The sequence below is a fragment of the Mobula birostris genome, chromosome 10, assembly GCF_030028105.1.
Source record: "Mobula birostris isolate sMobBir1 chromosome 10, sMobBir1.hap1, whole genome shotgun sequence".
Classification (NCBI taxonomy): Eukaryota; Metazoa; Chordata; class Chondrichthyes; order Myliobatiformes; family Myliobatidae; genus Mobula; species Mobula birostris.
The window spans coordinates 110,013,300-110,085,388 of NC_092379.1; positions in this window are offsets into that span (position 1 = coordinate 110,013,300).

Sequence of the window (72,089 nt, forward strand, 5' to 3'; positions counted from 1 at the left end):
TATCTCTTTGCCTAAGATTTTAGTCATCTGTCATATAATCTCATTAAATGGTAGCAACTCAAATTTTGTTTAATAATATTTGTGTGAAGTTTGTTGTGATGCTGAAGTTGTTGTTGTCCTTGTTGAACTGCTGTGAAATTTTCTTCTGTTGATCCATGTTTTAGCTGAGGGTTTAGGCCTGGGTCAATTAGTAGTTAGGGAATCAGTCAACATTTCGAATGAGGTAGCTATCTGAGTATTCAATGTCCTGAGATATTGAAATTCTTGTCCTCCTTGTGAAAAATTATTTAGAAGTGATAGCTATTTGATTTTTTTCACTTGAGTGGTTCTTTGTAGTGTGTTGCAAAACCTCCATTAGGATGTTGATTACTTAGTTGCTCTCCATGGCGACGAACTGATATTAGATCAGATCAAAGATATCACTCTGGGTGCAGAATAAAATTGGAACAGTATAATGCAGAGCTAAATTTAAGATAAAGATAAATAATTGGTAGATAAAGATCACAAAGTAGAAACTAGTAATATAGATGGCTTATTTGGCCATAAAATAAATGCACTGCATTTCAATTGAACAGTAGGATGTTTGACCTTTCAAGATTGAAATATGAAGACATTTTTTCACCTAGAAAATAATGATTGTTTATGATTCTCTACTCAAGAGTTGAGGCTCAGTTACTGATGTATTTATGACATTGATTAAGGTTGAGATATGTGAGGAAATGAAGGATTGTCGGGTTATTACAGGGAAGTGACTGAGGGAAATGATCAGATATGATCTTATTGAATGGGTCAAATACCTTTATATCTTGTGCTTTTAAGATCTGCTTCCAAGACATGAAAATTTGCAGAACTCATTTTATGTATCCTTGAAATGATGTTTGTTAGGGCATATTCTGGAACTATGGAATACAGAAAATAATAATTTCAAAGGCAACCATTCTTCATATCTGAATGTGGATTGTAGATTAAATTTAAGATGTAGCTCAGAACAACGAACTGCAGAATGGAGTTGATTGTAGGCCAGGGAGTATCCCACTGACCAAGAAACCTGAGATGTCTGCATCTGCATGAATGCAGCTCAGAGACAGCAGTGATTAACTTCCATTTTCAGTGTCTGGAGTGTTGATGTAAAGATCTAGGTGTTTTAAAATTATATGTAATTCAAAGGAAGCATCATGGATGCTTTGTAAGTACAGAAATTGTCCTGCTGTTACCTTTGGACTTTAGCATTTAAAATGTGATATAATATTAGGTCAGGGAGCCTCCCTCCAGAGTGACTCCAAATACTGTCAACTTGTGTGTGCCGAATAAAGAATTTCATACTATCAGCTGTGTTGCTCTCCAATGGCTTTTGTTAACAGTCACAGCAATATTGAATCTTTTAAAATTATTATTATGAGATTAACAAGTAGTCTTTTTCAAATTTAATTCCTGGTAAGTAGGATCATCATTGGTCAGGCTTTGCACAAATTTTCCAGCAGCCTGACAGACACTAAAGAGAGAATTTTTTTTGTAAATTTTACTTTTGGTGGGTACAGGAAGAGCAAAAGTACTTGCTCAACTCCATGGGCTTTCTCATGACCATTGATATGGCCACTGAAGGGCAGCCTCAACTTGATGATCTCCATCAAATGTGATGATGTGACCAGAGGCCGTATATATTTATTCAAAGAGATAATGGTTTAATGAATAGGCAGCACACTTACACTGTTCATATTCTAAAATTTTAAGCTGGAAAATGAATCCCTGTAATGCTGTCATGTTCCTGTAAAATAGAAACACCTCTAGCTTTCCCTGTCCAATAGGTTCACAGTGTGAACTTACCATCCTTCCTCTCTAATGCTGGTTGTTTTTCTGCTATAGCTGAAATTGGACAGACTGTGCATTGATATGTTTTCTGATCCAATTCCATCTGTAAAATCTCACCAGTGTGTTTTAAATTTGAGACTGCTTTCCATCGATGATCCCTAGCCAACTTGCTAAGCTGAGAGTCTTGATTCATTAGCGAAATGTCTGTTCCACCATCCTAATTCCTCACCTTTCAAACTACAAACTTGCTTTCCTTGCTTTTTCAATCCTCGAATTTGAAGACTGCCAAAATGTGATAATTCTTTTTTGTAATAGTCATTTGTCCTAAAATAAAAAAACTGTGGCAAATACAGTAAAAATAACTGACTTGCTGTACCTCATTATGTTTCTCTGACTCTGAGTTACATTTAGACCATTCAGAATCAGATTTATTATCACCGGCATGTGACGTGAAATTTGTTAACTTAGCAGCAGTAGTGGACAAATTTTTTCAGCCACATTGGATGCCATTTCTATGTCACAATTTTGAATGCAAGGTTTTCATATTCAATAGCTGTGGGTGAACACATCCAGCTGCTAATCCAAACACTAACCTGTGCTGTAAAGGACAGTATAAAAAAGCACCATGGATGAGTTCTTCAACACAACTATGCTCTCAATAGCCTGCTTTGCCTCCCTTTTCTCAAATCCATAGTTTACAGCTTTTGAAATGACTTTGGATGAAAGTAATTTGTATTTAGAGATTTATCATGTGCTTCAAAGTACCACAAAACCTCACTGGATAGTGGAGAAGTGAACTAACCTTAGCCACAAACAAGAGAAAAATCTGCAGATGCTGGAAATCCAAGCAACACACACAAAATGCTGGAGGATCTCAGCAGGCCAGGCAGCATCTGTGGAAAAGAGTGCAGTCCACCTCAGTCATGCCAGTGGTATATTTAAACAGGGCATCCTTCTTCTTATATGGTGCAAAATTTAGCAGCATTACATTTGTTTTAGGCAGAATAGATTTAAAAAAAAAATAATATTACCTTTTAATGCTCACGTTTCACATCTTTTTGGGCCTTGCATTTTCAGCTTCTCCTTCAATCATTATTCATTCAATATGTAAATTCAGTCATGCATGCTACTGCTATACTATAGTCTGATTGGACAGTCATATCACTCTTTTCTACTCAACAGTGCAGTGGCTTGGCTGAGACTAGTTCACCTGTTCAGTAATGGCTGAGGTTTTGGATATTTCAAGGCCAAAATTATCATGGTTTTCTGAAGGGGAAATCTTGCCTGACATGTCTTTTGGAATCCTTTGAGGGAACAACAGGCAGGGTAGACAAAGGAAAGTCAATGGATATTTACTTGTATTTTCAGAAGGCATTTGACAAGGTGCTGCGCATGAGACTACTCAACGAGATAAGGGCCCATAGTATTGCAGGAAGGATGCCAGCATGGAAGATTGGCTGATTGGCAGGAGGTAAAGAGTGGGAATGAAGGTGACCTATTCTGGTTGGCTGCTGGTGACTAGTGATGTTCTGCAGGGGTGAGTGTGAGGCTGCTTCTTTTCACATTATATGTCAGTGATTTGCACAATGGAATTGATGGCTTTGTGTAAGTTTGCAGATGATATGAAGATAGGTGGAAGTGCAGGTAGTGTTGAGGAAGCAGGGAGTCTGCAAAAGGACTTAGGCAGATTAGGAGAATAGGTAAAGAAGTGGCAGTTGGAATAGTGTTGTGGGGTGTATGGTCATGCACATTTGTACAAGGTATAAAGCCATAGACAATTTTATAAATGAGGAGAAAATTCAAAAATCAGAGGTGCAAAGAGAATTAGGAGTTCTTGTGCAGGATTTCCTGAAGGTGAACTTGCAGGTTGAGTTTGTGGTAAGGCAGGAAAATGCGATGTTAGCATTAATTTTGAAAGGAAGAGAATATAAGAGAAAGGATGTAATGCTGAGGTTTTATAAGGTGTCGGTGAGGCTTCACTTGGAATATTGTGAGCAATTTTTGGACCCCTTGTCTAACTAAGAAAAGATGTGCTGCCTTTGGAAAGTGTCCAGATGAGGTGACAAGAATGATTCCAGAAATGAAAGGGTTAACATATGAGGAGCATTTGGTGGCTCTGGGCCTGCACTCACTGGAGCTTGGAAGAATGAGGGGGGATCTCATTGAAACCGACTGAAGGCCTAGAGGATGCTTCCTCGAGTGGGGGAATCTAGGACTGGAGGTCACAGCCTCAGATTAAAGAGACATCTCTTTAGAACGGAGATGAGGAGGAATTTCTTTAGCAAGAGGGTGGTGAATTTGTGGACTTCATTGTCACAGATGGCTCTGGAGAACAAGTCATTGGGTATATTTAAGGTGTAGAATGATAAGCTCTTGATTAGTAAGGGTGTCAGAGGTTATGAGGAGAAGGCAGGAGAATTGGGTTGAGAGGGGTAATAAATTAGTCATGATAGAATGACAGATCATACCCAATGGGTCAAATGGTCAGGTTGCTTTTTCTATGCCTTAAGGTCTTATAGTTCCGGGGAGAAGGCAAGCAAATGGGCTTGAGATGAATACTATCTCGGCCATGATGGAATGGCAGAGCAGATTTGATGGGCCAAATGGCCAAATTCTGATCCTACATATATCTTATGGTCTTATCAATAATTCAAGGCCACTGTCCATTGTCAATGAGGCTTGTTATGTGCTATGTGTTTTTGTTGTAAGAAAACACAGTAAAAGGCTCTGAAAACCTGTGCCAACCAACTGGCAGGGGTATTCAAGGACACTTTCAACTTCTCACTGCTATGGGCAGAAGTTCTCACTTGTTTCAAAAAAGCAACAATTATACCAGTGCCTAAGAAGAATAATGTGAGCTGCCTTAATGACTATCGCCTGGTAGGACTCACATCTGCAAAAATGAAATGCTTTGAGAGGTGAATCATGACGAGACTGAATTCCTGCTTCAGCAAGGACCTGGCCCATTGCAATTTGCCTATCGCCACAATAGGTCAATCTCAATGGCTCTCCATGTGGCTTTAGACCACCTGGACAACACAAACACCTATGTCAGGATGCTGTTCATCGACTATAGCTCAGCAGTTAATACCATCATTCTGACAATCCTGATTGATAAGTTACAGAACCCGGGCCTCTGTACCTCCCTCTGCAATTGGATCCTCGACTTCCTAACTGGAAGACCACAATCTATGCTGATTGGTGATAACATATCCTCCTTGGTGACGATCAACACTGGTGCACCTCAGGGGTGTGTGCTTAGCCCACTGCTCTACTCTCTTTATACACATGACTGCATGGCTAGGCTAGCTCAAATACCATCTATAGATTTGCTGATGCTATAACCTTATTGGTAGAATCTCAGGTGGTGACGAGAGGGAGTGCAGGAGTGAGATATGCCAACTAGTGGAGTGGAGTCGCAATAACAACCTGGCACTCAACGTCAATAAGATGAAAGAGCTGATTGTGGACTTCAGGAAGAGTAAGACGAAGGAACACATACCAATCTTCATAGAGGGATCAGAAGTGGAGAGAGTGAGCAGCTTCAAGTTCCTGGGTGTCAAGATCTCTGAGGATCTAACCTGGTCCCAACATTTTGATGCAGTTATAAGGTAGGCAAGACAGTGAGTATACTTCATTAGGAGTTTGAAGAGATTTGGTATGTCAACAAATAAGCTCAAAAATTTTTATAGCTGTACCGTAGAGAGCATTCTGACAAGCTGCATCACTGTCTGGTATGGTGGGTGGGGGTGCTACTGCACAGGACCAAAAGAAACTGCAGAGGGTTGTAAATTTAGTCGGTTGCATCTTGGGCACTAGCCTGCAAAGTACCCAGGACATCTTCAAGGAGCGGTGTCTCAGAAAGGTAGCATCCATTACTAAGAACCTCCAGCACCAAGGGCATGTCCATTCCTCACTCTTGCTGTCAGGTAGCAGATACAGAAGTCTGAAGGCACACACTTAGTGATTCAGAAATAGCTTCTTCCCCTCTGCCATCCGATTCCTAAACGGACACTACCTCAGTTTTTTTTTAACATATATTATTTGTTTTTGCATGATTTTTAATCTATTCAATATATGTATACTGTAATCGGTTTATTTATTTATCTTCTATATTATGTATTGCATTGAACTGCTGCTGCTAAATTAACAAATTTTACGACATATGCTGGTGATAATAAATTTGATTCTGATTCTGAAAATCAATTTTTGGTATTACAAGGTCACCTAAAACCTAGATATCAGTACCTTACGACAGTTTAAAAAACGTATGCCATCTTTGTCACCAGATAGTAACAACTATTAATACAGAACATGTATATAAACTGTTCTAACTGTAGTTATATGTAAGGTAGCATTGAAGTTCTTTACATGTTGAGACTCTAAGTTGGCAAATTGAATGTCTTTGGCAAAGTTACTTTGCTATAAAGCAGACACTCCCCCTGACTCTCCATTTAATAAGATTTCAAAAGGATACACAAAAAACTGCAGCTTAAAAATTAAACTACCTTCATAGGTAAAGAATGTAACATAGTATGCTTGTATTATTTATTCACTTAAAATCAATGGGCACCACTGGCCATGCTGGCATTTACCGTACTTTCTTCAATGACTCTGAACTCAAGTTGAGAGTCAACCACCGTAGTGGGTCTGGAGTCACAAACAGACCAGTCTGGAAAAGCATGGCAGAGATCCCTCTCGGAAGAACAATAATGAAACCAGATGTGGTTTAATGCTAATCCAGTAGTTTTGTGCTTTCTGTCACTTAATTCCAGGTGGTGTGCAAACTTGTGTCTCTGGATCAATGATTCAGAAATCTAATGACTCTCTTGGTCATTCAGCAACATGAATAAATACCACTTGAATGAATTCACACGGGATGAGAGGTCAGGACAAACGTGAAGCCTAGTAGTTGTAGAGAGAAATTGCATTTTAGAGGTGCAATGTATATTTTGAAAGGAATGGGATTAATTTTTTAGTCATAGGTGAGTTATTGCAAACATGAGTGGTGCTGGAAGCCTTGAGTAATGCTGTTAAATCATATCACATATTTCCTTTGCACGCTGTGGTGCATCTGGAAAATATATCACTCAGAACCTTTAAGCAAAGTAGCGATGTCATGGATATTCATTCTGCCATCTTAAAATCTGAATACATAAATAATTACAATTCTGCCTTTTACGTAAATTTTTATCTCATAGCTTCGATTTGATTGTGAAAATTTTAGAACTTGAATTGCAATTTTCTTTGAAGGTCTGTGATGTCTCTTACTTGGGAAGATTTAGGTGAGTTTTTAGCACCAGAATTGGAATTCATAGTGGGAGAGAGATTGGTGTATGGAAGCCAGCTTGGTGGGTGCAATTGTTTGGTTTTATTTGGGCTCATATTAGGGTGGAGATCATTTTTTTTAAATTAAGAGATCAACTCTTCACAGGCAGTGGGGATTTGTGGGCAAAGCAGCATTCTGGCCAAGGGAAGCTCCAGGACAAGGTGATAGGGGAATGGTCTTGAGCCAATAGATGAGTCAGGATGTGACTGTGGATGAGACAGTCTAGAGGATGAAAGGAAGCAAGGGGATTTGCATTGAAAACATTCCAGTCTGATATTGTGCAATGAATACATAATTAATGGATATTACTGAGGAATTTTCCTCGCAAATCTCCAAAGGAGTAATGACAACATTTGAGTGTATGATGGGGTTATCATGTCAAGTCTAACACTGGAAAATGCCTACCTGAAAACTCAGAGTTTTCAGAGTGACAAGAAACCATCTGGAATTGGTCAAAACTGCCTTTCATTCAGGGAGATGTATTCTGTCATCATATTTCTCTGCCATGGTTTCTTGGTGGTGAGCAGTCTACCAATCCCTGTATTATTCTTGCATGGCCAGTAAACCCTGTAGAGTTAGATGCAGCTTGATTCAGCTTCTTTAGGAGAGAAGGGAATAGAAGCAAAGATAAAATACAAAGCAAGTTTGTCCCTTGACTCACTAATTCCACCAATTTAGTGACAAGACGTTTAAATGTTTTAAGATGCATACAAGTCTATGAGTTAATTTTACTGGGATTCTGGAAATAATATAAAGAAACTGTCAGTTTTTTACATCTTAGAAAGCCTAAACTGAGTTTATCATTAATTTTTTCATGTTGGCATGTCAGCAAGCAAGGATTCAATCAGAAAATGGCTAGCACTTGAAAGACTACTTCTGAGTGACAAATGCTTCACATCATATTAGGCTGCAGTTATGTGACCTTCATCTTCAATTCAGTGAATACCATGAAGCAGTAAATTTAACCCACAGAGAACAGACAGCAAAGGCTGATTTTGGACACTCCAGGTGAATTTCACAGTGAAAACTAACGCTCTCTTTGGCTGCCCTTGGAAGCTCAATCCTTAGCTGGTTGCTCTTGTAGCTTGCAGGAAAGTGAGGGATGCAATTATCTAACAGGAAACAGAGGTCACTACCACGATCCACAGCATGTATAATGGATGAGACACCCCATTATTCATTTGAGAGGAGCTTCTCCGCTGTGAGCAATAGTCTCTTATACATAAGCACATTAGGCATGTTCTTGTCATAACCCCATTTATCATTTGGTGTCAGAGTCTTCAAGACATTCAGCGCTTCCAGCTTTGTAAGTATATTCAGTGAGGATAAGCTTGTGCTTCTTGTGATGCATCATATATTTGTAATAAAGATGCAATTAGTGAGAAGGATTATTGAAATGAGGCATTCAATCATGTCAATTTACTAGATGTAATCAACTAATGTTACAATATTTACAATGGCTAGATTATATCATATCTAAAAACCATCCAAAGGAGAATACATGGGATGATTACCTACATTCTAATAAAAATTATTTATTGTATATACTTGTTTGAACTGTGAATGGTTCAGTAAGTCTATTCATCAACTAGCTGAAGATCTAAGACTCAGAAATTTTGACTTATTGACATTATATTTGGATATATTAGGAAGTCAGCCTATGATCCTACATTAGACTACTACCTTGTTGGAAGGGCATTTCAATAAATTGAGTTTGTGCTACTTACGACGCCACATGCATTTGAATAGTCTGCTGAGTCACATGAACCACGGCCAAATGGATGAAGTACCAGAGGATAAGAAATCGGAAGACAATGAAAAGATTATTCAGTTAACTCCTTTAAAAACAATAAAAGCAATTCCCTGTGGAATTCCGTTCCAGATATCATCCATCTTCATTAATAAAATCCTTACTTGAATGTTTTCTCAGAGCGTGGTTCTATTTCATGGTTGGTTCGTTGTGAATCTTTTCTAAGTCACGGTAGAGAAAAAGATAAGATTCTGGACACCTTAAGTAAACTTGATAATTGGGCAAGAAAAACTGCAAAAGACAATTAAAATTGATGATCAAGCTCGATTTCATTTCTTGCAAATCTTGGTATTACAGGTTGATTATTACTTGCTTGGTCATCTGCATAGGATTCTTTATCACAGTGAATTAATCAGAATTAGTAAATTCACTTTGCAATATAAGCTTTTTGTCCCTGTTTGACCTTTTTAAAGTGGCTGATGCAATGATGCTAATATGGGTGACGTCAGTCCATTGAGATTTATATCAAAGCTGATGTTACTTTATCTGACATGAAGTCCTTTTCAAAGTGTCAGGAATACTCTTGATTGGAAATACAATGGAATTAAAATGGTAATGGTAGTAATTTATTTCAACAAACTGAGTTACATTAACTAAACATTAGGCATAAGACTTCAAATGAAATCATATGTTTAATTGATGCAAAATGTGACTTTTGAACGTTAATGTACTTTTTAAAAAATTACGATATAGTTAACAACTAAATGGAATAAAACCATAGAGAAAATCCAATACTGCCATATTGTCATAGAATCATGAAGTAAAACAACCTGGAAAAAGGCTCTTTGGCCCACTGGATCCATTCTGACCATCAACAAATCTTTTCTACCAATTCTACTTCAGTCATAATTTTAAAAAAATTCTCCTTATACTTCTCATCTGCTCCCCCTGATTCCACCATTAACCTATATGGTAGACACAATTTACAGTGGCCATTTACCCTAACAACTGGCACATTGTGGTGAAAACTGCCCAGTGGATTATCGGCACCTAATTGCTCACCATTGAGAACATCTACCATAAACGCTGCCTGGGCAGGGCGTAAAGCATTATCAAGGATGCATCTCACCCTAACCATGGACTTTTCACTCTCCTCCCATCCGGTAGGCATTACAGGAGCCTCCGCTCCCGCACCAGCAGGCACAGGAAGAGCTTCTTCCCTGAGGCTGTGACCCTGCTGAACCTCACATCACAACGCTAAGCAGTATTGCGCCCATGTTGTACTGTCTCAGTACTTTTATATTTGTGTGCTGTATCACTTTTTTTATTCGCAGTTATTTTGTAAATAACACTATTCTTTGCATTTCTGGTCAGATGCTGGCTGCATTTCATTGGCTTTGTATCTTTACTCGGCACAATGACAATAAAGTCTAATCTAATCTAATCTAATCTAATCTAACATTTTGGTGGAAGGCAAAAAAACAGTCACGGGGAGAACATGCAGACTCCACACAGACGCCATTGCATCTGTCATACACCTGACCCTGACACACCTACAAAACAAGGACACGTGTCAGAATGCTGTTTCTTGATTTCAGTCTGGCATTCAACACTATTGTGTCACAGACCTTGGTGAACAAACTCCTACTCCTCAGTCTAAATACACCCCTGTGCAACTGGCTGTTGGACTTGCTAACCAACAGACCACATGTCGTTAGGATGCACAACCACTCCTCCCTCCCCATTCTCCTTAACACGTGTGTCCCCCAGCTGAGCCCACTGCTCTACGCTCTGCTCGCACATGACTGCATGGCCAAACCCCTGAGGAATAGCATCATCAGGATTACTGATAACATGGATGTGCTGGGGCACGTCACCAACAATAATGAGATAGCACACAGAGAGGATGTGGAAGAACTCGAGGCCTAGTGCCAGGCAAAAAAACCTCTTCCTCAATGTCAGCAAGGCAAAGGGGATGGTTGTTGACTTCAGGAGAACTTGTACCACTCATGCCCCTCTTTACATCAGCGACATAGCAGTGGGAACTGCAAGCTGTTCCAACTCCTGGAAGTGCGCATCTTACACAACCTCCCATGGTGCCAGATCACATTTTACACAATCAGGAAAGATCACCAATGCATCTACTTTCTGAGGAGGCTGAAAAGAACTGGACTTTGCACACCTATACTCGCATCATTCTGCAGATGTGCAGTAAGAGAGCATTCTGACAAGCTGCACGACTGCATGGTATGGAAATTGCAGCAGACAGAAAGGCTCTACAACAGTCAAAACTGTCCAGTGCATAACGGGCACCAGCCTACCCGCCATTAAGGACATATATACAGAAAGGAGCTGGAAAAGGGCCAGTAGCATCATGAAGGATCCTACTCACCCTGTTCATTGATTGTTTGTTCCACTCCCAGCAGGACGCCAGCACCATCAGATTCAAAAGCAGTTATTTTCCCCAAGTAGTAAGTCTGATCAACACCTTCAGCCACTAACCAAACCCTCCCTCCACACCCTAACCACCACCACTTTATCATTTCCTGTCAGTCACCTTCTATACAGACACTCCTGTGCCTAGCATCACTTTATGGACATACTCTCAATCTATCTTATGTACTTATACTAATTGTATTTTAATTGTTATTATGTTCTTTATCATATTGCAATTTTTTTGTGGTCACATTGGATTTGGAGGAACAACTATTTCACTCGCCTTTACATTTGTGTCCTGGAAATGACATTAAACAATCTTGAGTTGAGATAACACCCAAGGTCAGGATTGAACTGGATCTCTTGCGCTGTGAAGTAGCTGCTCTACTATCTACCCAACCGTGCCACACTTCTACTCCAGTACATCTCCCTTCTTGACTGTAAGAAGGATTAGATTTCCATTTTGCATACATAATACCACTTTCAGTATTTTATGGAGGACCTACACATACAGATCTGAAATTTACCATTAAAATTCAATGGCTCGCTCTGTAGTATTCCCCTGTGTAGGTAAAGACACAAATCCAGAAGCTGCTATTAGTGAATGCTTCTCCCCAGGATGTGCTCTTGCATCATTCTCCCATATAATCTGTGAACTGACGTCAGATATTTGTGAACAATATATACGTACATGACAATGTTAGGCCTTGTTAACTGAAGTGTAAATGATTCTTCATTGATGTGCTAAGGCATAATTACGGCTCAATAATCACTGTGAATGAAACAGATTATCATTTCCTCAGGTAATTCCAAACTTCAGTTTTAGATGATTGTCATAAGTTTCCATGTTTCAGTGCCTTGATTTCTGCTTCAATTTTGGTAAGATATTTAAAGAGCCAGTTAAGAGCTGCACTTTTTTTTGCAGGCTATGTGATGGCTTCTTAGCCTGCTTGTTGACTATCTGTGCTGCTGAGTGTTTGTGATTCCCTAGAGCTGTTCCCTGCCAGATGTCGAAATAGGTAAAAGCCAGGCCACAGAGGACACTGGGTCTATAGTGGAAGCTTTCTTTGAATTCAACAAAGAGAGTCTTCACTGAGTTGCTGATCCAAAGATCTGTGCCAAAGAGCCTACGTAGTGGCCATGGTTGTTTGGATTTTTCAGTGTAAGGCAGTGTTCGAATTATAAAAATGGCTCGGCTCACTAATATTCTACATTAAGGCTTATTAAGTTTAGTGAATGAAACCCTTTTTTATTTGGGCAACTACTTTAGCAAAATGGATGGAGCAAGCGGTTCCAAAATCTGGCTGGTTTTCCTTTCCACTGATATCATCCTGGCAATGTATATAACGGGGTGGTAATTTGCTACTGTTCATCTTGTACTCTTGCCAAAAATTAATTTCATGGCCATACTATTTGAGACCCCTCCCACTAGTCTTCTAAAAGGTGAATGAAAATGATTTTATGAATTGTTCATCACTGAACACAGTGATTCACTTTAGAATGTGCAACTTGAAGGGGGAATGCACAATCAATGGACACTCCTCAGCAGTGTGGAGGAACAGGGAGATCTTGAGATTCACGTCCATAGATCCTTCAGAATTGTCGTGCTGGTTGACAGGGTTGTTAGGAATGCGTATGATGTTTTGGCCGTCATTTGATGGGGAATTGAGTTCAAGAGCCATAAGGTAATGCTGCAGCTCTATAAAAGCCTGGTAGGACCACACTTGGAATATTCTGTTGTTACGTAACTGGCAACAATGAGTATCAATCGAGACAGGTTATATAAAAACAACCAAACATTTATTAAACACGGATAAACAGTAAAAACAAATGAAAACCTTAACCGGAAGTTAACCGCTATGTGGCTGTTCAACAAATCGTCACTCGGTACTGATTCTTAAAGCGATAAATGCGAAAACAGTTCTTAAAGCGGTAAAGTCGAAGTACAGTTCTTAAAATGGTAAATTCGAAAGTCCAACAGATTTATACATTCAATTGGGAGAGACTTCTCTGGAGAAGGATTTCTTCATAGACGCGACTTTCCTGCTGGTTCTGTCCAAAGGATTCATGATGAAGGAAATAAACGGCTTAAGACAACTGACCTTAATTTTTTCTAGAGAGCAAATCCCGCATGAACTACCTTGATCTTTCGGCAGGAGTTATCTTCAATACAGGTCGCTACTTCTTCAACGAAGACTCAATAAGGTCGATCCTTTATTAAACTGCTGAACACTCCTGACTTCTCTTAATCCTTCATATCCTGTACTTCGATAACGTCTTCACTTTCCAATACCACTGGAAAAAGGTACATCAACAAATCCAGCAAAATTTGCCAGCCCACCACTATTGTACCTTGCAAGAGAACATAACACTTTGTTTTAAAAATGAAACTGCGTCATTGAAACAAATACACAACAGAAACGGAGACACAGATGAACGTTCTAGCTGGAAAACTAAAAAACTAAAACAAACTGCGCCATCTGAGGTCTTCCCTTATATACCCGTGATGAACAAATCATCACATGACCTCACATCGGCGGGAAAATTACATCAGGTGACCTCCAAAAGACCATTACGTCATTCTCACAAGATCTCCTTGAGGTATGTAACACTGTTCAGTTCTGCTCACTTCATTATAGGAAGAATGTGGAAGCTTTGGAGAGGGTGCTGAGCAGATTTACCAGAATGCTGCTTGGATAAGATATGGTTGAGTAAGATAGGGATTTTCTCTCTGGAGCGAAGGAGGATGAGAGGTTACCTGATAGAGATGTCATCATCATCATCAGGTGCCGTGCCCAGTTTGAGCTTTGACTGCCATGGCCCACACACCCCTGTTTCGGGTCAAGTGGATCAATTCATTGGTATTCACTTCCAGTTCTCCGGCTGCTGTCTCCATCATCATTTGTCTTTGTCTTCTTCTTGCTTTCTTCCCTTCAATCTTTCTCATAATTACTGTGCATTCTAACTCCTCTTTCCTAATCACATGTCCAATGAAGTTAGTTCCCTTTTCATGATCTCATACATTATTTCTCTTTTGTGTTTTTTCTGTTCGTGACATCCTCACTAGATATTTGTTTTGTCCATGATATTCTTTGCATCCTCCTCAAAAACTACATCTCTGCTGCTTCAATTCGTTTTCTCGTGTTACTAGATATTGTCCAACTCTCTGATCCATATAACATAACTGGATAAACGTAACATTTCAGTACTCTGAGGCGGGTTGTCTTGCCTAGTTTAGTATTGGTCAGTATACTCTTCACTCTCGTAAAGGCGTCTTTTGCCATCCCTATTCTTCTTTTGATGTACATGTGGTATCTGCCATGTGATGTCACCCAGCTTCCTAAGTAGCAAAAGTTCTGTACTTGTTTTATGTCTTCCCCGTTTATTCTCAGCCTGCAGATAGGATTCTCCTTCTTTTTGGATATCACCATACATTCTGTCTTTTTGCAATTGATAGATAGACCCATTTCTGCACTTTCTTCAACAACTATATCAATTAAGTTTTGTAGTTCTTCCTCCGTACTTGCAATTAACACAGTATCATCCGCATATCTGAAATTATTGATGTTTTCATTGCCAACTTTGATTCCCAAGATGTCTCTTATTTTTTATAATATTGTTTCACTGTACACATTAAACAAATCAGGGGAGAAAACACACCCTTGTCTAACGCCTCTCCTGACTTTTGTAAAGTGACTCATTTCTCCATCTATTCTTATAGCAGCAGTTTGTTCCCAGTACAGATTTCTGATTAGGTGGAGGTCTTTCAAATCTAGATCTATCGTTTCCTGTAATATTTCAAATAACTTATTGTGCTTCACTTTATCAAATGCTTTTGTGTAGTCGATAAAACAAACAAACAAATCTTTTTGTACCTGAATAGCTCATTCTGATAGTATCCTTAACATCAATATGGTGTTTCTTGTACCTTTGTCTTTCACAAAGCCACACTGTTCTTTACCTATTTCAGCTTGTATCTTACTTTTAGCTCTTGTCATCAAAATTCTTAGAAGTAGCTTGGTGATATGACTCATTAAACTTATGGTCCTATGTAATTCACATTCTATTGCTCCAGGTTTCTTAGGAAGAGGAATAAATACTATTTTTCATCTTTTCTGGTATTATTCCAGTCTCATAAATGTCTCTCTCATAAATGTCATTGATTAAATCAGTAAGTTTTTCAATTCCATAATATTCAAGGGCGATAATTTGCTATATTACTAATTCATCAGGACCTGCTGGCTTTCCTTTCTTCATCTTATTTATTGCACTACGAACTTCAGATTTTAAAATACTTGGACCTTGAATGTTCTTCTTTATTTCTGGTTTTTCGTCTTGATTGTCTTCAAACAATTCTTGAATATACTCAGTCCATCTGTCATCTTTTTCCATGATAATGGTACTATCCTTTGCTTTCAAACATCCACCTGAAGAACAGAGGAGCTTTTTACCAGTGATATTCTTGATTTGTTGATGTAACCTTTTTGGATCAGTAATAGGGATTCTTTCTATTTGCTCACATTCCTGGTTTAACCATCCTTTTTTGGTTTTTTGACATAAGCTTTTAACTTTTTTTATCTAAGGACTTATATTCTGTAGGATTTGCTTTCTTCCGTCTCCTTTCTTCCATTAGATTTTAGATTCTAGGAAACTTAATACAGTATCTAGAAACGGTGGTTTGCTATTGCCTTCTGTTGGGCGAACTAAAGAAATTTCTCTTCCTAAATGTTCATCCGCCTGTACTATAGCCGAGGTCCTAGCTCATCCACCTTCTCCATCATGAGTTCAGTTACTGAACCTGCCGGATCTGCCATTGGCCTTCGCTCATATCCTGAGCAGGAACCCTTGCAGGTGCTACCGTTCTGGGTCAGAGCGGCCCTGGGAGCAATGAATGACTAAGGGGTAACTCCACTTTCCCCAAAGCTCTGAAAGTCTCCAATCAAAGCCTCATCACCGGTTGCAGTTTAGAGTCATACCCAGGACATGATAGAGATGAACAAAATGATAAAAGGCATAGAACAAATGGATAGCCAGAGATTTTTTTCCCAGTGCATGAATGGCCAGTATGAGGGGATATCATTTTATGGTGATTGGAGGAAAGTATAAGGGGGATATCAGAGGTATGTTTTTTGTTTTGGGGGTGTAGAAACTGCTACCAGAATTGATACTAGGGACAGTTATATTAGGGCATTTAAGGAACTCTTAGGCATATGGATGAAAGAAAAATGGAGGGCTAGGTGGGAAGGAAGGGTTAGATTGATCTTAGAGTATATTAAAAGGTTAGCACAACATTGTGGTCTGAAGGGCATCTACTGTGCTGTGGTGTTCTTTGTTCTGTGAATATGACTAGTTGATGTAGTGGTCAGAGCACAGTGGTTTGAATGGAGATGCCTTAATTTGAACTGACTGGGGATCTCAGAAATCTATGCTCCTTGGTTTTGGTGAATGTCCATTGAGTATGTTTCCTTCTGACATGAAAGGTCATTTGGAAGGACACAGGTATAGAATTAGTGATGTGATGTTAATGCTTTTGTACTTAATACTGTGTGGTTGCCATACACTCAACATGAGTCCCAACAGAAGTACTTGGTCCAATTCTGTGGCGGTCTGAATGTCATCTAGAGATACCTGTAATAGCAAATGTTAGATTCACTATTATCCAGATAAAGTCAATTTTGAAACTTCCAGTTATGAAATCACAGGCACTGCGCAATCCAATTTCTATCCAATCATATTTACTATATTAGATACCATACCATTCCTTAGACACCAATTCTGCTTTTTCAAAAAATTCAAGCACAGCTTTCCACTTTGAAATTCATGTTGAGCGTTTATTATATCTCTAGTCAATACTTTCAAAATGAGTTCCATTTAGGGTGATAAATGAAAGGGAGAATATTCTGACTCTGTAAAAGCTTTTAGATCTGTTGCTAGTGTGAAGTAATGTTTAGCACTGCTTCCTTGGGAAAAATTTATATGCATTACTGCTCTCTGTTTATACATTTGAGCATAAATTAATTGAGTTATCTCTCACTGGGCTGGTTCCCTAAATCACAATTGTCACTTACAGTCTTCCAGACCCATACAGTACATACCTGCTCCAGACGTGTAGGAGCAGGAGGCCCCCAGGCTTGTTCTGCCTTTCAATAAAATCATTGCTGATCTGATTGTAATTTCACTTCACCTACCCTCACTAACATTTGATCATCTTAGTTATCAGGATTTCCTCTACCTCTACCTTAATATTTTTCATTCTACTTCCACTACTCTCTAAGGAGGAAAGCTCTAAAGACCCACAACCTCCTGAGTGGAGAAAAAAAAGCTTGATTCCAGTGGGATTCCTCTATTTTTAAACACTGGTTGACATTCTCCTACAAGAGGAACTGTCTGTTCCCTACCCACCATGATCTTAGGCACCCTGGGACTTCAATAGTGGAGTCTTAGAAGTGCCAAACATTATGCGTTACTGTGGACAAGCCCTGCTCTAAAGCACCTTTGACAACTGACCCCAGATTTGCTGGGAGTGAAACCTTTGAGTAAGTTGTAAATATTTTACATGTCTTTGACAGTTAAAATGATTAAAATTGAAGTAATATAAAAATCATCAAAAACTACGTAAGATCAATTAATACAAAAAATTAAAGCAAAATCGTTTCTGCAAACCTCAACAGTTCACTTTCAAATCAATCGGGAGTCAGATACTGTGCACGGTGCAAGAGCTGAAAAGTGATTTTCCCAGTGGAAGTGGTAGGGCATCACAGCAAGAATGGAATTGGATGCAGTGAAGCAAATTGACAGATTTTGGCTTCTGAATCTGTCAGTAGATTTAAATTTGCACATTTCCATTGTTCATGCAGAAGCTTCAGACTTACTGCTGCTCAAGTGGGTATATACCAACGGTTCTGTTCAGAAATGGGAAATAGTGTCAGCAAGAGTCTGGCCCAATATTTTTTCCAACCGATAATATCTTGCTAATTGTCCAGCTGTTCATTAGACTTTCTCTCTCTCCCTTTTTATATGCACATCACATAAACTGCCCAGAAATCCTCTTGAACTATTCTATTTTCTAAAGGTATTTTTAGGTATCTGTATTCCTCATTCCCAGTTTCTCTAAAATATACACATGCATGTGCACAATCTATCAGTAAGTAGGATTTTATCCCTTCTTGAGTTAATCAGTTTATGAATTATTCCCTGTGCTCTTTCTATCTTAAATATCTTTGTATATTTTCTGACTCCTGTACTTAAGTTTTAAGTTACATAATAATTCTGCAGGTTTCTATCAGTACCTGTGGATTGATTGTTCATTTTTTTTAATGCTCCTGATAATTTCTTGATTTTGTTTTATTGCTAACTTTGGAGGACCATAATTGGAATTGGAATTTGTCTATTATTGTCAAATGTACTGAGGTATGATGGAAAACTTAGTCTTGCATACTGTTTTTACAGATCATAACACAGTGCATTGAGGTAGTACAAGGTAAAATGAGAATAGAAAGCTGAATAAAGTAAATGGCTACAGATGAAGTGTAGTACAGGAAAAGTATAAGTTACAAGAACTTAACTCTTATTTTTGTTCTTTAACAAAGACAAACTTGCATGGGTAAAAGCATCAGAACTATTTTATTTACCGATTTACAGAATGGCTTCAACACAACCACATTTTACTCTGGACACTCCAGCCCGCCAAGAGCATCTGTATGTCCCATTCACCAACGTCACTTCATGTTCCTGGTGAACCGCCTGCATTGTACTGAAGTTCTTTATTATGCATAATTATAGAAACATAGAAAATAGGTGCAGGAGTAGGCCATTTGGCCCTTCAAGCCTGCACTGCCATTTATTATGATCATGGCTGATCATCCAACTCAGAACCCTGCACCAGCCTTCCCTCCACACCCTCTGATCCCCCTAGCCACAAGGGCCATATCTAACTCCCTCTTAAATATAGCCAATGAACTGGCCTCAACTGTTTCCTGTGGCAGAGAATTCCACAGATTCATCACTCTCTGTGTGAAGAAGTTTTTCCTAATCTCAGTCCTAAAAGGCTTTGCCTTTATCCTCAAACCATGACCCCTCGTTCTGGACTTCCCCAACATCGGGAACAATCTTCCTGCATCTAGCCTGTCCAATCCCTTTAGGATTTTATGCGTTTCAATCAGATCCCCCCTCAATCTTCTAAATTCCAACGAGTACAAGCCCAGTTCATCCAGTCTTTCTTCATATGAATGTCCTGCCATCCCAGGAATCAATCTGGTGAACCTTCTTTGTACTCCCTCTATGGCAAGGATGTCTTTCCTCAGATTAGGGGACCAAAACTGCACACAATACTCCAGGTGTGGTCTCACCAAGGCCTTGTACAACTGCAGCAGTACCTCCCTGCTCCTGTACTTGAATCCTCTTGCTATGAATGCCAGCATACCATTCACCTTTTTCACCGCCTGCTGTACCTGCATGCCTACTTTCAATGACTGGTGTATAATGACACCCAGGTCTCGTTGCACCTCCCCTTTTCCTAATCGGCCACCATTCAGATAATAATCTGTTTTCCTATTTTTGCCACCAAAGTGGACAACTTCACATTTATCCACATTAAATTGCATCTGCCATGAATTTGCCCACTCACCCAACCTATCCAAGTCATCCTGCATCCTCTTAGCATCCTCCTCACAGCTAACACTGCTGCCCAGCTTCGTGTCATCCGCAAACTTGGAGATGCTGCATTTAATTCCCTCATCCAAGTCATTAATATATATTGTAAGCAACTGGGGTCCCAGCACTGAGCCTTGCTGTACCCCACTAGTCACTGCCTGCCATTCTGAAAAGGTCCCGTTTATTCCCACTCTTTGCTTCCTGTCTGCTAACCAATTCTCTATCCACATCAATACCTTACCCCCAATACCATGTGCTTTAAGTTTGCACACTAATCTCCTGTGTGGGACCTTGTCAAAAGCCTTTTGAAAATCCAAATATACCACATCCACTGGTTCTCCCCTATCCACTCTACTAGTTACATCCTCAAAAAATTCTATGAGATTCGTCAGACATGATTTTCCCTTCACAAATCCATGCTGACTTTGTCCGATGATTTCACCGCTTTCCAAATGTGCTGTTATCACATCTTTGATAACTGACTCCAGCAGTTTCCCCACCATCGACGTTAGGCTAACTGGTCTATAATTCCCTGGTTTCTCTCTCCCTCCTTTTTTAAAAAGTGGGGTTACATTAGCCACCTTCCAATCCTCCAAGATTATGCATCTTCCCACTTTAAAGAGAACAAAACTAATACTGTCACAAACAAGAGAAATACTGGAAATCCAAGCAACATACAGAAAATGCTGGAGGAACTCAACAGACCTGGCGGCATCTATGGAAAAGAGTACAGTCGATGTTTCAGGCAGAAACCCTTCAGCAGGACTGAAACATAATACTGTGCCCTCATAAACTGCAAGAAACAATAATGTTTTTGAACAGAGATATTTACATTAACTTCATTTGTAATGAGCTTCCCAACACAGATATGTATATCAACTACAATTGTAATGAGAAAATACAGTCCCTTATTCACTCAGTCACTCTCAATCCATCTCTGTAGTTGCTTAATGATCCCTTTTGTACTGTTACTTCTTTCCACAGTAGTCTTGCTTTCACTTGCTGCATTAATACCAGTGTCCTTTTAAGAACTTTGATCTACGTGTTCATTTCTTTCACATCCTTCTGTGAAGTTCCTATCTATTCATTTCTGTTCTTGTTCTTGCTACATGACCATAATTCGCTCCAAGTGCCTCATAATAGAGCCTTGGACTACATCCACATGATCAGTGATACTTTGCACAAGTTCCAACTGAATCTGTCTCAGTTTACAGAGCTTCTTCTGTTGGCTGGGTATCATAGACAACAATTCCTCCTGTTGGTCAGTGCTGACCTGTTGCTGTTGTTCTGACCTTAGAGACAGTGCCTTCTCCCCCCTTTCTTTTTATTTTTTTCTGTTTCAACATCGGAGAGGATTGTGGGGATATTTTTGATTTCCGGTCTTTAACTGGAAGTCAACACAAAACAGATTTTGAAACAGCTGCTTGAGTGTGAAAGCAAGACTGATGATTTCTTCATCATGATCACTCTATTCAGCACTGACATCCTGACTGTCATGCTGGTGTAGCTGGTATGGAGTTCTTGTGCTTCTCTTGCATAACCTCTCTGAATCTCGCATGCATGCTGTTACGAGTTTCTTGAGTTACATCAGGTAAGCATCCGAGCCCCTCAAAGACGTCTGCATACTCTTTTTTGCATGCTGCCTGGTTACCTTTGATCTGTGATGTCACTACTATAACTCTTTCCACTAGGTCGAGCCTTTCACATGCAGTCAGACCTAATATTGGCTGTACAGGTTTCCCCCGCCATCCGAAGGTAGAGCGTTCCTATGAAATGGTTCGTAAGCCAAAATGTCATAAAATGAAGAAGCAATTACCATTTATTTATATGGGAAAATTTTGTGAGCATTCGCAGACCCAAAAATAACCTACCAAATCATGCCAAATAACATATAAAACCTAAAATAACGGTAACATATAGTAAAAGCAGGAATGATATGATAAATACACAGCCTATATAAAGTAGAAATACTTTTCCACAATCATTACTGAACTGTTCTCCGTAGCGAAAATCTCACGCAAGCGCTGTCGGCAGAAAATCTCATTCAAGCGCTGTTGGCAAGAACACTCTCTCCAGTAACCTTTAAGCTATGAAGCTGCCAAATCATACCAAATAACACATAAAAATACACAGCCAATATAAAGTAGAAATAATGTATGTACAGTGTCGTATCACTTACGGGAATCGGGAAAACAGCGGCGAGCACACTGATGATGGTGTGTTAGGCTGAGTCGTCTCAGGTTGGGATGGTGCAGTGGCCCCCACCCTCCAAGCCGCTGAGTGATACATTGCTGTGAAGCATGCATGAATGCAGCGGTAGCCGGGAGGCACACAGCACATCTTTAAGAAAAAAGCCGAAATAAACAAGCTAATTAATTAGGTGCTGCCTGACACGTAATTGTCGGCGCAGATCAGTGCCGATTTCCGATTGCGTCATCTCTGATCTGGACTGACAATTACGTGTCGGCGGCACCTAATTAATTAGTATGTTCATTTCGGCTTTTCTCTTAAAGATGTGATGTGTGCCTCCCGGCTACTGTTGCATTCTCCGCGAATCGGTATCTGTCCGTGGCCTGGGGGTTGGGGTGGTGGGACACTGGGGTGTCATCTCATAGTCTATTTCCATTAGAGCAGGCAGCTCATCTTCTCCTATGACTGCCTCCCTCGATGTCGAAGGTCGAGGTTCGTCGTCTGCTGTGGCTGATGTGGAAGGCTTGCTTGACTGCTGAGCCTCGCACATTTTTCTATCACACAGTTCTTTGTAAAGACTCAAACCATCTTGCAAATATCCCCTAAACCTACGTACCCTTTCGAAATCGTACTTTATCATTACTCATTCAGTTTCAATTGTTATCCTTTTTACTTCCAATTGCATCAGCTCTTCATCTGCCAGTTCTTGGTCATGGGATGCCAAAACCTCTTCAACATCATGTTTGTCAACTTCCACAAGCCAAACTCACGTTGTCCTTACTTCGTTCACCACGATCAAAACGCTTAGTTATATCTAGTTTTACACTAAGTGTAACACCCTTGCGAGCTCCTTTAGGCTTTTCCGATACCTTGGAACTCATCTTGAAAACGGCTGCTCACAGGCACGTGTTTAAGCAATGCCGTTCTGAATCCGGGGAGAGCGCCTGCTCGGGGCGCGCGCTGCCTTTTATTGTGCACTGATTTTCTCGCGCGCTGCTTTTTTTCGTAACAGTGAAAACAGCTTCTGAAAGCGAAAACAGGGTACTAATGTAGGTCTTTTGTAACAGTGAGGTTTTGTAAAGCGAACGTTCGAAAAGCGGGGGACACCTGTACTCACTTTCCTACAAGTAATAGCTGTGCCTTTTGGTCCTGTCCCTTGTGCTTGAAGGTCACTATATAGCCCCCTTTTTTCTGGAATGTTCTCTCCAGTATAGCCTGTCACTTTTAGTTTCACTGGGTAAATCTTGCTCTTTACTTTGAGAGTGTTGTAATCACCCATGGATAACAGATTCACCTGGGCTCTGGCGTCAGGTTTGAATGGAATTATTGTCTCATTCACAGTCACTGGAACAATCCATTCTGTCTTACCAGCATCAACAGTCTGCAGAGAATCTACAAAAACTTCCTCTGTTTCCTCAGCAACAGTGTGCACCTTTCTCTTGGTAGCTTTGCAGCACTTTGTGAAATGGTTCCTCTTTCCACAATTATCGCAGGACTTTCCATAAGCAGGACGCATCTTTGGGATGTGCCTCTCTTCACATTTGCTGTATTTACTGTTAGAGTCTAACCCTTTGCTATGGTGTTGCTTTGGGCAACACCTTATACCCTGCCCCTTTGTTTTGACAGCATTCATTGTTGCTTCTGCTTTGTGCATCTCTTTAACTTGTGCTCATGTGGTCTCCACTGCCCCACACGTAGTCTTTTCTAACGTTAAATCTTTTTCATGGAGCAAGCTTTCTTTGAGCCCATTATCTGAGATTCCACCAACTGTTTTGTCTCTGACTAGTGAGTCTCTCAAATCTCCAAACACATAGGACTTACTCAGTGTATGAAACTCAGCTAAGTATTGGTCAAAGCTGACACTTTGTTTCTGTTCACAGGAGAAGAACTTATATCTCTAAAATATGATGTTTTTACTTAGGACCTAATTCCCCTCAAATTTTGTCATCAGAGTGTCCAATTTAATGTCTGTTTCATCAATTTGAAAGCTGTGGTAGATGTCCAAAACATTTTCACCAATTATGTGTAGAATGATAGATGATTTCAATTTTCCTTCTGCCCTGCTGGCTCTGCTCGCCGCTAAAAATATATTGAATCGCTGTTTGAAGCATTTCTAACTATCAGCTAGATTGCCGATGAACTGAATAGGTGCAGGAGGACTTAGGTTATCCATGGAGGGGATTTTTAGGCTCTCACCTCAATTTCTTGTTGAACTTCGAGACATCATGCTCTCTTGATGGCAGCTTTTCTCTGTCTTTCGTAATTGCTTGCAGTATTCAGACCATATTTAGACCTGGTGTCAACTTCTGACACCATGTTATGTTTGTTCTTTAACAACGACAAACTTGCATGGGTAAAAATGTAAGAACTGTTTTATTTACAGATCTACAGAATGGCTTCAGATCAACCACATTTTCCTCTGGACACTCCAGCCGGCCAAAAGTTTGTGTGTGTATCACCAACATCATTTCCAATTCCTGCATTGCACACTGGGATCTGAAATTCTTTATTATGTACACACATAATAGCACCGTAACAAGTGAGAATGTGTGGTAAAGAGACCATCCTATCATACTAGGGAACCATTCAATAGTATTATAACAGAGCTGTCCTTGGACCTGGGTGTTATATAGTTCCTATGGGAGATAGGAGAAGAGAGAATGGCTAGAGTGGGTGGGCCTTTGATTATATTGGCTGCTTTACTGAGGCAGCAAGAAGCATAGGCAGAGTCCATAGGGAGGAGGCTGGTTTCCGTGACATGCTGAGCCGTGTCCATGAATCTCCGCAGTTTCTTTTGGTCATATGAAGAGCAGTAGCCATACCAAGCTGTGATATATCCAGATAAGATACTTTCTAAGATACATTGATAAAAAAAAATGGATACTAAATGGGAGCATGCCAAATTTCTTTAGCCTCCTGAGAAGTAGAGGCGCTGGTGAACCTTCTAATCCACGGTGTTTACGTGGTTGGACTAGGGCAGGCGATTGATGATCTTCACTCCTAAAAAATTGAAGTTCTCAACCCTCTCAACTGCTGTACTGTTGATGTTGACTGGAGCATGTGTCCCTTTCCTGAAGTCAATGATCAGTTCTTTTGTTGTACTGGCATTGAGCAAAATGTTGTTCTCATGACACCATGTTACTAAAGTCACTATCTCCTGCCTGTATTCCAAATTGTGGTTATTTAAGATATGGCTCATTACAGTGGTATCACCTGTAAGTTTGCAGATGGATGTGGTCATGAGTGAATAAAGTGTTGAGTAGAGGGCTTAGCATGCAAACTTGTGGAGAATAATTTTGGCACCTATCCTTACTGTTGCAGTCTCTTGGGCTAATGAAGATCTAGTTGCAGAAGAAGGTGTTGATTCCCAGGTTCAGTGATCATCAGATGTCTGAACCGTCCATGAACCCATAAACATTACTTCACAATCCCCTTTTATCCTGCTTGTTTATTTATTTGTAACTTATAGTGACTTTTATATCTTGCACTGTACTGCTGCTGCATGACAAAGCATTTCACAACATACGTCAGTGATAATAAACCGTATTCTGATGAGCTTTCTTGGAATTACGGTATTAGTGGTGAAGCTGTAGTCTAACATGGGTGTCTTTACTGTCCAGGTGCTCCAGAGATGAGTGTTGGGACAGGGAGGTAACATTCACCATATACCTGCCTCGGTGGTAGATGAATCGCAATGGATCATGGCTGTCTGGGTGGCTGGAGTTAATATGTCCCATGGCCAGCCCCTCAAAGCACTTCATTACAGTGGATGTCAGAACCACTGCGTGGTAGCAGTTGAGGCATGATATCCCGTTTTTCTTAGGTATTGGTATGATAGTGGTCTTCTTAAAGCAGCTGGGAACCTCAGTTTAAAACAGGGAGAGTTCAAAATACTTGCCAATAACCCTGCCAGCTGATCTGCGCAAGATCTAAGGAGATGTCCAAGGACATCATCTGGGCCAAATGCTTTCCACAAGTATATTCTCCACAAGGGAGATAATGTGTCTGGCAATGGTGACTATAGGGTCAGGTGCAAGGGAGGTTGTTGGTGTTAACTTTTTAAACTTCCTTTGAAAAGATAATTTACAGTTTGTTTTCTTAATTGTTAGATGATTGACTGACCTGCTTGTACTGTTGTGTCTCCTTTGTGATCTAAGTCCTCAGCAGACACCTATTCCAATTTTGCCGAAAATATTTTATTTGTTCTTGATGAGCTATTACAGACTAATTTGTTCTTTCATTTTGATGTGAAGTACCTCTCAGGACCTCCACTAATCCTTTGTTTTTCCCAGTTCAATTTCTGTATTAGCAAGAAATGGAAATTCAATTGTGTGACACTGTGCCTTTCGGCATTATACAAATGAAAATCAATATTTTCCAAAGGGAAATATGATAAAAACACTTTCTGGGCCATCCTAAACTCCTCTGGATTCTTGTGAGCACGAGTTTCAAAGGTGTATGGGATGATGTCATTCCCAAACTATGCTTGTTGCGGAGCATTGCAAAGGAATTCTGATTCTGTTGTCCTGGGATTGACCATCACTGGATATTCCTCTGATAGGCTGATTTACCCAGTGCAGTTATAGATGGGGGCAGCTGTTATGCAAACCCCTTACTTCCCTTAATATTCTGACACTGCTTACACTGCACTGAGTCTTCCATAACCATTCGTTCATTAGTTATGTGCCGTGTCTCATGATGTGGGCTGGTGAAGGGTCCTTGGCCCGAAATGTTGACTGTGTATTCCTTTCCATAGATGCTGCCTGATCTGTTGAGTTCCTTCAGCATTTTATATGTATTACTCTGGATTTCCAACACCTGCAGAATCTCTTATGTCAACCATTAAGAAATATTGGGTTTAATTTTTCAAATGAAACCTAATTATAAAAACACTGAAAATAACAATATGAAGAAGCAAAGATTTTAATTCCAAAACACCGTTCGTTATGTGCCGTGTTGTATGACGTGGGCAGTTGTGGTTGTTTCATGACCATGATTGTTCTAGGCAATTTTTTCTAAAGAAGTGTTTCACTATTGCGTTTTTCTGTTCGGTGTCCGTAAAGGCGGGTGACCCCATCTATTATCAATAGTCTTCAGAGACTGTCGCCTGACGTCAGTGGTTGCATAACCTGGATTTGTGATGTGCACCAGCTGCACATACGGCCACTCGCCAGCTGCCCCCATGGCTTCACGTGACCCTGATAGGGGTGGGGGGAGGGTTTAAGCAGTTGCTTCCCCTTGGCCAACAGTGACCTACAGGCTGGTGGAGGAAAGGAGCGCCTTACACCTCATTTGGTACAGAGATATTTTCACCCTGCATCCCATCCGTAGCCATTAGGTCTGCAGTCTCTTGAGAACCAGGTCTGATTGTTTAGCTCTATGATCCTTCAAGATCCATGCCCTAATACATCCCCAAATCCTGATCCCTTGATCCCGTGATCCCCAAAGCTCTAGCTTCAAACAGGTTATGTTTTGCAGGGGTGTATGGGGTGTCAGGGAGGGGTAGCACCTCTGGTGGGGTAACATGTCGCGTCCTTTTCAAGGCAGTTAGTCCACCTTTGGTCCCCACCTGGCACTCAGCTCTCACCTGTGGCTCCCCGTAGCTGTTTGCATGCGACAGTGGCCACACCCCGGGCAACGGCTTCAACAAGCCGGCTAAACCAGGTGAGGGTAGCTGACGGGTCTCAAACCCTCGGTGAGATAGGGAGTTGTCTATCCCAGCATGTGAAGACAGACTCCGGCGGATTGAGCGGACGAGACCAATGGAAGGTCCAACAGTCAAGAAGGCGGTCTCTGCAAGCGTCGTGGAATGTGTAGAGCAGGACAAGACACAGAAGACGTCCTGGTCATCCACTGCGCCTAGTCGCATCTCCAGCCATCTTGACTCTGTCTTGCCACTGGATCCAGATGGGAATTGGGAAGCGAGAGTGAGGCTGACGCTGCGCAACTCTCCCTCACTTAAATCCAAGTCACGCGCTAGTCTCGACACCATCAATAATGATGTCGAGGTCCTCATCAATGTTGACGATGGACGAACACACACATGTTTTGCAGCCAAAAGAAGATCTTTTTTTCCCACCATCCTAGTCACTTCACCTTAAAATGCGACCCCTTTCCTCAATCAAAAAGGATGGCCTCCTTCTGTCAGATCATCTTTCCACCACCACAGAGTACCCTACGTGTCTCTACACTAACCCCCCTCCCACCATGCAAGGCAATGATTCCAAGTATCTTTTCCCTGTGCCCAGCAGTTTTCAATGCCTTCTTAACCAACTCACCACAGTCTATGCTTAGAGTCTTTCTCCATTCCTACTATAATACGAGATCTGATGCCATCTTCCCACAAACCCATGCCCTCCTTAGCAATAATTATGTAGGTTTATGACCACTGCCCATCCTGTGCATCATCACTCCTTCACCCTGCAGCTCCCAGACCAGATCTTGGGACCAAATTGCAATTGGAATATTCTTAGTGAAGAAGCTTGCAAACTCCTATTGAGTTACTTTAAAGTCATTACGCCACTCGGAATACATTTTATGGTGCTCAAGCTTTTTCAGTGTATATTCCCTCTTTCCTCAAGTCTCTTCTTAAAATCAGCCATCTGGTGTACTGTTTTGGTCTTTTCCTTACCTATGATATTTTCAATCTTTGTCTTAAACATTCTAAAATTGTGAACACAAGAGATTGTGCAGATGCTGAAAATTCAGAGCAACACATACAAAATGCTGGGGGAACTCAGCAGGTCAGGCAGCATCTATAGAAATGGCTGCATGTTTCAGACTGAGATCCTTCATCTGAACTGGAAATGATGGGGGAAGATGTCAGAATAAAAAGGTGGGGAGAGGGGAAGGAAGGTAGCTAGAAGGTGAAGCCAGGTGGGTGGGAAAGTTAAGGAGCTGGAGAAGAAGGGATCTGATTGGAGAGAAGAGAAGACTATGGGAGAAAGGGAAGAAGGAGGGGCACCAGGGAGAGACAGGCAGGTAAGAAGAGTTAAGAGGCCAGAGTGTGGAATAGAATAAGAGAGAAAGAGTGGGGAAAAGTAAAAGAGTTATCGAAGGAGAAATCTATGTTCATGCCATCAGATTGATGGCTACCTAAATGGAATATGAGGTGTTGCAACTCCACCCTGAGAGTGGCCTCATCATGGCAGAAGAGAAAGCCACGGACCAATAGGTCGGAATGGGAATGGGGTTAGGGATTAAAATGGTTGGCCACCGGGAAATTTTGCTCTTTGCGGATGGAGTGGAGGCGCTCAACAAAGCGGTCCCCCAATTTATGTCCGGTCTCATCAATGTAGAGGAAACCACATCAGGAGCACTGGATACAAAGGATTCACAGGTGAAAAGTTGCCTCACCTGGAAGGACTGCTTGGCAACTTGAATGGAGGTGAGGGAGGAGCTGAGAGGGCAGGAGTACATTTCTGTTCATTGCAGAGATACATGCCAGGAGGGAGATTAGTGGGGAGGAGTGAATAGACAAGGGAATCATGGAGATAGCGATCACTGTGAAAAGCAGGGGTGGGGGAGTTGGGGGGAGGTAAAGATACATTTGTTGTCGGATCGCTTTGGAGATGGTGGAAATTGTGGAGGATGATGTGTTGGATGCAGAGGCTCATGGGGAGGTAGGTGTGTACAAGAGGAACTCTATCCCTGTTAAGGTGGCAGGAAGAAGGGGTAAACATGGATGCCGAGGAAATAGAGGAGATGTGGGTTAGGGCAGAATATATATGTTTCCTGTAATTTACTGTTTTTTTCTATTATTAAATATTGCATTATACTGCTGCCGCAACGATGCCAAATGTCATGACACGTGCCGGTGATATTAAACCTGATTCCGATTCTGATTCTTCAAGAACATACACCCCTGGATTGTAAAGTAAGAATTGTCTGGCACAGATTAATTTTTGACTGTTTTTTAGGGCTAATATTATACTTCCACAGCAACTCTGTGTAGCTAAAGATATCTCATTAGTAGAGTTAGTTCAAAAAGCTTGAAGAATGTTTGAAGCTACAGCTGGCTAAGAGCTATAAATGCAGCACATGCAGTCAGAAAATGGAGGAAGCATTGAGTAATTATGTCCCCATTGTGAAAGACCTATTAAGGCATAGCAGCTTTGGAGATTTTTTGGATTTTACATTGACAGAAAGGTTTATGTGTGTAATTTAAGGAGATAAAGAGCCTAGTTTAAGGTGTTGTGCATAAAAATCTTGGTATTTAAATTAGCTTTTAAAATTTCAACCAACATGGAAGTGGCTGTCGAGAACACCAGACACGATTTCTATTAGTAGCTTATATTTTAACAACATATTCCAAAGCCTTTGGTCTAGAAATAGGCACAGCGAGTTTCAATTATAGGTTTACTGGCAATCATTTTCACACATGCTTAAAAAATCCAGCTATTGCTCTCATCTCAGAAGAAAGCATCCATAGCTGCAGCTTGTAAATTGAAATACAAGGTAGAAACAACAGTATCTATTGAAACACGCAGACACAGAGATAACAGGGTTCTCTTCAGAGGTCAGAAAGCGGGAACCTGCACAATATTATAATCGGCTGCAGATGCCGCAGAATTTACCTTGAATAGCATCTAATCTACAAGCAACTCTATTGTGACTCACAGTGCGTTCAGGTCACAGCCCTGATTGACAGCAAGCCATTAGCAACGCAGATCGACATGGCTGCAAATTGTTCCCTGTGGGTAAGATATGCGTGAGAAGCAATTCATTCACCTTTTCTTAATGAGGAATATGATCAACTTTTAGATATTCAGGGCAGATCAGGAGGATTTAAGAGAGATAGTTAATAAAACTTGAGAAGAGGAAGATATGGCATGCTACAATGGCCAGAATCTTAATATACCAATTGTGTTGACAGACTGTAGTCAATATCTAACTCTGCTGGGGAAGAGATAGTTTTTAAATTGAAATTCAGGTGGATAAACATATTCAATGTCCTCATGAAAACGGCAATGTATCTGTTCAAATATAGTGACATCTTCAAGAATGTCCACACATTAATCAATAGTCCATAGTACCAATATGGACTAAACCTAGTATTAATCCTGTCCACACAGAGAAAGGACAATTAATTACATCTTAAGTAGACAGGTAGAAGAAGAGCTCAATAAATTAGAAAAAAAATTCTTCTGATAGAAGGCACAATTTCAGCACAGCAGTGTTACCGTGAGTGTAATGCTCTTACGGTATCAGTGACCTAGGTTCAGTTCTGTTATTGTCTGCAAGGAGTTTGTAAGTTTTCCCCATGACTGCATGGGTTTCTTCCAGGTGCTCTGGTTTCCTCCCACATTCCAAAGATGTATGTGTTTGTAAGTTAATTGATCGCATGGTATAATTGGGTGGCACGGGCTCATTGGGACGTAGGGGCCTATTATCAAACAACAGGAATTCTGCAGATGCTGGAAATTCAAGCAACACACATAAAAGTTGCTGGTGAACGCAGCAGGCCAGGCAGCATCTCTAGGAAGAGGTGCAGTCGATGTTTCAGGCCGAGACCCTTCGTCAGGACTAGAGATGCTGCCTGGCCTGCTGCGTTCACCAGCAACTTTTATGTGTGGGGCCTATTATCATACTGTTTCTGTAAAATGTAAAAAAAATAAAAATAAGAAAATACAAGTGGAACAAGTGCTACAGCTGCCCCTACACCTCCTCCCTCACTACCATTCACAGCCAAAACAGTCCTTCCTGGGGAGGTGACACTTCACTTGTGAGTCTGTGGGACCATCTACTGTAGCTGGTACTACTGGTGTGGCCTCCTGTGTATCGGTGAGACCCAAAGCAGATTGGGAGACCACTTCACTGTGCACCTACTCCCCATCCACAAGAAAAAGCGGGATCTCCCAGTGGCTACCCATTTCAATTCTACTTCCCGTTCCCATTCCGACATGTCAGTCCATTGCCTCCTCTACTGCCACGACGAGGCTACACTCAGGCTGGAGGAACAACACCTTATATTCCATCTGGGAAGCCTCCAATCTGAAAACATGAACAATGATTCCTCAAACTTCCAATAATTGCCCCCCTTCACCATTCCCCTTTCCCATTTCCCTCTCCCACCTTACCTGCCCATCACCTCCCTCTGATGCTCCATCCATTCCCTTTCTTCCGAGCAACACAGACAAAATGCTGGAGGAACTCAGCAGGCCAGGCAGCATCTATGGAAAGTACAGTTGACATATCGGGCTGAAATCCTTCATCAAGACTGGTGAAAAAAAGATGCTACCTGGCCTGCTGTGTTCCTCTAGCATTTTGTGTGTGTTGCTTGGATTTTCAGCACCTGCAGATTTTCTCCCCTTTCTTCCATGGCCTTCTGTCCTCTCCTGTCAGATTCCCCCTTCTTCAGCCCTTTATCTCTTTTACCAATTGACTTTCCAGCTCTTTCCTTCACCCCTCCCCCTCTCCCAGGTTCACCTATCACCTACTACCTTGTACTTCTTCCTCCCCTCCCCCCATCTTCTTACTCTCACCTCTCATCTCTTTTTCTCCGGCCCTGATGAAGGGCCTTGGACGAAAACATTGACCGTATACTCTTTTGCGTAGATGCTCCCTGGCCTGCCCCCTCCAGCAGTTTGGGTGCATTACTAAGATAATGGTTTTGGCAGCTCTGATAGCGACTGTATCCAACGTTGATAAAACAACGAAGTTGTTCGGGGCAAGGTAAACTTAACTTGGTTAATTACAAATATGATCTTTTGTCAACTTCCCAGGATCTCGTGGCAGTTGGCAAGATCAAAAATTTACCAAAAAAATTATTTGTTACATGCATCTGCTCTGATATACCAGACAAGGACAGCCAGATATATCTCCCCTATCTACACACGTGAAGAGTTCTGCTCTGTCATACTCAGTATGAAGATACTGAAGAGGTGTGTGATTATGATCTATTCATGATGTTGACATACAGTTAACCACTGTTGATGAATCACATAATGGCAATGAGTCACGCCAAGAAGTTTCAAGCATTTCAGTTCAAAAACAAGCACACAATTGAGGAGGTTAAATCAGCGAGGGAATCCAGTCAGTAGACTGCATTTGTAATGAATGTATGTACATATGAAGAACGTTCAAGAACCTACTTTCAAAGAGGGAGAGCGCTGAAGTGTATGTAAGTATAATATGTAAATAATTAATGTGTTTATAGATAGTAATGAAATCATCATGTGCAAAGGCAAACTGATTTTTCTTCCTGTTAGAGTAGAATAAAGTACACAGCCTGGATTTGAAGATATCATTTTGGTTAGAGATTATCAGCACTTCTAGTATAATGCAAGGCATGCTGAAAATACATCACAGTACTGTATAAAATGAAATTAAAATTTTGCATCTCCATGTGTGCTGATCATCATAAGTCACCATAATCACCATGCGTGCCTCATCTTAAAATCATTGCACTATCAATTACTCTAAAAGACTGGAAGTAGAGTAAGTACTGAAAAGCTTTTATTAACAGTAAAATGTGACCTCCACCATGCTGAGTATCTGCCCTGGACTGAGGAGGAGGAGCAATGGCGCAATCGCCTTTATTCAGGGTCTGTGGGAGGAGCCACAGGAGCAGTCAGCAGAGGGGCGTGTCCAGACAGGTAACCCAGTTCCAACATATATATATGGTTTACCACATTCACCCCTCCTTTTTAAAAAGAGTCCCGCAGGGTGAAGTGACTGACAATATTTTGTGACGACAAGCCAAGTTATCAGAAGATTGATGCTGATGAGAGAGATAAGAGAGACAAATGGAGAAATATTCAAAATGTTAATGAGAGAGGAGAGGGATAATGAAAAGAGACACAGTTCCGAGTATTGACAGACCGATTGCTTTGAATCTGAACTATTTGAAGTTTGATGGACAGGCGATACCCCAGCAGGGGGATAAAAAGAACAGGTTCGCTAAGGCACGACACACACCACGAGATCACGAGATAACGAGACCCTGGAAGAGCGGTGTGCCCCCACAAGTAGGTGTGAGTTTGGAGGTCTGGTCGTGGGAACCGACCATAGACGTACAGGGTGAAAAGGTACGATCGGCGAGAACCTGGTGTGTGTGTCCGCCCTTGCCTGGGTGCTGGGTTCACCGCGGAAGAACGGTTGTATCCGGAACGGAGGGGTCACAGTCGGTGACCACAGAAGATATAAAAGGGTTTGCCCGAAAGCTGACTGCGAAGAACATCAAAGGTCTGTTTGAATCAAAATTTGCATTCTCTCTCTCTCTCCAACGGCACAACAGCGATTACTGTGAACTGTACTAAGCTGAGCTGAACTCTGCGTCACCTAAGACTGATCATTTTACCCCTAGACTGCGATACAGCATGGTTGATTCCTGTTATCCTAGTTCTGTGTACACGTGTGTATTACCATTGCTAACCTGTTGCATTTACATCCTTACGATTAGAGTACTGTGTTACTTATTTCTTTAATAAAACTTTATTATTTTCTGTTAAACCAGACTCCAACTAAGTGGTCCATTTCTGCTGGTTTGGCAACCCAGTTACGGGGTACGTAACAATTTAAAACAAGTATATTTACAGGTCAAGTCTATCAGGCGGTCCAGTCCGTTGCTGTGACCTACGTAGCACCGGCGATAGTGGTTATGCTGGCTCCAGCCTGACTTGAGGTGTCAGCACGTTAGGCGTCGGTAATCCCTCATGCGTGAGCGTCGCACCCGGTATGGGAGTGTCGTGTGGTGTCTGTTTAGGTCTTGGAGTGCGCGGTGTCTCGTGGGTACATACATCGGTGGGTATGGGGTTAATAGTCACCATGGAGAGTTCAGGGTAGGGGCCCAGTGCTCCTGCGGGTGCCAGGTCGCGGATGGAGACCGTGTCCTCCCGCCCATCAGGTAAAACCACATAGGCATACTGGGGGTTTGCATGAAGTAAGTGAACCCTCTCGACCATCGGGGAGTATTTATCACTCCTCGCATGTTTCCAGAGCAGCACTGGCCCCGGGGACGTCTGCCAAGTTGGTAGGATGGTCCCAGTGGTCGCCTTCCTGGGAAAAGAAAAGAGTCGCTCATGAGGGGTGGCATTGGTGGCCGTGCATAACAGGGAGCGGATGGAGTGGAGTGCCTCGGCAAGGACCTTCTGCCAACGGGAGACCGGCAGTCCCTTTGATCTGAGGGCTAAGAGTATGGCTTTCCACACTGTGCCATTCTCCTTCTCCACCTGTCCATTCCCCCGGGGATTATAGCTCGTCCTACTAGTTGCAATTCCCCTAGCCAGCAGGTATTGGTGCAGCTCGTCACTCATAAACGAGGACCCTCTGTCACTGTGGATATAGCATGGGTATCCGAACAGAGTGAAGAGCTTGCGCAGGGCTTTTATAACTGACGTGGTAGTGGTGTCAGGGCAGGGGATGGGGAAGGGGAACCGCGAGGACTTGTCGATAACGTTAAGAAAGTACACATTGCGGTCGGTGGAGGGAAGGGGGCCCTTAAAGTCAACACTCAGTTGCTCAAAAGGGTGGGTGGCCTTGATGAGTTGTGCCTTTTCAGGTTGGTAGAAGTGCGGTTTGCACTCTGCGCAGACTTGGCAGTCCCTGGTCATGGTCCTGATCTCCTCAAGGGAGTAAGGCAGGTTCCGGGCTTTCACAAAGTGGAAAAGCCATGTGACCCCCGGGTGGCAAAGATCTACATGTAGGGCGTATAGCCGGTCGATCTGCGCGCTGGCGCACGTTCCCCGGGATAGGGCATCGGAGGGCTCGTTGGGCTTCCCAGGCCTGTACATGATGTCATAGTTGTAGGTAGAGAGTTCGATTCTCCACCTCAGAATTTTATCATTTTTGATTTTGCCCTGCTGTTGGTTATTAAATATGAATGCGACTGAGCGCTGGTCAGTCAGCAGGGTGAACTTTTTGCCGGTGAGATAGTGTCTCCAGTGCCTAATAGCTTCCACTATGGCCTGGGCCTCTTTCTCCACCGCGGAGTGCCGAATTTCAGGGCCTTGAAGGGTACGGGAGAAAAATGCCACCGGTCTTCCCGCCTGGTTGAGGGTAGCAGCCAGCGTGAAAGTCGGAGGCGTCACTCTCTACTTGGAAGGGAATGGCCTTGTCCACCGCATGCATTGCTGCTTTGGCAATGTCCCCTTTAATGCAGCTGAAGGCTGTGCGGGCCTCGGCTGAGAGGGGAAATGTGGTGGACTTGACAGGGAGGCGGGCCTTGTCTGCGTAGTTAGAGACCCATTGGGCGTAATATGAAAAGAAGCCCAGGCACCTTTTGAGGGCTCTGAGGGTGTTGGGAAGAGGGAGTTCCAACAGGGGGCGCATACGGTCGGGGTCAGGGCCAATGACTCCGTTCTCCATGACACAGCCAAGGATAGCAAGTTGGGTGGTTCCGAGCACACACTTATCCTTGTTATAGGTGAGATTGAAATCTTTGGCCGCTTGGAAAAATTTTTGGAGGTTGTTGTCGTGATCCTGCCAGTCGTGACCGCAGATGGTGATGTTCTCCAGATATGGGAATGTGGCCTTCAGTTGGCACTGGTCCACCATCCGGTCCATTTCCCTCTGGAAGACAGGTACACCATTCGTGACACTGAAGGGGACGCGCAGAAAGTGATAAAGCCTGTCGTCTGCCTCGAAGGCGGTGTAAGGGTGGTCCTCCTGACGGATGGGGAGCTGATGGTAAGCGGATTTTAGGTCTATGGTCGAGTGCACCTTGTACTGTGCTATCTGATTAACCATATCCGCGATGCGGGGTAGAGGGTATGCGTCGAGCTGCGTGATCCTATTGATGGTCTGGTTATAGTCCACGACCCTCCTATTTTTCTCCCCGTTCCGAACAATGACCACCTGCGCCCTCCAAGGACTTGTGCTTGCCTTAATGATCCCTTCCCCGAGCAGCCTCTGCACCTCTGACTTAATCAAGGCTCTGTCCCCCGCGCTGTACCTCCTGCTTTTAGTTGCCACAGGTTTACATTCGGGGGTCAGGTTGGCGAACAGTGGTGGGGGAGGGAGCTTGTGGGTGGAGAGGCCGCAAGTGGTGTCGGTAGTGCGGCTGTTGGCATGATGTTGGGTGGGATGTGCGGGTCGGTGTGTGGGGGTGGTCAGTAGCGGGTATGTGACGTATTCCTACAAAACTGAGGATTTACAACAGTAATTGGTGGGAGGGGCCTGTCATACTCCATTGTCATGCTTTTCAGGTGGCTCTGGAAGTTGGCCCCAATAGCACAGGGGCACACAGTTGAGACATGACCAGTAACGTAAAGTCTTGATATTCTGTGCCCTGCACCACTAGCGTCGCTACACAACCCCCCCGGATGTCTGTTGTATGCGACCCGGAAGCCATGGCAACCCTTTGACTTACCGGTCGTATCGCGAGTCTGCAATGCTGCACCGTGTCCGGGTGGATAAAACTCTCTGTGCTGCCCGTGTCAAACAGGCAGCTTGTCCCGTGCCCCTCCACCAGGATGTCCATCATTGACCTTGCGAGCTGGTGGGGAGCGCTTTGGTCGAGGGTCATGGAGGCCAGGGTTGAGTCGCTGTCTTGGTCTGGTGCTGTGGGCTGCCTGGTGAGCACACGTGGGTCGTAGGCGGTGCGAGGTGGCACCGATCAAGATGGCTGCCCCCATGTCTCGCATGTGATGGCGGCATGCAGGCAAGACGGTGACTCCCATGCCTCGCACATGGTGGAGGCGTGCAGGCAAGATGGTGACGGCCAAGATGGCAACCCCCATGCCTCGCACGTAGCGCTGCTCGTTCCTGCTCGCGGTTTGGACTTACAGGCCTTGGCGAAGTGGCCCTTCTTTCCGCAGCTGGAGCAGGTAGCTTCTCGGGCGGGGCAGCGTTTCCGGGGGTGCTTCTCGAGTCCACAGAATTAGCACTTCGCGGACTTGCGACTGGCAGCAGTTGTGGTTGTTTTGCTGGCGGTTTGCAGGGTCTGCGGTGTCCACGAGGCCATTAGGAGATTGCGTGCCTGGAGAGCGTCAGAGTTGTGCAGGGCAGCCTCCAGTGTGTCGGCCAGCTCAATCGCCGAATGTAAGGTAAGATCGACGTGTTCCAGCAGCCGCTGGCACACACACACTGACCTGGTCCCCATGACGAAGGCGTCTCTTACTAGGAGCTCCGCATGCTGTTTGGCTGTCAGCCCCCGGCAATCACAGGCCCGCACGAGTGTCTGTAGGGCCCGGACGAACTCAGCGCTCGACTCTCTGGGCTGCTGCTGCTGCGTCGCTAAGTGATGTCGCGCATGGACGGTGTTTACCGGCCACAGGTATTGTCTTCTGAGGGTGCTCATCGCGCCGTCGTAGCTCGGCTGGTCTCTAATCATTGAGTAGACCCATGGACTGACCCTGGAGAGGAGAACTCTGCGCTTCGCGGCGGACTCTGTCACTTCAGTCTCCTCCAGATATGAATCGAAGCAGGCCAGCCAGAGTTCGAAAGTGTTTCCGGCTTCAGATGTTTGCGGGTCGAGATCTAACTTGGCGGGTCTCAATACGTGTTCCATGCTTTAAAATTACTGTTAATAAAATTGATGCACTATCAATTATTCCAAAAGACTGGAAGTAGAGTAAATACTGAAAGGCTTTTATTAGCAGTAAAATGTGACCTCCACCATGCTGAGTATCTGCCCTGGACTGAGAGGAGGAGCAATGGCACAATCGCCTTTATTCAGGGGCCTGTGGGAGGAGCCACAAGAGCAGTGAGCAGAGGGGCATGTCCAGACAGGTAACCCGGTTACAACATATATATATGGTTTACCACAGTGATTTATACAGATGAAGAACTAAACACAAGGCATTCTAGTGCTAGCATGTATGAAAATTAGCCATTACTTTGCTTTGACCCCAGAAGACCCCAATTGCTAATTTTACTTCCAGTTTTCACTTAGAGTTTCCTTAATTTACTTGGAGTTTGTCTAAAGAGAGGATATAGTCTTCATTAAGTATTTTGTCACACCGTGTATATTTCCTTCACGTCATAGAAGTCTTCTGTCATCACCTGCTTTACCTGATTTACTGAGACACCAAAGGAACAAAACTAAGAACCCAAAGTTCAAAAGTTCAAAGTAAATTTATTAACAAAATACCTATATGACACCATATACTACCCATGAGATTAATTTTCTTGCAGACATATTCATTAAATCTATAGAATAATAACTATAACAGAATCAATGTAAGACTACACCAACTTGAGTGTTCAACCAGCATGTAGAACTGTACAAATGCAGAAAGAAAGAAATAAGCAATAAATATTGAGAACAGGAGATGAAGAGTGCTTGAAAATGAGTCCATTGGTCGTGGGAACATTTCAATGATGGAAGAAGTGAAGTTGAGTGAAATTATCCCGTGTGGTTCAAGATTATTTCCTGGTTATCTGACATGACTGGGAAACCTAAAAACAGAAACTATGACATGCAAATATTACAAAACTCTGCAGTTTCTAATTAATTCAATTTCAATTTGCGGTTTTAATAACAAGGCAATTTTATGATAAGTTAGTAGTCATATTTTTGTGTAGGCTTATATGAATATTCTGCATATGTAATAATATCCTTACAAATAGCCAGATATTAGGTCAGATCTGATAATGGTTGTATCCAAAGCTGACAAAACAGCAAAGTTGCTTGGGACTAAATCAGATTGACAATTCATGCCTATAAAGAATTGCTATTTAATTTTGTAACTGAATATAATAAATATGATTGGGAATAGCACAGGCTGTATTATTTAGTGAGCATCAAACTTCTCATGCAGCATTTAAAGCATTTAATGAAGTGCCAACTAGTCATTAACACCTCCATAGTGTTGGCCAGGAAATAGAGATATTTTTTTCCAATCAAGCGCTGTATTTGAATAATGTCATGCACATTTGTTAAATATCTTTGCAAGTTTTGATCCTCTTATTGCTGATTTTCCCAATAAATCTTTGAAGTATTATTATATGTTTATCATTGCTTGTAATACAGTTTGTCAACTGCTGTTAGAAACTTGCCTAGATGACTAACATAAAATGTGTGGTAGCAAATCAGCAACTTGGTTTTTATTTCTTCCAATTTTACTTCAGCTGAAATAAATAGAAATAAAAATCAGTCATTATCATTATGTTATTTCACATGATGCCGACGATCATGGTGTTGCGACCCTGGTAGTTCTTGGCAAATTTTTCTACAGTAGTGGTTTGTCATTGCTTTCTTCTGGGCAGCGTCTTTACAAGATGGGTGACTTCAGCCATTATCAATACTCTTCGGAGATTGTCAGTGGCTGCACAACCAGGAGTTGTGATATGCACCAGCTGCTCATACAATCATCCACTACCTGCTCCCATGGCTTCACATCACCCTGATCAGGGGCTAAGCAGGTGCTACACCTTGCCCAAGGATGACCTGTGGCTAGTGGAGGGAAGGAGCGCCTTGCACTTCCTTTGCTAAAGACATATCTCCACCGCAGCACCCAAAAACATCAGAAGATGTGTCAAAATGATTATCTATTTGGTCACTGCATAAACTCAAATTTATGTTCACTCTCTCATCGTCTGTGATACCTTGCCGATTTTCTTCTGGTGCACAGCAGGAGTCCACCCAAAGATACCCAGAGGGAAAAGTAGTGGTTGACCGTTGAATACCTCTCATGTAGTTATGTGATTTAATTGTAGTCAGTGGAAATGAAAGAAACCTGAGGTATGACTGTCTTTCCTAAACTGCTTCTGGAAGCTGAATCAATTGAATATGTACATGGAGTTCTGGCAGGTCACAGATTGACTATTTGTGAGCAGTCAGAAGTTCATTACCTATGGCATAGAGGTTGACACAGAACTCTTACTGGATTTTGAAGGTGGAGAATGTTAGGCTATGCTTGCCCATTCCTCATAGTCCCTATTACAAACCTACACTGTTTTTCAAAATCAGGCTTTCCATTCATTCAATGATCAATTTGTTCAAATGACTATAGACAGTGTGTTATACATGTCTGTATCCAGCTTCCTGGCACCAGTCATACAGGTCTTCTAACATCACCAGCTGTCAATACCTCCTCTGTTCCACACAGACCACAGTTTGAGGGCCAGCTACTGGGATTGGGGGCAACCTCTTCATCAACTGGCCCATGACTTCTGTGAGGAAATTGGGCAAGGGAAGGAGGTGATGCACTGAAATAACAATATTACTCATGCCATAAAGGCACGTGTAAAATTAATTCAGCATCTCAGATGGAATCCTTGGCAGCGAGAGTTTGTACCAAGCCAGTGAATGGACTGCTGGAACCTCGATCCTGGTGCCTGGATCATTGAGAACCTCTTTAGTACAACTCACTGTGTAAGTCAGAATCATGCTCACTGCGTATCATGCACAGCATCCTCCATATTCTTCTATATATAAAGGTATTAGCTTAAATAAACAGCAAATGTTACTAAAGCATGTAAGAAACGAAGGGCACTGTAGTAAGACAAGGTCCCTCAGCGAGCAATGCAATTTTCAAGGTGTTGAACTGATTTTGAATAGCTACCCTGTGACATGCAATTTTCATGGTGAACAAATGTTACCATTAACTTATAAGAATATTAGTTTCTCTTCAGTACTTAAAATGTACCATTGCCTCTGAATCTAACTGTGATCATTCTGGGAGAGGTGGACTTAAGTCTGCAGAGATGTATTTTCCTCTTATCTGATTACTCCTGGTCTTTTAGCTCCCAGAGCAGCCAAGAGAAACCTCATTTTAGGCATCAAGGCTGCCTACTCACAGGAAAATCCAGAAACACTTGTCTGATAATGATCCCTGGTGTGAGCAGCCATTGTCTGTAACTGCAGTAGATAAGAGAAGGACTCTGCAGAGAGTCAACCTCTGTAAAGTTGCTGGGCCAGACGACATCCTGGGCAGAGTAGTCAGGGAGTGTGCACATCAGCTCACTGTCGTTATGGACATCTTCCACACCTCACTTACCTAGGCTGCTGTGCCCACATGCTTCAAATCAGCCACCATCATCTCTGTCCCAAAGTATTTTCAGAATTAAACGACTACTGCTGGTGGCAGTGATGCAAATCATCATGAAGTGCTTTGAATGGCTGATTCAAACTCCATTCCTGCCACACTGGACGTTCACCAATACGTTTACCGACAGAACCTCTCTACGACACCTACCCTGCTCATGGATTGTTTGTTGTCCCACTCCTGTCAAGGAGGAGGCCACGTAACATCCACTCCGGGACCACCAGACTCAAAAACAGTTACTTCTGCTAAGCAGTAAGGTGGATCAACACCTCCACCCACTAACTCCACCACTACTTTATCTAGCACCATTGATGCTGCCCTCATCCACATCACCTCCATTTCCCAGACATCGGCGCTCACCCCATCTTCCCGCCACCTGAACAGTGATAGAGTTCCTCTTGTCCTTACCTGCTACGCCGTAAGCTTCTGCATCCAGCACGCCATCCTCCGCAACTTCTGCATCCCCCTACCACCAAGCACATCTTTACTTACCCCTGCTTTTCGCAGGGATTGCTCCCTCTGCAATTCCCTTGTCCATTTGTTCCCTCTCCACTAATCTGCCTCCTGGGACTTATCCTTGTGTAGCCTCCCCCGCGCCTGGCTTGTATGCAAACTTGGCTTGCTAGCTAGCTCTGCTAACAGCCACGTCCCTCAGCAGTGAGAAGGGCACCTTTCATAGACCATGTACGTCTTGGGTCAGTACGATTTGAGGTTCAACCAAACAGGAACATTGTGATTCCGATTAATGGAACCCCGACTTGAACAAATGCTGTGTAAACACTGCCCATACACAATTATCAGTCAGCAAGAAATCGTACAATTATAAAGAAAGTGTATTTAATAATTTCAGCTTTATAAAACAAATTAAGAGAAAGGAAAGAAAGAAAAGAAAAAAAGGCCTATTACAACTAAACCAGTCTAAATGTGCACGTGACACTGGAGCTTGTATTGTCCAAAAGCTGAGTGTGACTGTTACTCACGGTGCTGAGTTCTCATCACCAATCATTGGTAGTACTTCCCATCTTGGACTCCATTATCTCTTGAAGCACTCCTTGCAATCGCATCTTCTTGTCAGATTGAATATTACGGTCGGCTCTCCCAATCTTCTCTTCTCTGTATCTCCCTGCCAAAAAGGTCACAAACCCCACCAGTGCCTGTCACAAATCTCTCTCCAACCAGCTCTCTCTAGAACCTTCTCCCAATTCCACCATCCTCATTCCTAAGTTGAACATCGTAGCCACTTACCTTTAGCCGAAACCAAAACATTCTACCAGCAGGACACACTGTTTTTACAGAAAGCTACTAAATAAAATACCCAAAGAAGATAAAATCTGCAGATGCTGGAAATCTGAGCAACACACACAAAATGCTGAAGGAATTCAGCAGGCCAGGCAGCATCTATGGAGAAAAGTACAGGCAACGTTTCGGGCCAAAAACCCTTCGCTTTTCCAAATGTACTCTTTTCCATAGATTCTGCCTGTCTTGCTGAGTTCCTCTAGCATTTTGTGTTTGGTGCTCTGATGAAATACTCTACGGCATTAGCAGTATAAATCTTAACTAGAGCATTACACCCGAAAGCAGCTAAAGTGCTTCACCTGCCCTTTCTTCTCCTCCTTCACTCCATTCTGGGGCCCAAATTGTCCTTCCAGGTGATGCAACACTTCACCTGTGAATCTGCTGGGGTTGTCTATTGTGCCTGGTGTATCTAATGCGGCTTCCTCTACATTGGAGAGACCCGTCATAAATTGGTGGACTGCTTTGTCGAGCACCTCCACTCCATCCACCAAAAGCAGAACTTCCCAGTGTCCAAACATTGTAATTCCAAATCCCATTCCCATTCCGAAAAGTGCGTCATGGCTTCCTTTTGTGCCACGATGAGGATACCCTCAGGGTGGAGTAACAACACCCCATATTCTATCTAGGTAGCCTCCAACCTGATGGCATAAATACTGATTTTTCCTTCTGGTAAAAAAAACCCCTTCCTTCCCTCTCCCCTCTTCTTCTATTCAGCCTCTTACCTCTTCTCTCCTGTCTGTCACCTCCCCCTGGTGTCCCTCCTGCTTCTCTTTCTCTTATGGTCCTAGCAGATTCCTTCCTCTGCAGCCCATTATCTTTCTCACCCACATGGCTTCATCTATCACCTTCTAACTCTTTTCCTTCCCTTCTCCCCACCTTTTTATTCTGGCATCTTTCCCCTTCCTTTCCAATCCTAAAGAAAGGACTCATCTGGAAGCATATCGAAAGTTGAAAGGCCTCATTAGAGCGGATGTGGAAGGATGTTTCCTATGGTGGGGGAGTCTAAGACCAGAGGATACAGCCTCAGAATAGACAGACATCCATTTAGGATGGAGCTAAGGAGGAATTTCTTTAGCTAGAGAGTTGCGAATCTATGAAATTTATTGTCAGCTGGCAGCTGTAAAGACCAAGTCATTGTGTATATTTAAGGCAGAGGTTGAAAGATTCTTGATTAGTCAGTGCATGAAGGGATATGGGAAGAAGGCAAGAAACTGGGGCAGAGAGGGAAATGAATCAGCCATGATGAAATGGCGGAGCAGTTGCAACGGGCCATATGGCTTAATTCTGCTCCTATATCTTATGGTCTTATGGACTGTTGACTGTCTGCTCATATCCATGGATATTGCCTGACTTGCTGAGTTCCTCCAGCATTTTGTGCATGTTACTTTATTAATTCCTGTCAGTCACCTTGTGTATAGGACATAATATCAAACTATGTATATAAAATATCTACGTATTTGTATCTGCTGTGTTTGTTATTATTATTATTATTATATTTTTATCTTTTGTGTTTTTTGCACTGCATCAGATCTGGGAATCAATTATTTCATTCTCTTTTACAATTGAGTAGAGGAAATGACATTAAACAATCTTGAATCTTGAATATATAGGCTTCTTAGTCACATCCACCAAGGCAACCATCTCAAACAACCCATAATAAACACTTACAGAAATGCCTTATTTAATACAGCATACATTAGAATATGTGCTGAGCATGATGATAAGTTAAACTAATCCTTCCTACCTGCATTTGATCCATATTCCTCCATTCATCTAATGATCCCTCTCATCTATTCTATCTCTTTGACCCCCTACCACCAGGCAGGAGGTACCATGGCACGAGGATGAGAACAATTAGGATGGGAAACAGCTTCATCCCCAGGTCGTCAGACAACTGAATTCCCTGACACCTCCCAGGTTTCATCATGTATGAAGTGTCAGTAGTGTTACACTGTTTACATTTCAACTTGTGTCAGAAAAGAAACTTATTATTTGTTACAGCAACACACATAAAAGTTGCTGGTGAACGCAGCAGGCCAGGCAGCATCTCTAGGAAGAGGTGCAGTCGACGTTTCAGGCCGAGACCCTTCGTCAGGACTAACTGAAGGAAGAGTGAGTAAGGGATTTGAAAGTTGGAGGGGGAGGGGGAGATCCAAAATGATAGGAGAAGACAGGAGGGGGAGGGATGGAGCTAAGAGCTGGACAGGTGATAGGCAAAATTCCACATCCCATTCCCATTCTGACATGTCTATCCACGGCCTCCTCTACTGTAAAGATGAAGCCACACTCAGGTTGGAGGAACAACACCTTATATTCCGTCTGGGTAGCCTCCAACCTGATGGCATGAACATCGACTTCTCTAACTTCCGCTAATGCCCCACCTCCCCCTCGTACCCCATCTGTTACTTATTTTTATACACACATTCTTTCTCTCACTCTCCTTTTTCTCCCTCTGTCCCTCTGAATATACCCCTTGCCCATCCTCTGGGTCCCCCCCCCTTGTCTTTCTTCCCGGACCTCCTGTCCCATGATCCTCTCATATCCCTTTTGCCAATCTCCTGTCCAGCTCTTGGCTCCATCCCTCCCCCTCCTGTCTTCTCCTATCATTTTGGATCTCCCCCTCGCCCTCCAACTTTCAAATCCCTTACTCACTCTTCCTTCAGTTAGTCCTGACGAAGGGTCTCGGCCTGAAACGTCGACTGCACCTCTTCCTACAGATGCTGCCTGGCCCCTGGCCTGCTGCGTTCACCAGCAACTTTTATGTGCGTTGCTTGAATTTCCAGCATCTGCAGAATTCCTGTTATTATTTGTTAATTTACTTGTGGTGATATTACTTCATGTGTTGTGTGTGTCTGTGTGTGTGTGTGCGCGTATGCATATTATTTGTACTGCGTTGTGCAACTTGATCCAGAGGAACGTTATTTCATTTGGTGGTATCCATGTATAGGGTTGAATGACAATAACGTGAATTTGAACTTGAACCTGAATTCCCTTGCACATTCATGTTCCTATCCAGAAGCCTCTTGAATTCCACTATTATATCTACTTCAACTACCAACTCTAGCTGCACATTTCAGATGCCTGCCATTTATCCTGTGTAAAAGTACTTGTCCCACACATCCCTTTAAATTTTCCCCCTATCAACTTAAAGCTATGTGCTCTACTGCTTGACATCTCGATCCTGGGGAAAAGATTCTTGTTGTCTACCCTATCTATGCCTCTAATAGTTTGTAATCTTTTCTCAGGTCTCCCCTCTGCTGCTGATGCTTCAAAGAAAAATATCGAAGATTGTCCAGTCCCTCCCTATACCCTCTAATCCAAACAGAATCCTGGTAAATGAATTCTGAACCCTCTCAAAGCCTTCATATCCTCCTTATAATTGGATGATCTTAAATGCATACAATATTCCTTGTGAAGCCTAACCAAAGTTTTATACAACTGCAACATAACTTGCTATTATCCTTAATGTCCTGACTAATGATAAAAACCATGTCATGCTCCTTGTTTACCACTCTATCGACTTGCATTTTCACTTTCAGGGAGATATGAACTTGAACCCCAAGATCCCTCTGTACATCAATATAGATGGGCCCCAAGATTGCTCCATTATCTTCTTACTTCCACAATAATGCAATAATCCTATTTTCCACATTTTTGTTGCTATTAATAGTTCCACTTCTGTTGTACACTTATAACTTGCACCATTACCATTGCTCTGGTGTCAAATGTGACATATCTAATGTGGTAGTGTTGTGAGTAGTGCTTGTCACATTTTTTGGGGGGACCTAAACTGCTAGCACTAACATCCCTTTGGATACATAACAAAATATCCCGAAAATGGCCAGAATGATGTAATTTACCTCAAACATATGCTGAAGCAAGACCTGAATGCATTCATTTGAATGCAGCTTTCAACAATTTACTGTGCAACAGTCAACCCCATGGTAACCTTATGCTCCCTGCTGTCTGGTCCTGCTGCAGTTCAAAGTTGGGTTATGGTCCTCAGCTTCCAGAGCCCTCTCCAGTTCTTCCTCTTGTTCGGGTTTTCAGTTGATGCAAAAGGCAGTGCATCAGAATGAAGTATTTGGACCTTGTAGGGGTAAGATGTATCATTGGACTAATGAAGGATAAGTTTCAATTATAAAAGTCCAATGGCTTTTCGCACAAGGATTCTGGTACCCATTTGGTTTATGCTATATCTAGATGGAGAGAGCAAAATAGCCCTAGATATAGTGTCCACCCTACTGGACAGTTCTACTTGCAATAGTTGTTAGAGAGTGCAGTATACCATATGATGTACACCTCAAAAGTGCTTCCCAGGTATATGGCAGAGACTATAAGGAAATTCTTCTGATGATCCACAACTACCTGTATATTGACAAAGTGGGGATCTATCCTGTTGATGAGAAGTATCATTAGTAGATGTGCTTATGGACACATGAGTACAGTCAATTGCTGCTTGTCCTTTTGGGAAGCAACAAAGCCAGCAATTTCCAGTGCTTGAGATGCCATCTGCTCCTCATCAAAATCAAAGCGGATGAAATTATTTTTCTGAGAATTTATTGAGAACCTAAATGAAATTTGTGTCACTGTGTTAAACATCAGATTGGGAGAAGTGGCTGAGATCAGTTATGGCTACCTGGAAGGATCCACTATTGAATAAGTTGCTTATCAATATGACCTTAAACCCCATAGAGAGACCATTCTATGCTTGAGAATGTGGTCAAAGTACTGCGCACATATCTCAATGATGGGAAAATCTGAATACTTTTTTCATCAAAAAGAGTTGGTTAGGATGTGGAGACTCTATACTGATGAGCATGTCTTTGCCTTGTTCTCCAACACATTCTGAGCAGCCAGTCATGGTGCTAGTAATGCTTTTGACAATAGGTTACTTCTGGCAAGTTAATGATTGAAAAAGCATGCCAGTACCTAAATGCAACTAAAACGTAATTTATGGACCTTGGAAGGCAAGTGACAGCCTGCAATGAGTACTAAATGGCTTAAGATGGTGCTGCTAAGGGCAAGTGACTACTTACTGACGATTAACTAAAGAAGGAATATAACTAAATACTTTATTAATAACGCTTTTCTGTAAAAAAAAATGATGGTAAACAATCACCGCAAACAACGATGAGGAGAGCGAAGGCGAGGCTGAGTTGAAGGTCAAAGTGTGCGGGTGCGAGGCGAATTGGGGACAGTTGAGGCGTATTCAGGGCAAAGTCGAGTCAAGGTCAAGGCCTATTTGGGGCAAAGTTGGGGTGAGCGGAATGGAGCAAAGTCAAAGTGAAGGATAGGCAGATTTGAGGTCCATCCATCGACTAAACCAAGAACGAGGTTTGATCAATCTAAGCGCTGGGCCGATTTGGTAAGGTTGTGTACAGACCAAAATATGCTGTACACAACCTAGTCCAGCCTAGAGCATATCGATGCAACAGCACCTGGGTCTTACAACAAGGAATGACCCCATTGATGTTTGGATGATTTGAATGCTGAGCCAGATGGATTGAAAAGGCAGGGTGTCGGGACAAGAGGTGAGCATCGGGTGGTTCTGCTCACTCCTCTGCAACGTTTTCTCCATTCTGTGCCGAACTGAGGTTGAGCTGTGGCCTGCTCTGGACTTCGTGTCTGAGGACTCACTTTTGTTCTAAGTGTTATTTACTTACTTCCGTTGTTTACATGATTTGCTTTTTTTCTGCACATTGGGCGTTAGACAGCTTTTTTTAATGGGTTCTTTTGGGTTTATTTGCTTTGTGGCTTCCTGTATGGAAATGAATCTCAAGGTTATATAATGTATACTTTGATAATAAATGTACTTTGAACTTTGAAAGACTTACCAAACTAATATGATGGTTATTCTGATTCTGTTCAATGGCAGTAGCTGGGATTGCATCCTAAAGTTCTGATTAATAGTTTACTTAATGTTGACCATTAAATAAAGTTTGGCATCACTTGCTCATTTAAAATAGGCACTACATAATTCAAGAGCCTGAAGACACATACTCAATGTGCCAGGTCTGCACAGGCAAGCAATACCCAGTCCCCACCCAGCTAACAGGATTCACCTGCCACTCATTTCCAACTGATCACCTGCAACCTATTTAAACCCAACTTTCATCCACAGCCCTTGCTCACTCATTGAACCAACCAGCTCTTCCTAGCCTTCTGTTACCTTGTTGCCTGTGGTGCTTAGTACCTGCTCTCTCATATTCCTTGACCCCATGTGGTCTATTGTTTTGCAGTTTATTGTTAAAGTTATCACTCACCGCTAAATCTTCTCTGCTGCCCTGCCTTTGGGTCAAGTATCCTATACATTTCTTGACACAACTTTTTAGGAACAGCTTCTTCCCCTCTGTCTTCAGATTTCTAAACTGTTCACGAGCCCATGGTTATTACCTATTTATTTGTTTGTTTGTTTGTTTACTTATTTCCCATTGTAACTTATACCATGTTTTATGTATTGCACTTTACTTCTGTCGCAAAACAACACATTTCACAACAAACAGTATGTCAGTGATAATAAACTTGATTATTATTCTGTCACTAACTGGATTTCTAGATGTAGTAACTATTCTAATGAGGGGGAAATTTTGCCATTAGTATTGGCTGCCAGGTGGTTTCACCTCATTCCATCGACGTCAGGGGAAATTAACCCATAAAGCAGCACAGTTTTGGAGGTCAGTACACAGCCATGCCTTTAGTGTTTCCAGCCAAAGGCTAATTTCTTCCCCCATCCTATTTGGACTGCTGAGTAATTTCAGTACTTTTCTTATTATTTTCAGTTTCCAGGATCTGCAGTATTTTGGCATTGCTTTTAGCTTAATCTTCTATGCCAAAAGTCTAATCCACCCAGCCTGCGCGGGGACAATATATGAATGTTTAATGTACTTGTATAATTTAGTCTGTTGTTTGACAAAGATGTTAAAGCGTATTAAGTATTCACAACTAGCATCATGCAGAGTCAGTTCTAGGCTTATATGACACAATTAAAAACAAATGTGTGTGTGTTTTTGTTTGCTAAATCTAAGCTTCCATAAACATTGATTGAAGAGTGTTAAAATTAGAAGAACTACTGTATTTATGTCAGAATTAAAGCAAGTGATAGTCAGTGCCAAATAACAAACCTCCTGCAGCAGATGGGAATTCAGTTGTTTTACAAAATATCCATGGATACAATTGGCCAATCTTGCTGCAGGCATCTATGCCCATTTGGAAACTGGAAGGCTTCCAGCTGCCTTGAGACTTGGCCTAATTTCAATCAAACCAAACAAGATAAACTTCTGCTCAAATTCACTAATCATGGGCCAGGTCTTTAATTAATGTAGATTGCAGAAGTACTTTCCCTAGCAAAGCTAACAAATGGGAGGCAAAGCATACAGTGAAATATGGACTGGTGAGCCTTTAAAATATTAATCATGGGATGGAATTTAGAGATGATCTGGAGTCTTGCAGCAGTGTATGGTTGCATCAGTTGCATTTTTTAACATCCCAGTTAACTACCTAAAAAATTGCACAAGGGTGCTGGGGTGCATGTAGGATAATGATTGGTCTTGAAATGATTTTGTGTGCGTGACAATTAGCATCCACACAGCATGAATCTGAACCAGAAACTGCTACTTTCTCTTTAAATTAGTCCCTTAACTGCATAGCAGTAATGTGGCCAAACAGTAAGACCTTATTGTACTTCATGAGACAGCTCACTTATGTTAGACAGCTTGTTCTGTCGACCCTTATGTGAGTTCGAGGCGGTAAGTGGGAGGACAACTGGAGGTGGAAATCAGCTATGGACCAGCAGCTGCCTCCAGGCTATTGTGGAACTGTGAGGTACATTTGAAAAGTTTGTCGTTGGTGGCTATTGCTAACCAGAACAATTATTTTAAAAATGCACAAGTTCCTCTCAACTTCGAGAAGACTTCTTCACATATAGGGCCTAAGATATTTTCAGTGTGGCTATGTCATTGCAGTAATTTGGGATAGGAATCATTTCAGGGGTTCTTGAAATACAAGGAAGGGAATCAAAAATTAGTGTTTATTGGCCAGTCCTCCCAAAAAGTGGAGAAGAAGATATTTTCCCCCCCGGGGAGAAAAGACAAGATGTGATTTTTCAACTAGAGTGATGTTAGATGGAGAGCAATATAATGCAACCAATCATGAATGTGGTGTACTTTTCTGCAGCCTAGAAATAGATCACCCAGAGGCGATAATAGGATGTTCATGGCCACAAACAAGCTTCTTATTCCAAAGATATCACCAAAAAGAGCCACTAAACATCCAAGAATGGAAATGAAGAGCAGGGTGAACTGTTTCAATAACCCTCATCTGGCAGCATTCACATCTACCCTAATTAAGTGCTTTGAGAAGTTGACCATAGCTAGAATTAACAACTGCCTAAGTAAGAATCTGGAGCTACTGCGATTCATCTACTTCCACAACAGGTGTGGAGCAAACTCAGTCTCACTGGCTTTTCACACAGCTCTGGAGCATCTGGGCAACTACAAAACATACATCCAACTGTTGTTTGTTAATTACAACTCAGCGTTACCACCAGCTGATAGCATTGTGTAAGTCACCAACGTCATGAGCATTACATCTGATGCAGAACACAGGGAAGTGCTGGCAATCTGGTCTCGCGCTCCACATCTGGACTCAAGTCTTTTAGAACTTTGTTAAATAATATAGTTTCAACATGCAGGTAGCTGGAATTTTTTACTTACTGCTTTAATTAATTTATATCAGTTAAGTATACTTTAAGTAAATGTAATATTTTAGATTTTTAGATAATTATTTTAAAAATTATTTTAATTCTTTTAAACTACTTTTACATGTCCTTGGTCATCAGAGATATTCAGAAGCAATCCAGTGGCTATGGACAGCAGTCATAAAGCTGTTTGGGCATTTCAAGGGCATGGCCTTAGACCTCTGGGCCTCAGTGGTGTAGCAGCAAAGACTGGAATTTGATTTAAACCACAAGTCCACAGAAGGCTAGTGGAGCTAAGGTGATACCATAGAGGTAGGCATAAGGTGCAAACCAGATTGCCGTGAACCTGCCCAAGCTGTTCTTGTATGTCATTTATCCAGAAAGGTTTACACATCTCCTCAAATTGTGGCTGGAAGCAACAACAATGTCTTAAAATCTTGTCTATTTGGAGTGACACTCACCCATTTTAATTTATAATAAATCATTCAGTTTGAAATATCTCATCCCCAATAATAAACACAGCCTTACTCTATCGTATGAGCTCTGATCTACCCTGCTCTTTACCCGATCATTAATCTCAGTTCTGTCACTTCTTTGACATTGACATATTTTGCACAATTATATATCTGTATGTTGAATCAATTATCTGCTATAGATGGATATTATGGCATCTGACATAATATTATCAGGAACAGGCTAGAAAAACTGTGAACAAACACCTGCTTGGCTGAATATGTAGGTGTAGATCATATTAGAACATTATGGCCATTCTGTGAGCTTTAAAAACAAAGAGCTACCAATTCAGTAACCTCTAAAAGCATGTGACAAAATGTCACTGTGCAGATCACCCACACTGTTTTCAACCCATTGCATTTAATGTATGATATTTGTGCCTGCACTTTAGTCAAGAACATGTGCTTTAAATGCTGTTTATGATAGTAAATCATCAGATGATATTAAATCCAGCACACCTACTCAAGATCCGCAAGTTAATTGACATTTTCTGGAATACATTGTGCTTCTTGGAAAATACAGCAGCAACAGCAACACAGGGATGAGAATGGGCACTTTGGTTTATGGATCCTGATCTTAAGATTCTGCCGAAAGGGGTGAACACCCTGAGAGAGACTGTGAAATCCAGGAGATCCGTTTGCCAGTGATAGAAATGGTGTACCTTCTGGGCCATGGTATTAGGGTGATGCCCTAAGGACCACCTGAAAACGTTTATTGAATCACAAATTTAGTCAAGGTCACACAAGACAATAATAGAAAAAAAACCGTATCAGCTGGAAGTTAGACAGAAATGGTATCAAATGATGAACCAGCTCTTCACAAAACATTTCCTCAATAGTGGCATCTTAAGATGCTACAGAGGACCACGAATATCTTCTCCATTCTCAATCCTCCATCTTTTTCACTTTCCTTCCATTTTTCCAAAAACTTCTTGACCTAATTTGAGCAGGCTTCAGTTGTGCTGGTGCTCAAGATGAGTTTGGTGACCTACCTCAATGAGTGTCATGCAGTTCCACTTACATTTACGGTGATGGAGTGTTTTGACAGGTTGGTGATGAAACTCATCAATAACATTGAAGACGTTGGCCTCAATACCTCCTTGTGCAATTGGATTTCTTCACTTGTAGGCCCCAGTCAGTTCGGATTGGCAACATCTCCTCCATGATCTCCATCAGCGCAGGTGCCCCACAAGGTTATGTGCTTAGCCCACTGCTCTACTCATTTTACACTTATGACTGCGTGGCTAAGCACAGCTCCAATGGCATATTCAGGTTTGCTGATGACACCACTATTGTGGGCCGAATCAAAGGTGGCAATGAATCAGCATATAGGAAGCAGATTGAAAATCTCTCTGAGTGGTGTCAGAACAATAACTTCTTACTCAATGTCAGTAAAACCAGGGAACTGATTATAGACTTCAGGAGAGGGAAATCAGAGATCCTCTTTAGAGGATCAAGGGGGAGAGGGTTAGTAGCTTTAATTTGCTGGATGTTACTATTTCAGAGGACCTGTCCTGAACCCTTCACATAAGTGCAATTGCGAAGAAAGTATGGCAGATTCTCTACTTTCTTAGGAGTTTGCAGAGATTCATGGAGAATATATTAACTGGCTGCATCACAGTCTGGTATGGAAACACCAATACCTCTGAATGGAAAATCCCACAAAAAGTAGTGGAATCGGCCCAATGCATCACAGGTTAAGCCCTCCCTAGCACTGAGCACATCTACATGAAGCACTTTCATAGAAAAGCAGCATCTATCATTAGAGATCCCTACTACCCATGTCATGCCGTCTTCTTGTCGCTGCCATCAGGTAGAAGCTGCAAGAGCCTCAGGACTTGCACCAGCAGGTGGGAAAACAGTTACTACCCCTCAGCCATCAGGGTCTTGAATAACGGGATAACTATGCTCAACAACACACAAACATCTGCAGATGCTGGAAATCCAAGCAACACACACAAAATGCTATAGGAACTCAGCAGGCCAGGCAGCATCGGTGGAAAAAAGTATGGTTGATGTTTCAGGCCAAGACACTTCGCCAGTCCTACCAAAGGGTCTTGGCCTGAAACATGGACGGTACTTGTCTGGCAGTGAGAGCTACACATAGGGAATTTCTAGGGAGGAATAGATGGACTCTCCAGAAGACAAAGTTGCATAACAATTCTGTTTTGGGGGACTTAGCTGAGATCTATCACCGGGCAGCTTTCAGGCAGGCAAAGTTTGATGAGCCTGCCTATGAAGATGCTTGTGGCAATGTCTAGCCTGCTGAATGCTTGCTGTAGACATCTATGGGGACAGGGATGGGCAGTCTCAAGCTCCAACCTTGCGTACACCTTTCTGCATGGGGAGAAAGGCCATCTGCACATTAAGGATCCAAAGTGTGAGTTCCTACTGGAAACTTTGACTTCTGCTATGTAATCCCCCATCCTTCATCACTCTAAAGCTCTCAGTTGCCAAGGACTTTGAGGGTGTCACAATACTTCAATAATCTATCCTCCAGCAGTCAGCAAGGCCATATGAGGCCCTAACTTGTGGAAGTCAGTGGAGCAGCTCGACCAGTCTAGCTGTCGGGACAGCCAAGACACTGAGTAGATAGTTACAAAGAGAAAGCACAAAGTTGATTTTTTTTCTGACAATAGATGTTAGATAGATAGAATGTATTAAAATGCTTTATGATCTTTGATTTGTCCAGAACAAAACACACGTGTTTGCATTTGCAGATGATTGGGCAGCCCTGTGGCATAGTGGTTCGCGTAATGCTATTACAGTGCCAGCGATCCAGCTCATTTCACTGCTGTCCCAGAGGAGTTTGTATGTTCACAGTGTGACTGTTGTCCGTGAGGAGTTTGTATGTTCACAGTGTTACATGCTCAAGGAGATCTGTATTTTTTTGTGAGAATGATGTAATGGTCTTTTGGAGGTCAGCTGATGTGATTTTCCTGCCGAAGTGAGGTTACGTGATGGCATGTGCAACATGGGTATATAAGGGAAGATCCCAGGTGACGCAGTTAGTTTTTAGTTTGTAGATTTCCAGGTAGAACATGCTGAGTCTCCGTTTCTGTTGCGTGTTTGTTTTTGTGACGCAATTTCATTTTTAAAACGGAGTATTGCGTTCTATTGCAAAATACAATATTATTGGACTGGAAATTTTTGGCTAGATGTGCTGTTTTACTCAATTCCAACAGTAGAAGGGAGAGTGAAGACTTTATCGAAGTACAGGACTTGAAGGCTTGAGAGGAGTCGGCATCGTTTGGCAGTTTAATAAAGGATTGACCTTATTGAGTCTTCGTTGGAGGAGTAGCGACCTGCATCGAGGATAACTCTTGCCAAAAAGAGCAAAGAGTTCATGCAAAGGTTTGCTCTCTCTCTCTCTCTAAAAGAATTTAAGGTCAGTTGTTTTAAGCTGTTTATTTACTGCCACGTGAATCCTGTGGACAGAACCAGCAGGAAAGTCTCGTCTGTGAAGAAATCCTTCTCTGGAGAAGCCTCTCCCAATTGAACGTGTAAATCTGTTGGACTTTTGAATTTACCATTTTAAGAACTGTTTTTGACTTTATCGCTTTAAGAACTGTTATCGCATTTAACGCTTTAAGAAACCAGAGCTGAATGACTATTTGTTGAACGACTGCATATCGGTTAACTTCGGGTTAAAGTTTTCGTTTGTTTTTTTCCCTTATCGTTTATCCATGTTTAATAAATGTTTGATTGTTTTTATATAACTTGTCTCGATTGATACTCATTGTTGCCGGTTACGTAACAACAGTGTGACTGTTGTCCGTGAGGAGGTTGTATACTCTCAGTGTGACTGTTGTCCGTGAGGAGTTTGTATACTCTCAGTGTGACTGTTGTCCGTGAGGAGTTTGTATGCTCTCAGTGTGACTGTTGTCCGTGAGGAGTTTGTATGCTCTCAGTGTGACTGTTGTCCGTGAGGAGTTTGTATGCTCTCAGTGTGACTGCGCAGGTTTCTTCCGGGTGCTCCGGACTCCTTCCACATTCCAAAGATGTATGGGTTAGTAGGTTACTTGGTCACATGGGTGTAACTGGGGGGCATGGACTCAGTTGGCTGGATGGGCTGTATTTCTAAATAATAAATAAGTAAATGGGCAAATAAATAGACAGACAGATAAATAAATGAATGAATGAATGAATTCATTCCACTCTTTCACTGTGGTCTACCTCCCAGAACCACAATTGGTTTTTCCCTTCCTTTACCTTCCATTCTGCTAGGTTACACTTTCGAAGGATCATCCCTTGCCAGCTCCAAAACCCTTGACATACTGCCTCCATCAAGCACATTTCCTTCTCCTCCACTTTCAGTATTCTCACAATATCGTATTTAAAGAAGAAGTGACAGGCTGTGTGCAGGGCAGCAATTCCATCAAGCTGAAGTCCTCATCTTTGACTGCTAAAATTAGGACTGAGAGTGGCAGAAGTTTGGAAAATTACAGTCTGAGCAATAGAAAAGGGCAAATTATAAGGAAAGGAGGATGAAAACTAGTAAATATGAAACCTGGGAGAAAATCTTGAGAACCAAATAGACAGAAAAATGGGATGAGTTCTGACAAGGTAATCAATAGTATTGCACTAGATTGCAAAAACAAGTAATTGAATTATGGGAGACTGGATGAACAAAGAACTAAAGGAAAGATTGAAAGATAATTTGCTGATGATACAAAGATTGGAGGTGTAGTGGATAGTGAGAAAGGTTTTCAAAGCTTGCAGAAGGATTTGGACCAGCTGGAAAAATGGGCTGAAAATGACACATGGAGTTTAATACAGACAAGTGTGAGGTATTGCACTTTGAAAGGACAAATCAAGGTAGAACATACAAGGTAAATGGTAGGGTACTGAGGAATGCAGTAGAACAGAAGGATCTGGGAATACAGATACAAAATTCTCTAAAAGTGGCATCACAGGTAGATAGGTTCGTAAAGAGAGCTTTTGGTACATTGGGCTTTATTAATCAAAGTATTGAGTATAAGAGCTGGAATGTTATGATGAGGTTGTATAAGGCATTAGTGAGGCTGAATTTGGAGTATTGTGTACAGTTTTGGTCACCAAATTACAGGAAGGATATTAATAAGGTTGAAAGAGTGCAGAGAAGATTTACAAGGATGTTGCCAGGACTTGAGAAACTGAGTTACAGAGAAAGGTTGAATAGGTTAGGACTTTATTCCCTGGAGCGTAGCAGAATGACGGGAGATTTGATAGAGGTATATAAATGATGGGTATAGATAGAGTGAATGCAAGCAGGCTTTTTCCACTGAGGCAAGGGGAGAAAAAAACCAGAGGACATGGGTTAAGGGTGAAGGGGGAAAAGTTTAAAGGGAACATTAGGGGAGGCTTCTTCACACAGAGAGTGGTGGGAATGTGGAATGAGCTGCCAGATGAAGTGGTAAATGTGGGCTCACTTTTAACATTTAAGAAAAACTTGGACAGGTACATGGATGAGAGGTGTATGGAGGGATATGGTCCAGGTGCAGGTCAGTGGGACTAGGCAGAAAAATGGTTCGGCAGAGTCAAGAAAGGCCAAAAGGCCTGTTTCTGTGCTGTAATGTCTATGGATCTATGGTACTATGGTTAAAGGGAAGGATATAGTAAATATCTAAATACCAAAAGTAAATCATCTTTGGGAAACTTGAAATATAAAAAAGAATACCCCAAAGACAAAGACGATTAAAAAGATCAAGTAAAGGAATATAAAAAGATGAATGAAGATTTCTATGATTGTATAAGTGTTGTGACAATTAAAGTAGGGTTAGGTGAACTGAAGGATAAGCAAGATGAACAGATGATGATAGTGAAATCACAGCCATGTTTAACAGAAGCCTCATCTTAGTTTTTATGGATAATTAAATAGTTCATTATAAAATGCACAAAAAATTAATATGTATATTGCAAGGGTAGAAATGAAGAAGAAACCAAATCTCAAAAGCAGCATAATTAAAATTGGAAAATAATTCAGAGCAGATATTATTCACCCTTACATACTTTGGGAGATCAGAGAGGCACCAGTCTAAAGGTAATCCAAAACTTGGAAGAAGTACCGGAGAACTGGGAGCCAGCTAGTGCTCTTCAACATACAGGAACAGGAATAAAATTTGATGTTAAGAAACACTTGGGAAGTCAAGCAGAGAATCTTGATAAGCAATTACAGAGCTTGAGAGAGCCAGATAACAGGTTCATTCATGTATTCAAGTCTTTAATTATCAGATACAGTGGTGTGGTGTACCAATAACCTGCAGCTCAGAGACCAGCCACTGCTCAGAGCTCCTTGCCTTCTATGGTAATCTAGCTCAATTTTAAAAATTAAAAAATGAATAGCAAAAACATCTGGTGTGCGGCAAATGTTTTAAAAAATCATTAATCTCTTACAGCCATCTTTACTTGCCTTGATTTTGTGCGCTGATTCACACACTTATGTGGCTGCCACTAAATTGTGTTCTGAAGTGCTCTGCATTGGTATCAACCACTTGTAACTCAGGTAGAAGAAATGCCACCAGCTCCCCATGATAACTTGGAATGGAAAATAAAAGCTAACTTTCTGAGTGGCATTCAAAACCTGAGCCTGATGGAATTGAAACGAAAGAAAGAGAAAGGACAAATAATATTCTAAATTAACAGTATAACTAAACAAGAAAAAAATTGAACAGAAATGCTTTTATATTGAGCTCTTCACTTTATGTGTTTTCCAATGTACTTCTGTGACCTTGCTACTAGATGCAAATAAGGCAGCCATTACCATTCTACTGACAACAATGTGGCACCTAACATTAATCAGCTGGCAGAAGCAAGGTAGGTAAAAAGTCAATTGATATCAGACTCAATCTCCACTGTGTCCAGTTCTGTCCTTAATCTTTCCAAGTACCCACTTTTGATCACCTCTGTAGTCCCTTGCCAGGACTGCTTGTCCAGGAGTAAAGCATTGAACCTCCTTGTTCAAGGAGCCTTCATGGGGCCTCAGCTGTTTGTCGTGCACACTTCTGAGATTGGGTTTGAGGAGATCCAAGCATGAACCCAAGGGATGACCCAGGGACTGCACAGCTGGTGAGTTGTTGATTGTGGAGAGTGCTGCTTTGCGATATGCAAGGAGCAAGTTGACAAGCATCTGGTTCATTGTTGCTGTGGTGTATTCTACTAACAAAGCTCACAGGGCCTTCTTTAGATTCTGGACTAATCTAACTGCCAAGCCGTTTGTAGCTGGGTGGTATGATGCAGCTGTAACCCGTCTTATTGCATTAGTTTTTGGGAATGACTGAAAGTGTACAGCTGCAAACTGTGGTCCATTGTCACTGACTAAGTGCTCTGGTGCATCAGCCTTTGTGAAGAGGCTTCTCAACACATTAACAGCGTGCGAGGCTGTAGTAGAGGCGATTGGGAACACTTCTGGTCACTTTGTAGCTGCATCCGCTACTACCAAGAAAATTGTGCCCATGAATGCACCAGTACAATTCACAGGAATCCTCTGCCAGGCATTGCAAGCCATTCCTAGAGATGGAAAATTGCTGTTCTTGGCATCTTCTAGATGTGTTGGCATCCTGAACAGTGCACGGTGATCTGCTCAATCTGTTGATCTATTTCAGGCCACCTTTTGAGCCAATGCTTTCATTTTGACTATATCTAGATGACTGGCATGTAGCTCCTTCAACACTTTAGCTCTTGGCTTGGATGGTACAACAACTCCCAATCCTCACATAAGGCAATCTCCGTAAAGGGCAAGTTCATCCTGGTGCTGGTAAAAATAGGGGAACTGCACAATTCAACTATTTTAGGTGGCTGTGTAGACTTGAGGCAGTGTGGGGTCTTTTCTGGTTTCCCTTTGGATCATCTCTGCAGTAATAGGGAGATTTTCAATTTGTGTTAGGGAGAATACGTCAAGAGGAGTGTCCATTTTTGTAAATGTTTCTGTTATTTCCATTTCCAAGAGTAAACAGGACAATGTATCAGCATTCCCATGATTAGTCACTCTCTTGAATTCAATCTTGAAATTGTGTCCTCCAAGAAACAGAGCCCATCTCTGCATTTGTGCTGCTAGTGGAACACCCTTCTGTGGTTTGAAAATGGACATGAGTGGTTGATGATCAGTAATGAGGGTAAACTCTCTCCCATACAAGTACTGGTTGAAATGTTTTACACCTCAAAATAGACTCAAGGACTTTCTATCAACATGTGTGTAATTTTTCTCTGCAGCGGCAAGGGAACGAGATGCAAAGGCTATGGGGTGTTCACGTTAATCACGCTTAACATATGACATGACTGCACTTATACCATAAGACAAGGCACCACAGGCAAGCTTCACTGCACCATACCACCCAGCTACAAACGGCTTCACAAGAGATTGCTGAGCCTCTGGCTAGGATCTTTATGTCCTCGTTGTCCACGGGAATGGTACCGGAGGATTGGAGGGAGGTGAATGTTGTCCCCTTTTTCAAAAAAGGTAGTAGGGATAGTCCGGATAATTATAGACCAGTGAGCCTTATGTCTGTGGTGGGAAAGTTGTTAGAAAAGATTCTTAAGGATAGGATCTATGGGCATTTAGAGAATCATGGTCTGATCAGGGACAGTCAGCATGGCTTTGTGAAAGGCAGATCGTGTCTAACAAGCCTGATAGAGTTCTTTGAGGAGGTGACCAGGCACATAGATGAGGGTAGTGCAGTGGATGTGATCTATATGGATTTTGGTAAGGCATTTGACAAGGTTCCACATGGTAGGCTTATTCAGAAAGTCAGAAGGCATGGGATCCAGGGAAGTTTGGCCAGGTGGATTCAGAATTGGCTTGCCTGCAGAAGGCAGAGGGTCGTGGTGGAAGGAGTACATTCAGACTGGAGGACTGTGACTAGTGGTGTCCCACAAGGGTCTGTTCTGGGACCTCAACTTTTCGTGATTTTTATTAACAACCTGGATGTGGGGGTAGAAGGGTGGGTTGGCAAGTTTGCAGACGACACAAAGGTTAGTGGTGTTATAGATAGTGTAGAGGATTGTCAAAGATTGCAGAGAGACATTGATAGGATGCAGAAGTGGTCTGAGAAGTGTCAGATGGAGTTCAACCCGGAGAAGTGTGAGGTGGTACACTTTGGAAAGACAAACTCCAAGGCAGGGTACAAAGTAAATGGCAGGATACTTGGTAGTGTGGAGGAGCAGAGGGATCTCGGGGTACATGTTCACAGATCCCTGAAAGTTGCCTCATAGGTGGATAGGGTAGTTAAGAAAGCTTATGGGGTGTTAGCTTTCATAAGTTGAGGGATAGAGTTTAAGAGTCGTGATGTAATGATGCAGCTCTATAAAACTCTGGTTAGGCCACACTTGGAGTACTGTGTCCAGTTCTGATCGCTGCACTGTAAGAAGGATGTGGAAGCATTGGAAAGGGTACAGAGGAGATTTACCAGGATGCTGCCTGGTTTAGAGAGTATGCATTATGATCAGAGATTAAGGGAGCTAGGGCTTTACTCTTTGGAGAGAAGGAGGATGAGAGGAGACGTGATAGAGGTGTACAAGATAGTAAGAGGAATAGATAGAGTGGATAGCCAGCGTCTCTTCCCCAGGGCACCACTGCTCAATACAAGAGGATATGGCTTTAAGGTAAGGGGTGGGAAGTTCAAGGGGGATATTAGAGGAAGGTTTTTTACTCAGAGAGTGGTTGGTGCGTGGAATGCACTGCTTGCGTCAGTAGTGGAGGCAGATACACTAGTGAAGTTTAGGAGATTACTAGACAGGTATATGGAGGAATTTAAGGTCGGGGGTTATATGAGAGGCAGGGTCTGAGGGTCGGCACAACATTGTGGGCCGAAGGGCCTGTACTGTTCTATGTTCTATGTTCTAATATGTGAGTACAGTGTCTGATGTCACCATTTCCTGTACCTTTTTGAAAGCTAACTCACAGTGTTTTGTCCATTGCCTTTTCTTCTCAAACTGTAGTAATGAGTTCAAGGGGTGGAGCACAGTAGCCAGGTTTGGCAGGACTTGTTATTATAGTTGACAGATCCTAAAAAGGACCGCAACTGTGACACATCCTTTGGCCTTGAGGTATCCACCATTGCTTGAATTTTCTCAGCACACTTGTGTAGTCCTTGTGCCAGAACTTTCTGCCAAAGTGCAGGTGCAGATGCTACTCCAAAAATAAGCCTACTGTAGCAATAAAGCCCTTTGTGAGTGTTTGTGATGAAAAACACTTTGAACTCATCTTCCATCTCCATTTGTAGGTAGCCCTTAGCTGTCCACTTTGCCGAGTGCTTGCCTTCAGAAAGATTTGCAAAGATATCCTTTATCCTGGGCAGAGGACATTGATCTACTAGGTTGATGGTGATCTTCTTGGCCTATTCTTCTTGGCTACTGGGACCACTGGTGTTGCCCATGTGCTCCATTCAACCTTGGAAATAATTACTTCAGCCTCCATGATTTCTAGCTCACGCCACTCTTGTCACGGAGGGGAAGAGAATTAGAACAAGGTTTGAATAGAACAGGTTCATGGTCTAAAATGTGTCCATATTCACTGTATGGTGTGAGTGGCATTGCCACCTATTAGATTACATCATCAACAAGCATGATATCACAAGATCGTCCACCTTATCCATGCCATAATATGTACTGTTGGAACAATCAATGCCTAATACTCTTAGTTATGTTTATCAGCAGGGTCACAAAAGGTCGGGTTGAGCTGTTCTCTGATGTTCGCAACCCATTTCCAAATGTTTCTTCACCTTAAGTGGAGACATCATCAGTATATATTAAAAAAATGAACAGCACACTGATGATGTCTCCTTGAATGGTAATGTCGTTTGCAAATGGATTGCCAAGGTAAGAGAACAACTCAACCCAACCTGAGCTACACATTATTTCCAAGGTCACAAACAATTATGACAACATGCACATTTCTATGAGAAAGTGTTGAAGGTTTCAAGCACCTTGGAAATTCAGCTGTTCTTAGAAAGAAGTTCCGAACAAAAGGAGCCATAAGGTGTCCATAGCATCTGGATTTCCCTACAACCTTCCATAATTTGCATTTGTAAAATAGCAGTGAAGAATCCCTCTATAACAGAAAGGTAGTTACCCCACACCAGAAGGGACATCTTGAAAACTTCCTCAGCCTTAACAATCCCCCTTCATTGCCTAGGATTTGAAAAAGTTATATGTGAACCACAAAGTAACAAAGCTTTAGAAAGCTTGGGCTGTTAACTTGACAACATCACAGCTTGGAGCATCAGAGTTCAGATCTCAATTCTGGCTTCGCCTTAAGCAAATTGTATGTTCTTCCCGTGACCACATGGTTTTCCTCTGGGTGCTCTGTTTTCTACCCACAGTCCAAAGATTAGTAGATTAATGGTAAATTGATCTGTGATTAGGCAAGGATTAAATAGTTGGGTTGATGGTAGGTGTGACTCGTTGGGCAGAAGGGATATTCTGTGTTGTATCTCTAAATAAAAAAGAACTAAACAAAATAAAAATACAGGTGGCATCATTCAAATGAGAAAAATATGTCAGGGACTCTTTGAGGTTCCACTTTTGTGACTATAGATCAGATTTCAGATTCAGATTCATTTATTTATCATACGTACATTGAAACATATTGTGAAATGTGTTGCTTGCATTAACAACCGACACAGTGTAAGGATATGCTGGCGACAGCTCATGAGTGTTGCACACATTCTGACCCCAACCTAGCATGTCCACAATGTTTGGCAGAACAACAACCAACACAACAAAATAACAGCAGCAAAAAAAAACCTTTTCCTTACACACACACACACACACACACACACACATCTCCAACTCCACATCAGGCCTCCAGTGGTCTTGTGGACTCGCACATTGATTCAGGAAATTTTCAAAACACATTCAAGAAAGGAAAGAAACACATTTGTGGTAATATAGAGTCTGCTTGCTGGATGTGTCAGTAGAAGTTATTGCCAGGACCCTTTACTATTAACTCCAGCATGTAGCTGAAGATCTGCTCCCTGAATCACAGTGTAAACTTAATCCATTTTGGGACATTTGAATTTGCTATGTTGTCTTCAAAACATAGCAACTCCAAGGGAAATGCAAGGAGCAGCAAGAAATAGTGTTTGACCTCACCAAAACCTTTGATTCCATGAACCAGAAAGTGTTTTGAGGCATCTTCCACAAATCTGGAGACCCACAGCAATCTGTTTTCCTGGAGCATTTTCTTTTCGAGAACACATTTTGGTTGAATGCAGGGGGAGCGCACAGAAACTCAACAATGCGGTGGAAGGAGCACCACCCTCTCTAAACTACTCAATCACCTGAGCTTGCACCTCCTGTCCATCAATCCATGGGGCCCTCATCCGGTAATCCTCATTGTGTACCTCAGAATCCAAAACACGGAAGTGGAAACAAGCCATTCTTATTACCAATGGATTTCCAGGGAAGATGAGAATAAGAGGTTTATGACATTGTTCAATAATACTTCACAGATGGGATATTGGAGCCAAATTTTGCACCCCACATTTTAGAAAAGAGTCAAAATTTTAGAGACTGTAAAATGATACCAGGCCAGCAGGATCTTGGTTATGTGAGAAGACTAGAGAAAGCCAAAGGGAGATTTCACAGAAGAGCATGAACTTGTGGACCTTTCTGACTGAGCAAAAGAGGAGCAAATACTTCCAATGGCATAAGGAGGATTAAACAGAAAATCCAGATTTACAGCAACTGAAAAAGAGCTAGCTAATTCCATGCCTGCAAAGAACTTATTAGAAAGTTTTCTCGAAGAATTGATATAGGCAAAATGTGTCAAAGCGTTCTTTCTCTGGTCAATCATTCTGTCTTTCAGTTACCTATTGATGTGGGATAAGGGTGCCACACAGGGAGAAGCAAAAAATAACATATCTCTCCACTATGGCTCCAGATAGTTATCTATCATAAGCAGGATGGAGATAACTGGACTGAACTCATGTAATTTTTGATTTCATTTTTGTCAAGCCAACACTTTTGCTCTTAGCTAAGCTCTACAGATAAAAATGGAGAAATCCAAACATTTCATTCAGTTGTTATAGTAACAGAACATTGCAATTTTTCTCCTGAGAAATAAAGATAGCTAGCAAACCACTTGGAATGCCTAAAATGCCATGCGTCCAAGAAATCTGATATACAAAATGAATATAGAAGAATTGAAGAAACCCGACTTGCATTGTGTTCTGTAACTCCATTTGAGCTGCTTTGGTAGTATGCAAACACTTTCAAATGTCCAAAAGATGTGTGCCGGGAAAGCAGGTTTATTTTAATGCTTCAATTAATTTATTGATTATAACTCAATGGATTAGTGATATTTGATGAGACTATTGATATTTGTTGTACCAGCCGCTGATGTTAATTGAGATACCATAAGACCAGAATTAGGCAAATTGCCCATCCAGTCTGCTTCATCTTTTCATGGCTGATCAACTTCCCTCTCAACCCCATTCTCCTTCCTTCTCCCCATAGCCTTCAACACCCTGACTGATCAAGAATCTTTCACCCTCCACCTTAAAAATACCCAATGATCTGGCCTCCACAGCAACCTGTGTCAAAGAATCGCACATACTCACTACCTTCTGGCTAAAGAAATTCCTCCTCATTGCCATTCTAAATGGATGTCTTTTTATTCTTAGGCTCTGCCCTCTGGTCCTAGACTGTCCCACCATAGGAAACATCCTCTCCATATCACTCTATCCAGGCCTTTCAATATTCGATAGGTTTCAATGAGATCACCCTTCATTCTTCTAAATTCCAACAAGTAAGGCACAGAGCCATCAATCATTCTTCATACGATAATCCTTTCATTCCTGGAATCGTTCTCATGAACCACATCTGAACTCTCTTCAATCTCAGCACATTTGTTCTTAGATAAGTAGCCAAAACTGCTCGCAATAAACCAATTGATGCCTCACTAGTGATTTATAAATTCTCTGCATTACATCCTTGCTTTTATATTCTCGTCCTCTCTAACTGAATGCTAAAGATGCATTTGCCTTCCTCAACACCAACTCAGCCAGGAAATTAACCTTTAGGTAATCCTGCACGAGGACTCCCAGATCCCTTTGCATCTCAAGTTTTTGAATTTTCTGCCCATTTAGAAAATAATCTATGCTATTATTTCTTCTACCAAAGTGCATGACCATACACTTCCTTACACTGTATTCCATCTGCCACTTCTTTGCCAATTCTCCCAATCTGTCTAAGTCCTTCTGCAGACTCCCTGCTTCCTCAGTACAACCGCTCCTCCACCTCTCTTCGTATCGTCCACAAACTTGGTCACAAAGCCATTAATTTCATCACCCAAATCATTGCCATGTAATGTAAAAAGAAGTGGTCCCAACACTGATCCAGCAGAACACCACTAGTCACCGGCAGCCAACCAGAAAAGGCTCCCTTTATTCCCACTCTTTGCCTCCTGCCAATCATTCATCCATTATAGTATTATTCCCTTAATACCATGGACACTTATACTGTTAAGCAGCCTCTTGTGTGGCACCTTGTGTATTTGCCTTCTGAAAATCCGAGTACACAACATCCACTGATTCTCTGTTGTCTATCCTGCTTGTTATTTCCTCTAAGAACTCCAATGAATTTGTCAGACAAGAATTGCCCTTAAGGAAACCATACTGACTTTGCCTTATTTTATCATGTGCCTCCAAGTACCTCAAAACCTCATCCTTAACAATCGACTCCAACATCTTCCCAACCACTGAGGTCAGGCTAACTGGCCTGTAATTCCCTTATTTTCTGCCTCTCTCCCTTCTTGAAGAGTGAAGTGACATTTGTAATTTTCCAGTCTTCTGGAATCATTCCAGAATCTACTGATTCTTGAAAGTTCATTACTAATGCCTCCATAATTTCTTCAGCTCCCTCTTTCAGAACCCTGGCTTGTAGCTTATCTGGTCCGGGTGACTTATCTACCTTCAGACCTTTCAGTTTCCCAAGCACCTTCTCCCTAGTAATGATAACAGAACTTACTTCTGCCCCCTGATACTCTCAAATGTCCGGCATTCCACCAATGTCTTTCATGGTGAAGACTGATGCAAAATACTTATTCAGTTCGTCCTCCATTTCCTTGTCCCCATTACTACCTCTCCAGCATTATTTTCCAGAGGTCTGATATCTACTTTCATCTCTCTTTTACTCTTTATATGTCTGAAAAATCTTTTTCTATCCTCTTTGATATTATTGGCTAGCATACCTTCATATTTCATCATTTCCCCTTTTATGACTTTGTTAGTTGCCTTCTGTTGGTTTTTGAAATTTTCCCAGCCCTCTATCTTCGCACTAATTTTTTGCTCTATTGTAAGCCTTCAGTTTTGCTTTTAAATTGGCTTTGACTTCCCTTCTCAGCCATGGTTGGGTCATTCTGCCTTTAGAATAATTTTTTTTGTTTGCCTTCCGAGTTGCTCTCAGAAACTCCAGCCATTGCTTTTCTACTGTCATCGCTGCCAGTAGCTAGTGACAGACTATTGCTTGAGATGATCGTTTACCAGATTGTTTTCCTTGTTCCACCTGCCACCAGCCAGAAGTCACTGAGATTCACTAGCACCATCTTCGATCTGTTTGTAAACCAACAGGCCTGTCACTCCGGTTCCCACCCCCTGCCAAATTAGTTTAAAGCCTTCCAACAGCTGTAGGAGACCTGCCTTCCCCAGAAGTGATCCACTGCACCATTTTCTCTGCCATGCATTCATCTTACCAAATCATTCATTGCTTACTGGTGCGAGGCACAGGCAGCAGTCCAGCTTTCTACCCAGTTCCCTAAGTTCTCTCTTCAGGACCTTTTTGCTCAACTTCATTCAGTCTAAGGCTTGTTGGAAGCTCTGTTACTTTCAAGAGTCAGAGGGAAAAACAACTCAAAAATTGATAATGGTGGTGTAAACTGCTACAGAATCAGAATCAGATTTATTATCCCACTGACTTATACGTTATGAAAATTGCTGTCATGGCAGCAGTACAGTGCAAAAATATATAATTACTATTATAATTAAGTCATGCAAAAAGCAAAAGACTAACAAGGTAGTGATCACGGAGTGTTCAGCAATCTGATCATGGAAGTGAGGAAGTGAGCCCCCTCCCACTTTCAAATCTCTTACTAGCTCTTCCTTCAGTTAGTCCTGACGAAGGGTCTCGGCCCAAAACGTCGACTGTACCTCTTCCTGGAGATGCTGCCTGGCCTGCTGCGTTCACCAGCAACTTTGATGTGTGTTGATGGAAGTGAGGAATCTGTTTCTGAATTGCTGAGTGTGGTCTTCAAGCACGTATACCTCTTCCCTGGTGGTAGTAATGAGAAGAGGGCATGTTGAGGATCCTTGGTGATGAATGCCACCTCCTTTTGAAAATGTTGGCAAAGGTTGTCCCTGTGATGGAGCTGGCTGAACCTATAACATTCTGTACCCTCTACATTGGAGGCTCCATTCCAGTCTATGATGCAATCAATTGAATGCTTTCCCCCACACATCTATAGGAGTTTGTAAGAGTCTTTGGTGGCATAATGAATCATTTTAAAATCCTAGTGAGGCACAGCTGCTGGTGTGTGCCTTCTTCATGATTGCATCTATGCATTGAGCCCAGGATAAATCCTCGAAGATGCTGACACCCAAGAACTTGAAGTTGCTTCAAGAAAAAAGAAGAAGGTCAGTGATAGATGGAGGCTGGAACAGAGTGCAGCCAAAGGCAGGGAAGTTAGATGGAAGTTATAGAGCATTGAACTCTCAATCCCAATCTGTCTCTGTCTTTGGTCTCACCCTGTTCCAATGAAGCCCAAAGCAAGCTTAATGAACAGTGTCATATTATCCGACTTGGCAAATTACTCAGTTTCTGATTACCAGCCAATTTGTATCAGATGTGGCCAGTTTTGAAAGCTCATCAACCTGAAATACTAATTCTTTGGTCTGCTAAGTATTTTCCTCTGTTCTTATTTCAGATTCCCTGCATTTGTAGTCTTTTATTTCTCTAGTGTTTATCATGGAGTTTCACCATATTTCTATTGTTTTTTTCTTTTTTTCCTGCTCCCCACCCGGTCTTCCTCTTTAATTTTTTTCTACTTCTATCCCTTCAGGCAGATTATCTATCATTAACATACCTTCACCATCCATTCCGCTCTCAGCTGTCATCACCACTACTTCTGCCAAGAGGCCTCTCTATCACAAGCATTCTTATTGCTCTTTCCAACTGAAAACATCATTCTCTGTCTCCCCACAATTACTGCCTGACCTGCTGAGCACTTCTAGCATTTTTTGTTCTTTTATTTCAGATATTGAGAATACAATCAAATACACTTGCATCATGATGGTTGATGCCTATTCTAGTTTCATGATAAGGTGTTGGCCATTTTGCAGAAAAATAATATGATGGTGCCAGAACAGATGGTGCAAAGCCTAACTATAAAAGTTAAAACAAGAAGCAAACCACAGTTATGTCAAACTATTTTCTTATATATGAAAATGAATTTAACGAATTGAAAATAATAGATTAAGAGAATGGAAGATTTGGAAAGTATGGGCAAGCAGAGTGCTTTTAAATAGCTATTAAAGAGCTTATTTTTAGATTATGCATTATATTGATCATAAATGTAAACCTGACATCTGATTTATATTATTACAGTACAATATTAATATTTATTTCAGCTTCATTGAGCTAAAAGCTTTAAAGTTGGACAGGTGGCACCAGAAGTTCTAATGCTTTCAGCAATTTTAAGATTAATTTGCTTTTTGCGTCGTAACCAGTCAGCCATATGCAATTGAAAATACTATATAGTGGTGCCTCAGAATCTGGAGAAAATGCAAAACTAGCTGGAAAATAACAATTATTATAATGCTTTGCCCCAATATGTTCAGCTTTTTTCACTTTGTGATAGCATCAGATGATTCCAGGATTTGTCTCCACAGACATCTGAAGCTTCGATCGTGTGTATTGATCTGGACAGTGAGAGAGTCATTTTAACCTAATTTACTGAGTACATATGGCTGATGATTTTATGAGTAAGATTGGATGGGCTATAAAATTATGATTGCACTGTAAATTTCCAAGATAAATTATGATTATCAATTACATGCATTTGAGCTCAATTTTAATGCTTAAGAGAAGTTTGGATAGGTACATGGATAGTAGGGAAATGGAAGGTTATTGTTCCGGTGCAGATCGATGGGAGTAGGCGTTTTAAGTGGTTTTGGCATGAACTAGGTGGACCAAAGGCCTGTTTCTGTGCAGTATTTCTCTATGACTGTATGATTAAAATTGTCCCTTAAGTGTCAAAAGACTCTTTGACTTTGGGAGGAATCTCAGTCTTACCTGCAATCGTTATATCTTATTCCAGCCATTCATTATTTGAATTGAACTGAGAGGTATTTGGTTTTTGGGTATTTGTTTAATGAGCACCATAATGAAACAAAATTTCAGGCTTTAGTGTCCTACCTTGGTTCCATAACAATCTTCATCTTATTCAGAAGCGGAAGAATTTCATCTCCTTTAATAGACATTTAAGTTTTCTGTAACTACTGAGGAAATGGTGCTTTGGAAATGACATCATTCGGATGCTAAGTAAAAATTTAAGGCCGACCAATTACTTTTTTTTTGGCATTATAGCATTGCAAGTCACGTTTGATAGAGAAAGTGACATAAAGATCAACAATGCCGTTTGTGAGATCCATGGAACAAAGTGGATAGGTTTTCATGCATAACAATGTATTGAAACTTACATTGCAAATTTCATGTGTATTGGTCTAGACCAGGGGTGGCCAACCTTTTACATTCCATGCATCAATTTTTTCACTCACGAGTTCAGATGCGTCACACAACTCTTGTACCCCTATTCAATTCTTGTAAAAATATGTTAATATAGAACTCATGCCTGAAAAATTCGCATCTGAACTCGTGCGTGAAAAAATTGTCGCATGGAATGTAAAAGGTTAGCCACTCCTGGTCTAGACAGTGAGAGGGTCATTTTAGCCTAATTCATGAGGCACAAAATGGCATATGACTTTGTGAGTAAGATTGGATTGGATTGGATTGAAGTTTTGCTAATTCCAGCAGTTGTTACAGTGTAATGCTTACATCAGCTATTCAAGAGGACGTGCTACTTTTTTTAAAGCCACTTTTCTAGCTATAATGGAATGTTACCATTGAATGAATGGATGCTGCACTGACAGAAGATCAAGGAATCGATTAATCTGCATTGGACAGCAAAAACAATGCTTGCAAGTGGCTTGTGATTAATGCACAGAGGCCACAGAAAACCTTCAAGGTTACTAACAGCCACTCCTCACAGAAGGTTGCCGGGGAGGTTTCTGTAAAGACATAAATCCAACCTATAATTTTCTGTGCTTTATGAAGGCGGTAATAAAGGTAAATGTCTGGACCAATTCCACTTGTTCCAAAAAGAGTATGGGTTGGGAGTTTGGCTGACCTCACAAATGTAGCAGTGAAGATAAGACTACGAATTAATAAGTGATTTGTAGAACAGAAATCCCACTGAGGAAGGAGTCAATTTCATAAGAAGTGCTAAGGCAGCCTG